A 68,571-nucleotide genomic window follows, 5' to 3' on the forward strand; every position below is an offset into this window, starting at 1 on the left:
TGCTCATCGCTTTGCACCAGCTGAGCTGGCGCCTTACGCGATGGGCAGAGAGGGGACAGCTGGCGTCGTGTGGGCAAATCTGATCTACCCGTTTGGCTCCCTCGTGGGGGAAATGGGGAAAAAAACACTCGTCCCCGAGTAGCTCTTTGCAGGAGCAGAGCAGCCCTGCACCTCCTGTCGCAGCCGGCATCGAGGTCCAGCCCTGCACTGCCTGTCCCGCGTGCGAATCTTGATCCTGCTCTTGGCACGTCCTCGGTGTGCAGATCCTGTATGAAAAAAGCCCTGGCACTGGGCTCGGATTCGCTCTGCCTGCGAATTCGCTGAACAGCCACGACATGCCCTCACTGACAACTGTTTGAGATGTGACCTACAGAAATGGTGCCCTGGACTAACATCAGAGTGATTTAAAGCTTCCAGGAGGAGACTCCGCAGATGCCAGGGCAAGTCTGTGAGCACACGTAACATTGGGCACAGGAGATGCTGTGCAGTGAGGAGGGATGCGGGAGGTTTGGGTACTGCTGCAAGGAGGGATGAGGGAGGTTTGGGTGCCACTGTGGGGAGGGATGCAGGAGGTTTGGGTACCGCTGCAAGGAGGGATGAGGGAGGTTTGGGTATCGCTGTGGGGAGGGATGCGGGAGGTTTGGGTACCGCTGCAGAGAGGGATGAGGGAGGTTTGGGTACCTCTGCAAGGAGGGATGAGGGAGGCTTGGGTGCCACTGCGGGGAGGGATGCAGGAGGATTGGGTACCTCTGTAGAGAGGGATGAGGGAGGTTTGAGTACCTCTGCGAGGAGGGATGAGGGAGGCTTGGGTACCACTGTGGGGAGGGATGCGGGAGATTTGGGTACCACTGTAGAGAGGGATGAGGGAGGTTTGGGTGCCACTGTGGGGAGGGAAGCGGGAGGATTGGGTACCAGTGCGGGGAGGGATGTGGTAGGTTTGGCTACGTGTCCTGCAGCTCTGGTGAGCCTGGTGCCCGCTGCTCCGCACAGCCCCTTTGGCCGGGGCTCAGGCACCGGGTTCCAGGGGCAGGATAGGGGGATCCCGAGGTGGGGATCGGGGGATCCGGGATCTGGACAGGCGATTCGGGGGCTGGACCAGGGGATCCGGGACGGCCCAGGGGATCGAGAAGGCAGGACCGGGAGATCGGGGAGGCAGGACCGGGGGATCAGGGAGGCAGGACCGGGGGATCCGGGGCGGCCCGGGATCCGGCTGCGCCCGGGCGGGGCGGGGAGGGGCCGGGCGGGCACCGGCCGCTCCGCGGCAAGAGGCGGCCGCCGTCTCCTCCGAGGGAGCCGCGGAGGCGCCTGGCCGCGGGCGCGGACGGCACCAGCAGCGGCCCCGGCCCCGGCACCGAAGCGGGACGCCGGCCCGGGGGTCGGCGGGGCTCGTCCGGACCGAACCGAACCGAACCGAACCGAACCGGGCCGGGGGAAGGGAGGGCGGCTGCGGGCAGCAGCAGCGCGGGCGGCCGCTCGGGGCAGGGCTCCGGCGGGCTGGCGACGGCACCGGCCGCGCCACCGGAGCGCAGCCCGGCTCGGGACCGGGGGGAGGCGGGGCCCGGCGGCGCGGCGGAGCCGGCCCGCTCCAAACCCGCCCCCCGCCGCGGGGAGGAGGCGGCGGCCGAGCCCCCCCCGCCGCGCCGAGCCGAGCCGAGCCCCAGCCGCGCCGCGCCGAGCCGAGCTGAACCCAGCCGAGCCGAGCCGAGCCGAGCTGCGCCCGAGCCTAGCCGAGCCGAACGGTGCCGGACCGAGCCTAGCCGAACAGAACCGAGCGGTGCCGGACCGAGCCGCTCTGCCTTTCGCTCATGGCGGCCCCCGGCCCCACGCGTGTCCCGGTCCCGGTCCCGGCACGGAGTCGCCGCTGAGCGCTGCGCCCCGGCCCGGCTTCCAGGTAAGCACCGCGGGCAGCCCCGGCCCGGCCGGGCCCCGGAGCGGCGGCGCCGAGCACCTGCCCCGCTCGGGAGGCGGCTCCTGCCCCGCTCCCGGAGGCGGCTCGGGGCACGGCGGGGCCGGGGGGCGCCCCGGGAGGGACCCCCGGAGCCCCCCCGGGGGGGGAACCCCCGAGCCCCCCCGGTTAGGAGCCCCGGAGCTTCCGCGGGAGGGACCCCCGAGCCCCCCTCGGGGCAGGATCCGCCCGAGCGCGGCTCGCGGTCCCCGTGATCCGGCCGCGGAGAGCGGCGCTTCGCTGCTCTGCCTTTCCACCGCCCGCAGCCCCCCGGCGCCGATGCGGGGCCACGTCGCCCCGCGAAGGGCGCAGAAGCGGCTCCCTGGGAAGGGGGGAGCCGGGGCGGCCGCCGCGGAGGCTGGAGCTGCCCCCCGGGCGCCCGCCGCCCGCTCGGGGGCCGCGAGGCCTTCGCCGCTGCCCGGCGAGTTCGACTCGTACTTGGAGACCGTCCCGCCGCCACGGCGAGGACGCTCCGGGTGCAGCGCGTGGGGTGGGGGGGGGAAGAGGCGGCCTGTCCAAATATTAGTGCAAGAAACGGAAGGATCCGCGGCTTCGCCTGCATCTGCAGCCCCGTCGCCTTCCTCGCCACTCCGGTAGGCAGCTTTCGGCTGCCTCCGAGTTGTAGTAATTATATCCAGAGTTTAGCAGGGGCCGGGAGGCAAATTTCACCCCGACATCAAGGGGAGGGAATTTCCCACTCTTGCTGCGGGCTCTGTGAAGGGTTTAAAAAAAACAACCTGGACCTCAGATGTCTTTATTGCACATATATGGTAGCTTGTAGCCAGTGCTGATTTAAATCCTATCGTTGCTCCGGGAGCCAATCCGCAATTAGGCGCTGGGTCGAGGGCATGGTTTATCGCGGCAGGACAGGTGGCTGATCGCAGTCGGAAGCGGTGCAGGAGCGCTGGGCATGGGCTGAAGCCTCGGGTGCCAAGCGCAGCTCACCTGCGGCTCCCTTATTCGGACACCCACGTTTGTGCACGCCGCTAGCTTTAAGGGCAAAAGTAGCTGAGATCCTACGTGATATGGGGCAGAGAAATTAGTGGGGAAGGGGGTCCCTGCACAAGGTTTTAGGCGGCCGGAGCTCGTCTTTTTTTTAGCTGCTTGCTTTAACTGGACCTCGAGGTCCTCAAAGCGCTTTGCACCCGACTGCCGCCCGTCACGGCGCCGACTCCGGGGCTGCAAAGCAGAGCGAGCGCCGCCACGCTGCGCCGGAGATGTGTGTCGCTCCAGCATGCCGAGGTGCCCGGCACGAGCATCCTTGGCAGCCTGACCCCACCACTTGGCCGGAGGGAGGCTCTGGGCTCCTTCGGCGCCGCTGTCGCCAGCAGATCCGCAGCCGGGGTGGGGGGGAAACGAGAGACGTTCCTGTTTACACCAAGCTTTAAATAGCACCGGATCCTCAAGTGCTCACTCCGTTCTGGTCCAGCTTGTGCCTTGCCTTGAGCAAGGGCTGGAGGAGGTGCGACGCGGCCAGTGTCACCGCCGCTGCTGCACAGGGCGCCCAGCCGCACGGAGGGTGCCGGGCTCTTGCTTTGCCGGCAGTCCCCGTTTTGTGGCACCTCGGGGACGCGGAGCGGCGAAGGAGGTTGGGGTACCCGGGAAAGCTGCAGCCCGGCTTTGGGGCGGCTCTCGGTTTCCTGCGGCCATGATTTGGGGAGAGCCCAGCACCTTTCAGGCCTTGCAGGATGCAGCCCCTGAGTTGGGCTGTGAACGCAGACAGCTGGTCCCGTGTGCTCTAACACGGCCGGGGGTAAATGCAGGTCCTGGCTCTGGTCCGGCGTCCCATCTCCCACCCTGGGCAGCACAGCCAGGCAGGAGGACGGGGTGCTGGGCGCCGGGGGGCCGTGCCCTGGGATGTGGGGCCCCCTTGGGTGTCCGCGATGCCCGGATGGCGGAGCAGGCCCGGCTCTGGCTGCACTGGGTGCCCTCCCACGGTGCAGAGGCGAATCACAGCTTGCCGCTCAGCCGTTTTCCTGCTCTCCAAGTAAAACACCCCTGCTAGGGCTGCCGTGGTGCTGGACACAGGGATTTCAAAGCATGCTTTTACGGTTGATTCCTGGCTTTGGGGGACTGCAAGGAAGGATCTAGCGTTTGCAATGCTCCCTCTTGCCTAAGCGAACCTCCGCCTCGCCAGAGCATCTGCATTGCTCTTCCCGCGCAGGTCTGCACTGGTGCAGTTGTGTTTTTTTCCCTTAGTGCTGCAGGCGCTTTCATTGCTGGTCTAAGCTAAAGCACATGTGCAAAACCCCGCTTTTAGGGACTGACCCCTTGCTAAGCCCAGAGAGCGGCATGGCTCCGATGGCTCCCGCGGGGAGCCTAGCGGGCACCGGGAGGCTGCAAGGACCAGGGCACCGGCCAGCCCCATCTCTGCCTTCTGCATTGGGGCTGCCGTGGAGTTGTTTGGCTGAGGGCACTCGCATCCCGGGAGTGCTGCTGCCACGACGGTGCCACAGGACCAACTGGCCCATCGGTGCTGCCGTACGCCGGGGTGAGCAGCTGCTCCGCTGTTAGCCCTGCTCCAGGCAGGCTGATGGACTGGAGACGCAGAGGTCCCATCCAACCTCACTTATTCTATCATCTTGGAGCAGTCTCTCCCCGTTCAATTTGGAGGAGATGGAGAGAAAGCCCAACTTATTTTGCTGGAGGTCAGTTGTAGAGTATCGCCTTGAATTCGCACTGGCTGCTGGAGTGAAAAATAACCGTACTGGTTTCGTTCTGGCTGTGCTGGAGGCAGTGCAGAGATGCTTGCGCGTTCTCTCGTGTGGAGAAGCATCCCGAGATGGCAGGATGAACCAGCCCCAAGGAGGGAAATGCCGCAAGCAGTTTCATTCCCACTGCTGCTGCTTGGCAAAATCCAGAGCAATCTCTCTTTATCGCTTAGCAGCCAAAGACCTAAACCGAAACAATCATTTGCGAGCCCCTTCCTCTCAAATGACGACAAAAAGCAGGGCCTCCGTTAGCGTTTGGGCTGCAGGCGGGATCGGTGCCCTGCACTCTCTAACTCCTGCATGGGTTTGCCAGCAAGGGGCTCTGGGTTTTCGGAGAGCCCCTCGGTTTCGGGCAGTAGCTGCGTCGTGCGGAGGCGCACGACACCGAAGCGGTCCCAGAGCCTGGCCCTGCCGAAGGAGGAAACCCCCGAATGCGTCCTGTGAGGAGCTGAACGAATGCCAACACTCGTAGTTTATTTAAAGCAAGTGAACAGTCCTTGGGATTTTGGGGAGGGAGCGAGCAAGCAGCCTGCGTGCGCGGGAGCCGCCAGATGCTTCCAGGGGCTGGGGATGGCAGTGAGCGCATGGGATCCCGCTCCCTCCCGGCCCCAGCGGCTCCCTGGGGCGTTCGGATGCTGATAAAAGCATTTTTAGAGCCCGAGGAGGTGGGAGCCGCTCATGGGCCCCTCCATCCTCCCAGCACCCAGGGGCGACGCAGCCCCACTCCCACTGCACCTGCGCGGAGGGGAAAGCGCCGGGGAGCATCTCCGGGGTTTTACCTGCTCCGATTCCAGCCGCAGCACCGGAGCGAAACGCGGCGGCTCCAGCGCAGGTTTGGAAATGCAACAGGCGCTCGGATCCCGGGGCAGGAAATGAGCTTCTGCACGGCTTTTGGTGGCTTCCTCGCCTTTAATAATGTTGTTCTTGGCCGGGGCCCGCCAGGGCTGGCTGGGAACATATGGCGTATTTATTGCCGGCTGTCGGTGCTCCCTGCCCTCCCCTGTAAAACGCCGGGGCTGCTTCGCTCGGCGAGGACGGCCGGTGGCAGGGGGCCGGCGCCGCCTCTCGGCCCCGGCAGCCGCCGCGCCGCCCCATGCACTCTCGCACCCGGCGAGCGGAGAGATGCATGGGTTTTCCCAGGCTTTCCCTGCTCCTTGCTGCCTTTCCTGCAGCGGGCGAGCTCCCGTGACGCCTCGGGCGCGCACTCGGACCACACGGCCCGAGCCAGGACTGTCCCCACGGAGCGGCTCCGCTCCGCTCTAGCAAGGCAGCTGCCGCCTTCGTTAAGCGGCGCTGCCTTATTAAGAGCACATTTTTGAGGCTTAGCGGCTCCAAAGAGCCATCTGGGAGGGCTGGTGCCAGCAGAGGAGGCACTGTGCCGGCGCGTGGCCGGGACGCGGCCGGCGGGCGGGCGGGAAGCGGAGCCAGGCGTCGGCCCCGCCGCGGATGGGACTCGCCTGCTTTGCACCCTCCCGAATCCAAGGGCGGTTTGGGGGTCTGAAGAAGAGGCCGAAAGGAAAGTGGAGAAAGCAGCCGGCACGACTCCGCTCCCTGGGCTCCGTTCCCGCAGAGGGGTTGCGGGGTTCGGGTGACGTGAGCCCCCCCTGAACCGCTCTGCGCGCTGCAGAGCACCGCTTTCCGGCTGCGGCGTTTTGGGCAGGCTGCTCCCCGTGTATGGGGGTCTCCGGACACCATGCGGGGATGCTCCGGCCCCTCCCGGCACCGCGGGGATGGAGGCAGCTCTCGGCACTGGTGGAGGCGACGTGCAATTTGGGGGCTTTGCTCCTCCTCTGCCGTTCCCTCTCCAACATTGCTACGCGGAGGCAGATGTCCCAGCCTGTCCCTCCCCAGCCTGGGCTGCTGCAGATTGCTATGGAGCAGGGAATAGGTCCCTAGGAGGTACGTACGGAGATGCACGGCTGCGGTGGCAGTTGGGAAACGTCGTTAATCGGGGATGGCGCAGGAATAAGCTGAAGCAAGGAGGGTGCGGGGGGCTCCATCGCGGCTGGCCCGAGCACGGGCGGCAGGGGTGAGCCGGGCAGGTAACGTGGGCTTGGATGAAGGGGAGCATTGGCAACGCGGGCGGAAAACCGGCACGTTTGGATGTGGCTCGAGGGATACAGTGCACGTGGGAGGGACGCACGTGCGCGGCAGCGGGGAGGGGTTTTGCAGACACCTGCCGTGACGCCGCCCTCAGCTCCCAGTTCCATTCCTCTCCCTGGTGCTAGCCGAAGCCACGGCAGATCCTCCAACACACAAGAGCGTTGTGCTTATGGCTCTTCCGCCCATGCGCTGAGCCACAGCACCTCTGGAGGGGACCGGCCTGGGAATCACCAGCCTCGTTGCACGCGGGGGCTCGGGGGACTCTGCCCCGCTCCGTTTTGGAGACCCTCCAACGATTCCTCCACCCGTGTCGGTCTTCAATCCTCTTTAGCGCAAGCGTCTCCATGTTTTAACTTCCTCTCGCCCGCTCGGGGCTGCCGAAGTCTCCGTTCCCAGCCCGCTGCCGTTGCTGGCCGGGGAGGAATTCCTCATCTGTTCGCTCCAGAGCAGCGCTAAGTGGTTCAATATGTCGGCAGTTGCTGCTGGAGTCGGACAGTAAATGCTAATGTGATATTAGCCTGTGCACCGTCCAAAACCCACTGGAAGGGTTTAGTGCAAATTGGATTTGCAAACCTCTACCAGGTCTCTCTGCCCTTAGCAAAGCGCTGTAATCCCTGGCGGGCACCTTGACAAGCCAATTCCTTCTGGGCAGAAGAAGAAAAAAACTGGATATATAGGGAAAAGGGGAAAAAAAGGTGGGGGGGCTTCCCATTCCCAGGCTGGAAGCGGCACCACCTGCGTTTCTCCCTCTGGCTGCCCTATTTACGGGCACTGCTGGATCCTTCCTCCCGCGCAGTGCTGACTTTCCCGCTGTCACCTCACTGTGGGCTCCTGTCCCAGCACCCGGAGCATCTTCACCGAGATCCTGGGCACCCGCCCGGTGTCGTGACGCGTCCTGCTTGCTCCCGGCGCAGGTGGCTTTGCAGGGAGCAGATCCGGCAGGAGACCCACGGCTCCATCCGTGCCGCTCGGGAGGATGCTGGCTGAGCATTCCCGTGCCGGCAGCAGAAGGGTGCAATCGGCAGGGCAGATTTGTGCCCCCGTTTCTCCGGGGAGACCAGCGGGCTTAAGGTGGCAGCTGAACCGTGTCGTTTGAGGGTTTTCTTACGGCTCTTTTATTTATTTATTTATTCGCCTAAGTGGAATTCGGAAAGGCTTTGCGGTTCCCGGGAGAGCTTTTGCGGCAGGCAACATCGCTGGGAAGGGGGGGTGGCAATTCGGGAGGTTCAACGGGCTGTGGCGGGGCAGGATCACGCGCGGCACGGTGTACATGCCGGCGGGGAAGACCCCGGGAGACCCCGGTGCGGAAGCGCCGGCCTCCCACCAGTGCTGCGCCACCCCGCCGGAGCCGAGCCCGGCCAGGCAGGGCAAAATGGGATGTGATGCTGCTCTGGGGCCATATCGAGTGCCGCTCTGCCAGGGCCGTTTCGGTGCTGGCTGTTTCGCACGGAGACACGTCAGGCCCGTGGGAGCTCGGGCCCCGTCTTGGCAGCCGCCGCGGGGCGGGAAGTCTGGCGGAGGCCCTGGACGCGGCCAAGAGTCGCGTCAGCGCTTCGAAGCCCTGGGGCTGCTGCGAAGCGAGGCCGGGCCACTCGGACGGAGGCGCCTGGAAAAGGCAGAGGTGACCGCTGTGCTCCCTCCACCCGGATTGGCGTCGGCTTCAACGTACGGGGAGTTAAAAAGGGCTGGGAGAAGGGCTGGGATCTTCGGAGGGGGGTGGGTAGCTCAGCTGTCGCGCTCCGAGGGCTTTCGGCGTTGGGGAAACTGAGGCACGGCACGGCGGCGTTCCCCCCGGGAGCCCGTCCGTGCTGGGGGCGCTGGCTGCCTTGGCTGGGAGCTGCCGTCCCTTAATTGGATTAAGGGGAAACGGATTTTCCCGGGCACCCTGCGGTGGATCAGGGAGGGCAGCGCAGGGACGGGGCTATTTTTGGGGGGGGGGGGGGCGCGAAGAGGAGCAGGTTGCCTTTGCCTCCCCGTCCGCCTGGGAGCAAGGCAGCCCCGAGGCCGCAGCCTCGAAACGGCTTTCTGACATCGGGCGTCACGCTCACTGCTTTTGCTCCGTGAAAAACGACGCTTTCCTTGGAAGAGGAAGAAATCACAATAAAAAAATGAAAAAAAAAAAGGGGAAAAAAATCAAAGCAGCTCCCTGGCCAGCCCACGTGACGCCGCTGGAGATGTAGCTCGATGCTTTGCAAGCGGCTCCCGCCAAGCCTGCCCCAGGGCGTGCTGCACCGCCGGGAAACTCCGCGCGCGCAGTAGATCCTACGGATGGAACGGGGCCGGCGGAAGCGGCCGAAGCCGCCGCCAAGTCCGCACCACCGGTGCCGCCGAGGAGCTCGGTCCGCCGGGCCCCACTGCTGGAGGGCTTTCCCTTGCTCCGGGGGGAAAAAAGGAAATTTCCAGCCCGCCAGGATCTCCCGATACGGCCCCGGCCTCACTGCGGATACCAGCGCGGTGTCGAAACCGGCCCGGCGAAAAGCACATCTGGGGCCTCGGCTCAGCATCGCTGCCAAAATTTCAGCTTTTAACCCTATCTCCCGAGGCGCTGGGATTGTTCAAACAAGCCACAGTAATTAGCTTCCCTTCAGCAAACCACCCTCTTTTGGCAGCACGGCGTTATTTCATTAGGGGGGCGGTTTGTCGCTCGGGGGGGAAAAAAAACCAACGTTTTGGCCTTGGGATTTCAGCTCGAGAGCCGTTTCCCCAGCAGAGACGGGGGGCTCGAGGAAAGGCATCGAGCTGCTGAGGAGCCCTGGCGCCAGCACCCATGGGTGCTGGGTGCTGGGGGGGTTCTTGCTCCTGTCTTTTGCCTCACCAGCCTTCAAGTTATCAGCGATTTCCTAAAGGAAACTGGTGCAACCCGTCCTGGGGTTGGTGTCAGCTCCGGGACGAAGATTCGGGGGAAAATTCTCACAGGACGAGCGATTTCAACCAATTTTTTTGTTTTCCTCCCCCATCAGAAAATGGCCATTTCCATCGATTTTTTTTCTTTCTTTTTTTTGCTGTGTCATTCTGCTTCGCAATCTTTGTTTATTCCCACCTTGTTCCTGAGAAAAGCTCGGCGTTATTGCGTGACGTGCCGGGCGCCTCTTTCCCTGCTCCGGCTGACGCACGGAGCGATGCCGTTGTGGCAGCCTTTGCTGCTCGCTTTATCCCCGACTGCCGATCTCTTATCGCAAAGGGCGGCTTCTGCCGCTGCCTCAAACCAACGGGATCGGCTTAGAGAGGTTTTTGTGCGGTGACGGACTCCCCGACCTTGGCGAAATTCATCACCTCGAAGCGCGGGTAGCAGGGCTCCGCGCTGACAGGGGTGATGCCGGAATAGAGGTGGCGAAAGAGTGAAGCTGCTGTGATTTTTTTTGCAGTTCTTTGCCCGATGCCCCCAAATCACCATGCAGCTGGCGGATACGCGCAGAGCGGCGCGCGGGGGGCTCTTACCCGCTCAGGTGTGATTAATCCCCCAAGGAGCTGTGTTTGATCCAGCCAGATATTCGGATTTATATTGCGGCTCCGTTGGCCGCCCCAGGTGCCCTCGCGCTACCCCGGGAGCTCCCGGTGGGAGCAGATGAGCAGCGTTTTAGGAGTCGGGAATTGCCCCATCGGTCAAGCAATGGCCAATTTAGTGGCTGGCGAGGCCAGGAGGAGCTGAGCCTGGAGGAAGCAGCTTTCCCCATCTTGGAGGTTTGGTACCGCCTTGCTGGAAGAGGGCAGATGAGGCCGGACAGCGGGAGAGGCAGCAGCTGGACGAGGCAGCCAAGCGATGGAGACATGCGCGAGGCGAGGAGGATGAGGAGGGTGGGAGGCAGGGGGAAAGAGGAGGCTGGAGAGAAAGCAGCCTTTTTACTTGCCCTCCTCGGCGCGGCCCCAGCCCGACTCTGAAACGGAGATCGCTGCGCTCCAGCTGCCGCGCCGGGGCTCGCGTCTGCTGGGGGGCTCCTCCCCGGCTCCCATCTGCTGCGCGTTTCGTGTAATTAATGGCATGAAAGGCAGCGGGGGACCTCCTGGGAAGGCATCGCCGGCGCCCGCTCGGCCTCCCAGGGCGCGGAGTGGGGACCCAGACGGCCCCGTGCAAAAGCCGAGGGTGAAAAAACCGGGCATCTCTCGGGAGGCAGGAGGAAGGGCCAGGCCTGCGGGCGCCTCCCCGCGTCTCTGCGGGCGGAAAAGCATTTCTAGATGGGGGACATGGGCATCTCCCAGCCGGGGCAGCGCCAGCCGGGATCGTCCCGCAGCCGGTCTGCACGAGCTCCGCCGCCGTCGGAGAGAAAAAGAGGCTCCTGGAAAAAGCGCGTGGCAGGAGGTGCCTACGGACGTGGGTGGTTCGGGGCATGCGGCTCGGAGCATCCCTGTGCCGTCTCCGCAGCTCGCCCATTCCCGTGCAACCCTCGCCGCTCGCCGCAGGGATTTGGGTGCTGCTTTTACTCCCTGAAGCCGGGCCCACGGGAAATTTTGGGAACGCGGATGGGGACAAGAGCGGGGCTGCCCCATCCCAAAGCAGCCAGGCACTGGCTCCGCAGGGCTGCAAAGCGGCGCCCAACCGAGGCTGCTCAGCACTGGGCGCTTGCATCCCGGCTGCCGCGGAGCCTCGAAGCCCTCCATCCGCCTCCGTGCCGTGGAGCAATGGCTTTCACAGCTGCGGTTTTCCCGCCAGAGCCGCGGGATGAAGCGTTGCTGCTTTGCCGGTGGGGGGAGAAGCAGGGAAAGCGGGGCTGAGGGAAGAGCTTGGGAGCTTCTCCGAACGGGCCGGTTTTCACTTAGGGAAAAGCAAAACCATGTGTAACGCTCCCGCTTTCTGCTTTTACTTATTCGCATGCCGGGAACAGCCTGGCGGGGCCGGGAAGGGGGAGAAGCACCGCGCACGACAGCTGCTGCTCGCCCCCAGCGTTCCCGCGAAGCATCCCGCAAGCATCCCGGCGCTCCCGAACTGCCCATCGCCGGCTCCTTGCCGCGCGGGTCGGCGGCGCTTGGCCGGCGGCCTCAGAGCCGAGCCGGCAGCCGTTGCTGGCTTTTTCCCAATTACACGTCCGGGCGCTGGCAGGAGGGCGGGAGACTCTGACGATTAAATAGTAAGCAAATCAAATAAGAGCAATAATAAGATACAGGAGCAAAGAAAGATATAAAATAAGATCAAATAAAATCAAACTCAAGTAAGATGAAGCAAGAGCAAGGCTTGGGGCTTTTTTTCTTTTAAAACTTCCCGTTTTGGGGCCAGCCCTGTCATTCTGCTGTGGTTTTGCACCACCAGGCCATCGACCAGGTCAAAACCCGGCTGTTTTGGGCCAGAAGCAGGGCAGTAATTGGAGATTTTGGGCAGCGTGCTGCCTCGCGGCTCAGCCCCATCCGGCAGCCAGGAATCCAGGCGGCTGCTCCGGCGGGTCCCTTCTCCGGGAGGGAAGCGGTTCCCCGTGCCGGGCCCGGGTCTCATTTGGAGGCTGCTGTTGGAGGAGCTGCTTCTCAGCAGACCCTGGAGTTGCTTTACCCTGACGTCGATCCTGGATGGAAATTGTTTAATTCCTGCAGGGTGAGTCATGCGGAGCCGTGATTTCAAAGCCGCTTGGCTCCCATTTAAGGCACTAAAATAAACAGGGCGGCAGGTGGAAGCTCTCTCTGATGTCCCGTCAAGGTCTTGATCTTTCCAAGCATTTTTTTGGTGCCAAAACCTTGGCCACTCCGTGTGCTCATCAATCCATGCGGCGCGGCCAAGGCCAAGCAGTTGAAAATAATGAATCAATGCCCGGAAGCATGAATCGACTTAAAATTTATGACATACTTAAAATGTAATGCCTTTCGGGTTCCTGATTTCTGGGCTTTGAAGCATTAGCGCTGAAGGTTTTGGAGTCTCCTCCTTCCCCCTCCCCAGCAAGGAGGATTTAGGGCGAGAATAAGGCAGTGCTTTCACCCTCCGGCTCATGACTCCGGGAGCCAGGGCTTCACGAAGTCGGCGGATATCCCGAATCGTGTCCTCAAAGTCGGCCTGCAAATTTAGAAGTGGGTTTAGAAAAGAATAGCTGGGAGAAAAACCCAAAATGCCAAAAATGGGGAAGCTTGAGAAGCCCGAAAAGCGTTTGGTTTCCACAAGCGAAGGCAGTACGGGCTGGGGGTCTCTGCGGGGAAAAGGTTTCTGCTCTTTAATCTAGCAGCGAAGCTCAGTGGCGACTTTGACCCTTGGGAGCTGCAGCGGAGAAGAATCAGCCTAGAAATCAGGCTCGGTTCCTTTTATTTATTTATTTATTTACTTATTTATTTATTTCCAAATAACGAGGGTAATTAAGCATTGGAAAAGTTTACTTAGGGCGGCAGGGTAGATTCGTTGCTCTGACGCTGAAACTGGATCCTTTTGGAAAAGTTAAGGAGAGCTCCCGGGGAGGATCTGCAGCGGTGGAGCGGTGCGGGAAAGCCGAGGAAAGCAGACTGCTCTCCCCGCTTGAGCGAGTGACGGGCGCCGGCGGCGCTGCCGTTGGTTTCGCTGGCGAAGCGAGCATTTCGGGACACGGAGCATCGTCTTCTCTGCCCGGAAAGCTGCTAGCACCAGCCGGAGGCAGTTGCGGCACCCAGAAAGCTGAGCCGGGTGAGCCCCAGAGGAGCATGTCCTGCGGGAAGGTTTCTCTCCCGCACAACGAAGTTTCGCCCTTGGCAGCGGCACAGCTGGACTTTCATGATCGAATTAATGGCTTATCGGGAAGGCGCAAGAAAATATTGAGGTCCAGGCTGTTCTCCCGGAATAAAAGCTGTGAGCAAACCTTGGCCTTTTTCACGCCCAGGCGAACGCCTGCAGGCGCTGCCCCGTGCTCCCGGGAGCCGCACGTCGGCTGCAGAGCAGGTTAAGCGCACGTGTTTTCCCACCCATCCGGGGCCAGCGAAGCACATGCGCGTGGGCTGCGGCAGCTGATGGAGGCAACGCGTAAAGCCGAGGTCGCTCAATGGCTTCGGCTCCCGCGAGCAGATCCTGGAGACTCGGGGCGCCCCGGGAAGCAAGCACTGTTTAGGCTGGCGGCACGGGCTGTGCAAAGCTCTGGGCTTCCTTAGCATGAGCCTGCACCTTCCCGTGCATCGTCCCATCCGGATGTCCATCCTTTCCTTAGGACATCCTTACAGCCGCTTTTTTATGCTCCCAGCTCCTTCAGAGCTCTCTTGGCTCGGTTCTTGCCATGAACCACCTCCGGCTGCCTCCAGAAGCCCAGAGCTGGTTTTGCTGGATTCCTCCATCCTTCCAGCAGGGCAAAGCTGGCAGCAGCCCTGGCATCCCGAGCCCAGCGTCTCCCGTGCCCGGCCTTGGAGCCGAAGGCATGGGCACGGTGCTGTGCCCGCCTGCCCGTGCCACCCTGCGCGCTGTGCTTGCGCCCCTCTCTGCAAATTGCTTTAGGTCAGATGAGGGATGAACCGGGAGCATGGATTTAGTGAGTGGTTTTCCAGGTGCCCGTTGCACCAGGGGATGCCTGGTGCTTTCTGGGACCCCTCTCTGGCATCGCTCCTGCTGCGCGGGGAGCCTGGGCATGGGCACCTATGGGTGCTGGTGCCCTTACCGCTGAGGCTTTGGGGATGAAGGTTGGGATGCCGGGAGCCACGTGGGTGCTGCTGCCAGAGCCGGAGGATGTTGCGCCGGGGGCTGCCGGAGCGGGTGCCTTCCGGCCGCTGCTGCCGTTTCGCCGCCAAGCCCCTAAGCCCATGCGATTACTTATCATTGCTGGGAGTGGGTTTGAAAACTCCCGGGTGGGAAGCGGGAAGGCGAGAGGGTGCAGCTGGCACGGTGGCCCCATGAGTCCCGCGCTGGGATTTGCGTGCAAGCATTGCTCCTCTCCCCCTCTGCACTTCGCCTCTCCCCACGGGGCGGCACACGTGCTCCGTGGCTTTTTAGAGCAAGAGGAACTGGAGGCAAAGACGAGGATAGTTATTGCAGTTGTTTCGCGTGCTGGAGCGGGGATTTAGTCTTTGGACGAAGCCTCAGCTTGGAAGCGCCGTTGCTGCTTTTCCCGCTGCCTAAGGGACACCCGGGTGCCCTGGCCTCCAGATCGGCGAGAAAAGGCCGATTGCAACCGCATGCTTGAATCCCAAGCAGGTGATTAATGACCTCCAGCTGGACGAAGAGAGCCGGATCCATTCCCTTTCCATCGGAGATCTTCCCGGCTCCAGGGCGAGCAGGTTCCATGCAAAGCCCGGGCATCCTATTCCTGCTCGCTGCCGATGGCGTTCACCTCCCCGAAACCCTGCTGAGAAAGTTGCACAAAGCCCAGCGCCTTCCCGCTCCGCTCTCCACAGCGATATCGCGCCAAGGTTTCCCACAAGCCAGTCGCAAATTCTGCCCCAGGCGCCGTTTGCCGGTGCGTGAATTTTGCTGCTTATCGCGCTGGTGGATCCGCCAGCTCTGCCTCTCTGCGCCCGGCGGTATCTCACGAGCTTGCCGCCTTATATGGCTAAACTATTCTTTTTCTAACTTGGCGTTGTTTATAGCCCCGTTTAAACTATTTAGGCTCTGGCTGGGTTGTACAATTAGCTTGTAACCTACAGGGCATGTAATTACCACGTTAGTTAACATGTAATTATTTGCATGCTGTAAAATAAAGCGTTGCTGGTGACGGCGCGGCATTCAGACTCCTTTCGTTATTCCCTAAGACGACAGTAAAAGCGAACGTGTCAAATTCCCTTTTCAAATAAACATTTTCCCCCAGTAAATTCTGGTGGCAAATATGGCTGAACTGTTGTTTTTTTTTCTTCTTCCCCTTTTTTATTTTGTTTTTTCTCGTGGGGAATTTATTTGAAAAGGAGAAACATTTGGCGTTTGCAAGGAGCTGAAATGGAAAAAGGAAAAAATAATAATAATAAGGCGGGGGGGGAAGGAGAGCTATTGCAAGTCAGCCCTGCTTTCTGGAAACTTGTCTTTAATGGGGATTTAATGGTCGACAACTGACCCGTGGACTCGATTTCCCGTTGTCCGGCGGCACGGTCCATCGTAAAATCCTGCCAGATCCAACCTGCTCTGGACTGAGAAAATTAGCTGCCCGAGGTAAGGGCGTCCCAGCCGCCTCGCCTGCTTGCCGGTGGCAGAAACGCCGGCCGCAGCCTGACCCAAGTGATTGCGGTGCTGGGCCCCAGCGCCCGTGCACGGCGCTGCACAAGCAGCCGGGAGCTCTGCCTGCACCCCTTCGTCGCCCGCGGCCGCCCTGGGAACAAGCCGTTCGGCTTTTCCCGGAGCTTTTGGCCATTTCGGACAGGTGGGGAGCTGCTGCCTTGGGATGCCGGGACAGAGGGCAGGGATTCAGCCCTGTGGCCAAGGGAGGCCGATGGAGGGTGCCGGGCCACTGCGGCAGCATCCCGGGGCTGCGTCGAGCCCATCGGCGCGGTTTCGCCCGTGTGCGCTGGCTCCACGGCTGCGCGGGAGCCTCCGCCAGCTCCGAGTGCGGGTCCAAGGCTGCTGGCTGGAATGGGCTCCTTTTTTCTCCTTACGCCTCCCCAAAGGGGGGGAAACGCAATTGCAATTAAATTGCTTCTCCAGCTGCCTGGGTCCTGCACCCCGTCTCCTGCATGCAGGACGGGGGGCACCCACCCGTTGGATGTTGCAGGCTGGCATGACACTAGTTTGCCAGTCCTTCGAGGAAATGTCTTAAACAGCTGCAGCTCGCCCATTTGTCACCCATCTCGGGGCTCTGGGTGCAGTTTTTCCCCCCGGGCGCCACACCGCCCGGCCCCCGCAGCCCCCGGCAGGCGACCACGACATCCCTCGTGGGCCGCAGCATCGCCTGTGCCCACTCTGCAAGGCCACAGCCCGGCCCCGAGCCGCCCTCGCCCCGGGGGGGGCCTTTCCTCTTTGCAGCACGGCCCTGGGGGGCACCGAGCCTCCGTGCCTCAGTTTCCCTATCACAGCACCAGCCCGATACTGGGAGGAAGAGGGTGATGGGGCCGAGACCGAGGGCCGCCAGCGGTCCCGCAGGAGCGCAGCGGCCGGGGAAAGGGGGGAGTCGCACCGGCGGGGAGGTACGGCGGGGCTGCGGGGGGGGCGGCCGCGTAATAAGGATATTTTGTTTTGCCTGTTTTACAGAGTTTCAATGTTCTGACTTGCTCTAAGATGAAGGTATGGAAGTTTGCAGCCATTGCATCGATGCTCCTCAGTTCCATGTTATCCATTTTAGTTTGTAGAGACATGCTCAACGGAAGCCGGAAATACGGCCCCTTGCCTTCCTCGCCGTCCTCACGGGCATCCTCCTCCTCCTCGCCGCCGGCGCCTCCACGGAGATCCCCACGGGCCCTGGACCGCCACGGCTCGCTGCTCTCTCAGTGTAAGTGGCCCCGGGGCGGGAGGGCTCCAGCCTCCAACCACGGGGCTTTAGGCTGCCTTCGCTTTTCCAGCGGCTTTGCACCTCGGCAAGGGTTTGCAGAGCCCTGGAGCAGGAGGGAGCCGGCAAAGGAGCCTCTGGTCTCCTCCGGGATTAACCACAGGCGGGGAAACTGCAGATTTTTGCGCGCCAAAGCTTGGTGCCAGCCCATGTCAGTGCTGCGCGCGGCAGGAAGCCGAATCCCCCCGACCGAGATGCTTTTTAGCTCCGAATGGCTTTTTTTTTTTCCCCCCGCTTTCCGCGTTATTTTTGAACGGATGCGATGTCAAACGGGAGCCCGGCGCTGCGGGAAGCGGCTCCGTTTTGCTGGGATGCAGGGCTTCCTCCGTGATGGTTTATTCCTCCCTTCGCCCTCGTGGCTCGCTGCACATCTCAGGCATCGTTGTTTTTCTTCCAAACCAGAAGAACGTCTTTGAGGTTGAAAGTTTGAAATCGATGACAAGCTGTCGAATTAGGCTTTCCGCCGTGTTTTCCTGCTTAACTCCAGATGCCGGTTGCGCTGCCCGGCCCGGCTTTGAGCGGGATTATCCCGGGATTCGGGGTTAGGGCGCAGGGACTCGGACGTCACCAGCGGCGGCGCAGGGGACGGTCGCCTTTTTGGGTTTTGGCTTTGCCTCCCGTCACCACTTGCAGAGGGGCCAAGGGGACAGAGGAACGTTGCAAATGTTTCTGGAAACCGTGAACGTGGCGGGAGTGAACTGCGCTCAGGTTTCCCCCCCCCCTTCCCAAAATGTCGCTTTTTAAGCACATACTCAGTGCTGCGCAGTGGAAGGGGCTCCAGGCAGGGAAGATCTGCTGGGGGCGGGGGGAAAAATAAGGCGAGAAAGGAGAAGGAGGTATTTTGGGGGCACAGAGTTCGTTTTGGGGCTGGCTCTGCGGGTCCCAAGCCGCCCAGCTGCAGCCCTTGGCCGCGCGGCCCCGGGAAAAGTAACGGGGGGAATTTTCTGCCGGCTCGGGATAAAAGCGGCTGTGGCTCCTGCTTGCAGGTAGCAATTAAGCGCCCGGCGCCGTCCCCTTCCCTGCCCGCGCTGCGGCCGCCTGGGCCAAGCTGGGGTGACAAGCCCTGCGCTGGCCGCTTTTTGCAGTCCGACACAGCCGGAATTTAGCGTTAACCTTTTCGCTGGAAATTTTCCCTGCCGAACGCGGGTGTCTCACACCGCCAGGACCACCGCGGCGTTGCAGATCCCGGCGTCGGGGTCGAGGGAACCGGGGCGGCTGCAGCAGATCCAGGCGCTGGCCTGTGGGAAGCGTCGGAGCGGGACCTGGAGGAGGCTTCCCCGCTTTGCGCGTGCTCCCATCACGGGGGATCACCGGGATCACCGGCCGTGGGATTGGGATGCCGAAGGGCACCGGGGCCTGCTTCGCTTTTCCTTGCAATGCTGTGCAAGGTTTGGCACGGTTTTTTTTGGGGGGGGGGGGGGGGTGGGCGTCCCGTTTGCAGAGCTGCGCAGTGACGCGTTATGGGGCCGCGGGCCTGAATGGCCGCAAAGCGAGTGCCGGGAGCTTTTTGGTGGGGAAAAAATAAAATAAAATAAAATAGCTCCCCCCAAAAAGGAGCACCACGGGGCGCTGGCCGGCGGGCGTGGAGGGCGCAGGCTTGCGAGCGGCGCCTCGGCTAATGGCGGCCCCTTCTCTTGCAGACGGCGCCTTGCTGGAGAGCTACACGGAGGGCGAGCTGCGGCGGCTCCTGGGCGCCCTGGCGGAGCGCCGCGGCCGGGTTGCCGGCTCGGGCGGGCACCAGCCGCCGCCGCGGCGACGCAAGGCCGGCAGCCGGGCCAAGCGGGCCCGCGCCCGCCACAAGCCCTGCGCCCTGCGCCAGCTGGAGGTGAGCGTCAGCGAGCTGGGCCTGGGCTACGAGTCGGACGAGACGGTGCTCTTCCGCTACTGCAGCGGCACCTGCGACGCCGCCGTGCGCAGCTACGACCTGTCGCTCCGCAGTATGCGCAGCAGCCGGCGCATCCGCAAGGAGAAGGTGCGGGCTCGGCCCTGCTGCCGGCCCCTGGCCTACGACGACGACGTCTCCTTCTTGGACGCCTACAACCGCTACTACACCGTCAACGAGCTGTCGGCCAAGGAGTGCGGCTGCGTGTGACGGGCTCCCCGGCGGGGGGGAGCGGGCAGAGGTTGGCGGCGCTGTGGCGGGGGGCAGTGGCAGCGGCGAGGCGTCGCGCCAGGCCGGCGGCCGCGGGACGAGGGCTGAGCTCGCCTGGCGCGAACCGACGCTTGGGACTTTGGCAGGGAGGGGTGGGAGAGGGCCGGGCCGGCAAAGTCCCATTGCCTCGAGGGGCACCCATCCCCGTGCCCCGGGCAGACGGCGCCTCGGGGAGAGGCGAAGAGACCCAAATGCTCCTTCGTACCCTGAGCACGTATCTGCCCGCTGTTTTATCGCTCGCGTTGCCATATACTCACGCTATGTAAATGTGCAGGGCTAGAGCTAGAGCTGTAAGTGGCTGGGGAGGCGCAGGGTGCCCTGCCGGGGCTGCGCACGTGCAAGTGTGTTGCACACGTGCAGGGTGTTTTGCAGACGTACGGAGTGTGTTGCACACATGCAGGGTGTTTTGCACACACACGGGGTGTGTTGCACACATGCAGGGTGTTTTGCACACACACGGAGTGTGTTGCACATGCGCAGGGTGTTTCGCACACGTATGGAGTGTGTTGCATGCACACGGGGGGTGTTGCACCCGTGCAGGGTGTCTTGCACTCGTGCAGGCTGTGTTGCACACAGGGTGTATTAACGTGCAGCGGGCTGCGTGCACGGCGCACGCCGCGTGCCTGGGGGGTGCTGCGTGTTTGGCACCCAAATCCCTGGGGCTTGGGAGCAGAGGCTCCATGGAGGAGTTTGGAAGCTGCTTTTTGGGGAATCCCCAGTGTTGGGACCAGTCTGAGCGCTCCGGCACTGCGATTTTTCCCCTCGGCGCGTTGCTCCGCTGGGTCGGGGTGGAGATGCTCCGGGGCCATGCTGGCGTCCCCGTTCCCTGCCGCCTCGCTTTGCCGTGACATTTTCCCCCCTATTCCTTGGCTTTTAAGACTCATGACGATAGGAAGTAACTGGATTCGCCCGTCCCCAGCGCCGCCGGGCAGGGGTGTGCGGACAATGCCGAAAACCAACCCGGCATGAGCCGGGAGCGGGCTCCCATGCTGGTGCCGGGTGCCATCCCGGAGGGGACGGAGCCGAACTCTCCAACGGCGCCAGCCAGCGACGCCGTGAGGGCTCGAAGCCCGGAAGCGGCCGGCGGAGTGAGGGCCGGGGACGGCTGCAGCACGGCATCCGGCAGAGGCAGCTCCGGCTCTCCCGGCCGTGACGGGTGAGCGATCCCCCGCGGCAGTGGCGAAGCGGGGAGCGGTTCCTGTCGCCTTCCCCGGGGCAGCGCGGCCGGCGCGGGCCCGGGTGCCTTCCCGCGCGCCGGCACTCGGCTCCCCTCCCCATTTACAGCGCTGTCACTCTTGTTTACTCTGCGGGGAAATAAATGAGACCGCAGACTTTTGCATTCTCCAGGCAGGCTATATTTGTCGCCTGGAATTGATGGTTTTTCTCCCCTTGGCCCTCTTCCCAGAAAAAGCAAATCATAAACAGAAGGGGGAATATCGGTGTCGTGTCCTGGGCATTAACTGACCCAGCGGAAAGCCCTCGGCTCGCAGCCCTTTCCTTGCCGTGGCCCCCAGCTCCTGGCCCCGTTCAACGGGCGCAAATCGGGCGCAAGCCCCGCACAGGAGCTGCGTTTTTCAGCGGTGAGGCCAGCGGCCCAGGGGAACGTGTTAGTTTTCGGCAGGAAAGCGGAGCATTGCGGCGAGCAGGGAGCACCGAGCATCCCACTGGGAGAGCAGGGACCCGGTGTGCCAGCATGGAGAGCTGGGGGGTTGCCCCAGTCCCCCTGCCCGCGTCCACCCCGGAGGCATGAAAAATAGGATGCGGAGAGCAAATAGCCTTGGTGAGCTCTGTGAGAGGGCTGGGTTTTTTTCGGCTTTTGGTGCCGAAGCCAGGCTCCTGCGACCCGCTGTCCTCCCCATGCCGTTGGGAAGAGCAGCCCGGCTGGGGAAGGTAGCTGTGGGGCATCGTGGGTGCCAGGTGGTCCCGGCTCGGTTTTTCCTGCGGCTGCTGAGAACGGACAAAGTCAATGCATGTCACAGGTGCAGGGAGCTGGGCATTCCTGTCATGCGGCCCCGAGCCTGGGTGTTGCTCGGCAGCGAACCCTGCCGCTGTCCGGTCCTGGCACCAGTGTGAACCGGTGTCCCCAGCGTAAACCAGTGTCCCCAGTGTCTCCGGCATGAGGGGGACAGCTCCAAGTGCAGTCCAGGGGCCGAATTGGGCCGTGCTCGGGGGATTTGCCCCGAGTCGGACAAAGCCACGGAGCGTCCCGTTACCACCATCTCGGAGAGGGCCCGAGGGGGAAAAGCATATTTAGGCTTTTGCATTTTTTTTTTTATGAAAATATATATACAGTGGCAAGAGGGATTCACCTGCCCCGTTTTTCCGGCTGTGCTTTGGGGGGGTGACCCACTGCCACTGGGTTTGGCCGTGGGAAAATTGGCTGCAGCCGCCGGAAGCAGGGGCGGATTTGGGGCCGAGCATTGCCAGGGCAGTTTGGGTGGAAATAAAGCAGAAACGCCAAAGAAAGCAGCCACGGGCCGCAGGTAAAGAGCGCAAAGGGGCAGCGGCTGGTGCTCCGCTTGCGGGAGGTGAGTGGCTCGCGCTTGCCTTTGGAAACAAAACAAAAAAAAATCCCAAATGGAATAGTAAGAATAACTGCGCTCTCAAGGCCTTGGGTCCCTTCCAGTTCCGACTACTATAAATCTAAAATTAGTTTTGTTGCAGAAGCCTCGGGGGGGGGGGGGGGGGGGAGAAACAAAACACCCTAAGGCTGTAAAGCGGGGAAAGGCGTCGCAGAAGCAGCGCAGCAGCAGGCGCATGGAGGAGGCCGAAGGCTTTTGGAGGCGCCGCGTCGCCCCAGGCGGCTCTTTGGGCCTCCCCCTCAGCGGGAGCAGCCAGGGATTTGGGGAAAGTGGAGAGGGGCCGTCGGAGATGCCGGCTCCGGATGGCAAAGCATCAGGTTATCGCTGCTCTCCGAGGCCGAGCTGTGTTTTGCCACGCGCGTGCCGGGTGCTGGCTCCGCTCCGCCTCTCGCTCCAATCGCCTGGGATGCTGTTTGCCCACACGGTCTCGCTCTCCCGGTTTGGGATACGCGCGGGGGAGGGAAAACCTGGATGAAAGCCCTGGCGGATGCAGCACTGTTTAAACAGGTCCAGAAAGTCGCCGGTGCAAAATCCTTCTCCCCCTCCACCTCGGTTTATCGAGACGGATTATTTTTTTTGTTCCCGGGGATGAAAACATCTCGGTGATCTGCCCTTAATAAAGAGGACTGCCACATGCTTTCATGCTGGGTTTAACGAGGCGTAGCCTTAAACTTGGGGCCCAACATGCAAAAAAAAAATAAATAAATAAAAAGAAGAAAAAAAAAAGGCAAATCGTTTCGGGAAGGCCGGCGGGAGCAGGGCCGGCTGCGGAAACCACGTCCCTCCTGGTATCGGCGGCTCTGCCTGACCGACTGCAGAAGTGGATGCAATGCATCTGTATTTTAGATACTCTCTATTTATTCGAAGTAACTTATGTTATTTATTTAGATACCATAGTGTGCCGTCTCCATAATGCGTACTTTCTCTTTTTTTGTTGTTTTTTTTGTTGTTTTTTTTATTTATTGAGCCAAATGGTGCCAAGTGCAGTTTACATTTATTACCTGTTACCATTTATTCTGAACATTTTTTTTTGGGGGGGGGGGGGAGTGGGGAAATGCAATATGATATTATTATTTTTTAAACGAACATAAACTCAGGCGTGATGCTGTTACATACTCATGACAAAGTGGAAATAAAAGGAGGATTTATAGTGATTTCTGGCCTGTTCTCTTCTTTCGCTGCTGGGAAGGGGTGTTGCAGGGAGCGTTACGTCACCCTGGGGATGGGGAAATCGGCTTTTGGGGTGATGCAGGGCGGAGAGGGGCCGGTGGCCGTTCGCGAGGCCGAAGGGCGGCACGAGCTCGGCTTTATTCCCCAGTTTCCCCATTGATGCATAAAACCTCCGTGCAAAGCTGCAGAAGGCCCAAACAACTCATTCATTTGCTGCTGCAAAATGACTTTTTCGTGAAGCTGCTGGCTCGAGATGTTCCCGGGTTCGGGGCATCACCAGCGCAGGGTTGGGCTGGTTGGGCCATAGGAATAATCAGCTTTTTTTTTTTTTTTTTTTTTTTGCCTTTTCCTTATAAAGATGCTTGTAGCTGGCTTGGCTCGAAGCCAGGCTGCAATTAAGGGCCCTCCTGGGACACGTCAATTCTGAGGAAATCGCATCAAGAAAAAGCAGACGCGACGTTTCGATAAGGCCGGCCGGAAAAAGAGGTTTCAAGGGCTTGCCTGGAAGCAGCACGGAGGTCGGAAGTGGCTCTTGTCCTCTAGGAAAAAAAAAGGTCTAAAAGCCAGCGGCAGGCCTTGGCCATGCTGGCAGCCAAAAGGCTTGGGCCGGCACTGAGCCGCCCGGGCTAGCTGCTGTTACAAGGAGCCTGATTTTTCTGGGTAATACTGGGTTTCGTGGGAAACGTTGCAACCTGAAATCCCGGCCAAGTGCAGAAGGCAAATGCTTTTTGTTTTCTTTTTTTTTTTTTTTAAAGCTGCGGGAAACGGAGGCGCACGCATCCCCGCACGGATCCCCAGCGCCAAAACCCCTCCGGTGTGGAGCCAGCCCTGCCAGGCGCATCCTAAAATCGGGCTGGGGCGATGAGTCTCTTGCTCTGGTGTCTTTAGAGTAAGCCAGGATGGCTTTCACATTAAATATGTCCCAGCTACAGGGATAAAAGTTGGGATTTTTCCCCTCTCTGCTCTGTCGCCCTGCCGGGATGGGTCTCCGGTCAGCCAGCCCTGAGCCGGCACGGGAACCCCCTTCAGCAGCCATTGCCCTGGTTGCAGGCACATTAGCCCCATTTCCTGCACGTTACCCCCATTTAGCAGGTATTATCCCCATGTAACGTGTTATTTCCATGTAACACATTATCCCCATGTAACATGTGTTATCCCCATGTAACGTGTTATCTCCATGTAACATGCATTAGCCCCGATTTAACAAGTATTATCCCAATTTAACATCATCCCCATCTTACGTGTCATCCCCATTTAATAGTGTTATCCCCATTTAACACGTTATCCCCATGCAACATGCGCTAGCCCCATGCAACGTGTTATCCGCATTTAACATGCATTATCGCCGTATAACACACGTTATCCATTTAACACACGTTATCCCCATCTAACGTGTCGTCCCCATGTAACATGTGTCATCCCCATGTAACATGTCATCCCTGTTTAACACACGTTATCCCCATGTAACACACGTTATTCCCATTTAACACGTGTTATCCCCATCTGACGTGTTATCCCCATGTAACATGTTTTATCCCTGTCACATGCATTATCCCCATCTAACATATGTTATCGCCATGTAACGTGTTATCCCCATTCAACATGTGTTATCCCCATGTAAGACAGGTTAGACCCCCATTTAACACGTGTTATCCCCACGCAACATGTAACACTTTACCCCCACGTAACATGTTAGCCCCTGTCAACGCCTGTTATCCCCATTTAATACCCCGCCACGTTCCCCCGTCAGCACCTGGGCCAACACCCTGCGTGCACGAGCCATTCACATCCTTTCAAAGCATTTTCCCCCCCACCCCGGGTCTGTCGAGAAAAATATGAATTAAATCAGTGCCAGGTTGAAAGTCTCGCTGCCTCCCCGGTGAGAACGGGTGCAAATTGCTGGGTTTGCTTGCAAAAAAAAAAAAAAGGCTTGTCTCCTCCAAAGCTAGCAATCCGCCCTGCTGCCCCAGCCGGGCAGCCAGCGAAGGACTGAAAAACAGGCTAAAAAGCCTCAGGACCGGGAAGGTTTACAGCAGTTTTGGGGAATGGAAAAAAAAAGGTCTGTTTATATTTCCCCTCATGCCACCCAGATTCCTGACAGCCGTGGACAGCTCGTGGCCGAGTCAAGAACCAGCATGAAGCTCCGCTCTGTAAATATTTTATGAAGCATCTTTTGAGACTCATAAATCTTCATGTGCATGTGTGTGTGTGTGTGTATGTGTGCGCGCGTGCTCCAGAAACCGAGAAAGGCTGCAATCCTGCTGCCAGCCTGTCCAAAAAAAAAAAAAAAAGGGATAAACTGAAGTTTTAATGACCAAATTGGATAAGGCTGCTTGGAAAATCTGACTCGTGCAAGACTGCAAAAAAAGAGAAGGAAAACAAAGGTTGCAGGCAGCAGCTTGCAGCCAGGATGCTGAACCCGGGCCAGGTGGCGGGGCCGGTTTCTGGGGACGTCCCCAAAGCTGGACAGCCACAGTTGTCCCTTCAGGCTTGGGACCACGGGAAAAGAAACCCATCGTGGCCTCAAAGTGGTGTCAGTGGAAAGCCCAAAATAGAAGCAAAGCCAAGAGCATGGAATTTGCAAGTCTCCAAAAAATAAATAAATAAATAAATAAAACTATCCACTCAGACACTGGGATGAGACCATGTGTCCCTTCCCCCCCCCACCCCAAACCATCTTGTTTCCAAACCAAAAATTGGGTCCCTTGCCCTGCCCACCTTGGACACATTCCTGTCACGGCTTCTTGTGCGTCTCACTCTTCCCCAAATCATCTGCAGCTTTGCTATCTTTTCTTAAAGTCGTACTTATTTCTGTCCCACTATCTCTGGCCTGGATGGTGCCACCAAAAATGTGAAGCCCAGGAAGAACAATATAGATTGCTTCTACTGCTGCCTGGGGACTTCCCATGTAGGAGAAGGAGGAAACTCAGTGGTGCTTGGGCAAAGGTGGAGGAAACAAGGTCTTCATCATTTCATCCTTCCCCTCAGCCTCGTCAGACAAAATGCTGAGCAGGCTCTAAAGGCGCTGGACTGCAGGCTCAGGAAGACGGTCAGTTGAGTTGATGGTGTTGGTTTGGGTGCCTTCACCCACCTGGGAGGACAACCCTGGCTGTCATGAAGCCCTGGAGCTTGGAAGGCTCCAGCCGCTGCTTCTCCAGGCTTTGGGCATATCCGCGTCGTTCCTCCTCCCTTCCCCGCCTGCAAAGCTCTGCCGAGCCTCTCCATTGGATCCACATCAGGACTGCGCAGGACCTGAAAAGCCACTTGGCTGCCTGGCAGCAGAACCCCTAAAACCCAGTTTCTCATCCTGTTTCGCACCAAAACCCCCCCACCTGGGAAGAGCAATTCCCCGGGAGCTGGGGACATCCCTTTCCTAAACCCTGCTGGGCCGTTTCTTTCTGTTCTCAACCTAATTTCAACCTTTTTTGCCATTTTTCTCTTCTCCCCTGAGCAGCTGCTCTGCCAGACATGCACATAGAGGAAAAAAGAGCTATTTTTATGGAACGGAAGGCTAAATCGCAAGCAGTGCTCAGGAGGAGACAGCAACCGTCTTGCCGAGGAGCTTTAAAAGCATCTAATGAGGAGCTTTAAAAAGCAGGTGATGGTGCAGAGGGGCAAGGCAGGGCTCTTGTGCAAGTCCAGGAAAGCTGCCGTCCTCTGCCGGGGAACGTCGAACGGCCCAGGCCTCCTTCGTGCTTCAGATATTTGAGGTGTTTGTGGTTAAAATAAAAGTAAGTTTGGGGCTTGGGGGCAAGAATTTTTCAGCATCCCCCCCGCCCTGCACAGGGACCGTCCTCCTGCCACTCCGGCCAGGCAGGAGGCTCACGGCGGCGACATCTCCCTGTGTCGAAAAGCCGTTTTTCAGGAAAAGCCACTTTCCCGTGTGGGCTGCCGGCCACCGGGCCCCAGATGTTTCACTCGATTAAGTTCCTCCCTCACGGCGATTCCCCGTGGTGGTGTCGGCTTTCCTGGTCCCTAACGAAATCAGCTTGCGGGTGACTCGGTGTCGCCGTCCCCCCCCTCACTGGGACGCGGCAGTGCGGGCGGAGGACGGCGAACAGGGACGTGGACATTTCCTCCCGCCGTCTGGGTGGGTGCTGGCTGTCCCAGCCGTTCCCCCATGCCACCTGGCTGCAGCCTCTGCTCCAGGACCACAGCTGGGGCACCTGGTCTGCTTGTGCTCTGCAGCCTTGGAGATGCTAAAATAAGGGCACCCACTCGCAAGGTGCAATCCAGGGGCCAGTGTTAAAACTCAAGCGATTGGATGCGTTGCTGCGAGCCTCCAGATCAGCCACGATTGGGGAGCCAAACCTCTCCCCACCTTATAGCCAGCCGTAAATTAAAAGCGAGCCCCAGCAGCAGCCCCTGCTTACAAACCATCCAGCTTTGAGGGAGGAAATCTGTGCGGATGAGGCTGGAGGCTCCCCGCGGACCCCTGTGCCCTGCCTTGCAAGACAGATCCGGCCCCCATCTCTGCCTGACGCAGAGGATCCCACGAAGCACCAATAACCCCGCTACCGCTTGGCGTGACAGTGGCAAAAAAAAAAAGAAAAAGTCTCAAAGGCAAGGCTGTTTGGCGGAGCAAGGCTGGAGAGCATCCCAGCGGCCTCCTGGCTGCTCAGGAGGAGGAAAACAACAAAAAAAATGGAAGGTAGCTGAGCTAACCCTGTTAATATTTGCGTGCTGGCAGATTTCCCGCCAGCTCGGAGACGCGGAGGGGTTTTTTTGTGGGTTTTCTGGCTCTGTCGGGAGGGCAGCAGCACAGTGCGAGGTTGGGAAAGGAATAAAGTGAATTTATCCCCACAGGCTGGAGCCAGCCCTTTGCAAGCGTTTGCATCGGCCGGGCTGGATAAACGGCCGACGGGGTTGGAAAGCGAGCAGAAAAGGGGTTTTCTGCACGGCGAAATAGCCCAAGGGGCTAAATTTGGGCTAAGCTGCACATTGCTCTCTGCACGTTGCACGTGGACATTTAGCTTGCGCTGGACCCCAACCATGGGGAGCCGGGAAGCCCACGGCCCCCTCAGGCGCTCTCCTGTGGTTCAAGTCACTGCGCGGGGCCATCTCCCGTCGGCCGCTGTGGGACTGGCTCCATTTTGCAGAAATGCTCCTTGTTCCACTCCAGAGAAAATCCTCCCTCGCCTGGGGCTTCACTGCGGCATTTTGGGGGGGGGGGGGTAGAGTTTTTCAAGTTTGCAAAGGCATGTCTTTCCACTTAAAAAAGAAAAAACGAGCCTGCCTTTCAAACCGGCTCGTCCCCTCCCCTCGACCGTGTGATTTACGTGCTTTGGGTTGACCTCAAATGAAAATTTCCAAATTCAATTTCTCCAGGCTTCCGCGACGAGCCCTCAGCATTTGTTTTGAATCGACCTCCTCCCCCCGCCGCCTTCCCCGCTTCGCCACAGACCTCCAGCACGGCCGGCTGTCTTGCTCGACCCTCGCCAGAGGGGTCTTCTCCGCCCGGCCTCCGCCCCAAAATCACCGCCTTTCCCCCTGGCCCAAGCAGCACCAGCATCAAAGCGTGTCAGTTGCTGCAAGCGCCGCCGCAGCCAGCCCCGTTGGGATCCACGTGCGCAGGGAAGATTTTGCCAGCCCTTGGAGCAGGCAGCTGGGCAGCCTTCAGCCACGCTCCATGCCTCACCCTTCCTTGCATCAAGGCTTTTTAGGCAGTTTTTTGCAACTCAGACACTTCTTAAACCGGCGGGTGGCTGAGGGGGGGGCGGATTTTTTTCCATTTAGGGCATTTTTCTTGCACGCAGTTGTGCTGGCACTTTTTGAAGCGGTGCAAACCCGCACGCTCTGGCGGAGCGCTGCATCGCGTGACGAGCGTCCCCGTTCCACCGTCTGGGTTGCAAATTAGTCCGTGCGACGTCGCTAGCTGCGGCGGAAAGAGCAACAGCAGCCTCAGACAAAGCCCCCCGGGCCCGCTGGGCAGACGTCGCTCCGCGGCTGGCAATCACCTTCTCCGGGCGGCTGCCGTTTGTTCCAGGTTGGCCTGCCAGCCGGGGAGCCTTCCCACTGCATTTGCGCCAGTCGGCATTTCGTGTTGTGAGAAAGGAGAATATAGATGAATTATTTTTTGTCCTATCTGAGTCTTTTAGCTCATATTCCCGAGCCTTTGCTTCCTGAGCGCAAGCACAGGGGTTGGTCAAAGGAAAGAGATACAAGGCAGGAACTGAACTGCCTGTTTATTAGGTTATTTAATGCTCAAGGCAAACTCCAAAAACATCATCAACAAACCAAAGCAAAAGGAAAGCAAATGCAAAACAGCAAAGGGAGCGTCTCACCACAAACTAGAGCCTGAGGTTGGTCCTGGCAGAGGCGAGCAACACAAACCCAACAGGGCAGAGCTACATGAACCACATGGACAGGTCCCGCACCACCTGGTACCTGGCTCCCATCGTCTGCAGGAACTGACAGGCCCAGCAGAGGTGGGTGTCCCAGCCGGATGCAGCCACAGGCTTCAGCCATTGCCGCCACTGGAAGTAGCGCTCGTATCTCTTGGCATCCTCGCTTAGCTCCTGCAGGTACCGTGCCAGGTCCCGGGCACTGGCAAAGTCATCAATGTGGATGAAGGCATCGGGGGGCAGAAAGCGCTCATAGTTTTCTCGGGGCGGCCCGAGGACGACGGGGACAGTGCCAGCGGACAAGGCATTCCTCCAGACCTTCTCGGTGATGTAGTCCTCGTGCTGCGAGTTCTCGAACGCCAGGTAGAACTTGTACTGGGCCATGATGGTCAGGAGCTGGTCCCGGGCCAGGGCCTGGTGATGCTGCCCATAGACGTCCACGGCGATGTGCTGCTTCAGCTCCTGGTAGTACTTCACCCGGTGCGAGTCTGCCTGCCGGTTGCTGACCACCCAGGCCACCAGCTTGGCCTTGGGTGGGACGCTGAAGGGCTGGGGCTGTCCGAGGAGCTGCAGCTCCCCGTAGGGGCTGAAGATGTCCGAGTCCCTCCGGTAGGACATGGTCAGGTTGAAGAGGTTGTTCAGGGCGCCCAGGTTGGCCGAGTGACTTGGAGACTCCAAGTTGAACCATATCCAGCGCTGCGACGGCACCCGCGGGCCCTGGGGCAGCTGCTTGGGGCCAGAGCAGACGCCCCTGTGGTGCACAATGATGGCATCGGCCACCGCGTGCCAGCTGTGGTTGGTGGTGAAGTGGCAGTCGGGGATGCCGTAGGGCGCCGAGCACTTTCGTGGCCTGAAGTGGTGCCCGAAGGGCCAGGTCCACAGCACCACCAGCAGCTGGGGCCGGGCCCGCCCTGGCACCACAGCGGCAGCATCCTGCCCCGGCGTGGCCCGGCACGCCGCCGGCCCTGGCCCACAGGGCCACGTGTAGGCAAGGAGGCAGAAGGCCGCAGCAAGGCCGGTGAGCAGCATGGCAAGGCAGCAGCAGCCGCGGCCCAGAACCTTCCCCTGGGCAGGCTCCATGCAGGCTGCTGGCGGGACCCCACGGTGCGGTGCCAGGCCTGCAGGCGCCCAGCAGGCCCCAACGCCCATCCCACCCCAGCGCCATGTCCCCGTGCCACGTCCCCACCCCAGCAGCTGCCACCTTGCGCCCCTTCCCAACAGCTTAAAAGCACATATATATATCCCGGTCCATGTTAAGGTGCGGCAGTGGGGTGGTAGGCCACAATTTGTTCCTGGAAACTCCTCCCATGTCGCCACCAGATAGCAGCAGCTCCAGGTGGCCTCTGTGCACGCACAACGGGGCCGCTGGAGCCGTTCTGGTGCTGTTGTGTTTGCTTTTCCCAAGGGGGAGCCTCCCTTTTTCTGGCTGACGGCCTTCGCACTCCCAACGTCGAGTGCGCCGTTGAGTTGCCCACTTGGTTTCGGGGCAACGGCAGCACTGGAGGCCAGCATTCAAAGCCGACATCTGCCCAGCGGCAGCCTCCAGCTGGGAGGATGTAGCCCACAGACGGGCTCCCAAATCTTGGGAGGAGCAGGGAAATGTGTCCCCCCCAACTCCCCGGTCCTGCCTGTCAGCCAGGACTGTCCACAGAGCTGCAGAAAATCATTTCTCCCTAATTTACACCCATATCAGCTCAAGCTGTCTTGCACAAAGCCATACGAGCATTTCGATGGCTGCTGGGACAAGGTTAAAAATCTTAACTTTCTCCAGCTGCTCTGCGCTGCAGCGCTCAAGACAGGAGCAGCAGCAGCATTAGCTGGTGCATCGAGGGGTAACGGCTAACGGAGGAGAGAGGCACAGCCCCATGGGCCAGCAAGGCCAAGAAAGAAATTGGGACAATTATTCTGCAATAATAAAAAAAAAAAAAAACTCATGCCCTGCTAACGTGATGCTCTCTGTTGAAGCAGCCAGTGAGCGCACGGCCAGGGAAGACGGGGCATGATAGTCTACCTGGATTCCCAACAATCCCTCAAAGACTCCTTGAGAAACAGGGCACCCTCAAGAAGGTGCCAGCTAGGGAAGACAGGGAAGAGAGGGGACAAAGCAGCGTTCGAATTTGAGTGAAGGATCTGGCCTTCGGCTTGTGCTGACCAACGTATTCAAGCAATGTGCAAAGCAGAGGGGAAAAAAAAGAAGGTAACAGAGGTTGCGGATGATAATTGGCTCACAGCTGTAAAGAAAGTCTTGCAGAGGGACCTTCTGCTACCAAGTGACTGCAGTCGGAAACACAGAGGGAATTCATCGTCGATGTTTGTTAAATGATGCTGATGGAGAAAGCAATTGCATATTTACATGCATTGCTGGACTTTGAGCTGATTTACTGCACAGAAACATCTTGGGGTTAGAATAAATCTATGAAACCTCAACTCAGGGCTCAGTAGTAGCTAGGGGGAAAAAAAATAACACGAATGTCTGGAGCTGTAGGGAGGGAGCCCAGGAGGGCACTGTTGCCCCACGGTTCCCGTGGGCCCCCCAGCTCCCAGTCCGGCAGGAGCACAGGGGAATGGGAGATGTGGAAAAGATGCACAGGGAAAACAACTCAATGTGACGGGGCTCCTCAACCTGGAGAAGAAACAGTTTACAGGAATACAGGAGAAAGTTGAGTAAGGGCCACTCCTTCAGTGTATTTTTGCAACATGAAGCCTAGAGGGTATCCACTGAAGTCAGAAGCCCAGAGGTTCAGATGCCACGTGACGCCTTGCCGCAGGGTGCAGCGTGTACTAAAACTTTACAGTGCTGTAAGGGGCGGCTGGACAAACAGAAGAAAAAAATCTGCAAAGGGCAATTAAAACGCAAGACACCATTTCAGGGTTCAGTGAGTTGCTGGAGAAGCTGAGGCAAAATCAGCGTAGTCAGCCCAAGCCAACCATTTCTGAAACAGGGGCTCGCTCCTTCTCCTTCCTTCTCTGTCCTCGGGCCTGTCGACCGCTCTCACACCCTTCCTCAAATCGATTGTGTCTCACCAACCCAGCTGAAAACTAGCCTTGCAAAACAAAGTGAAGAGTTTCCTACCTGTTCAGCACCCTGCCACAGCACCCTGAAGACGGTCGGGGGAGGGCCAGAGGCAAAGCAAGGGCGGAAGTGGGGCAGTGGGGCTGTGAGGTGAAGGAGGAAGGGGCAAGACCAGTTCTTCCAGCAGTAGCAGGTTGCCTCATGTCTTGGCCACCCCTTCCAGCCACCGCCTTTCAGAGTACAAAGTACTTGAAGCAGGCTTATGATACATATTCTTATTCCACCTACCCCTTCCAGCCATTTGTTTCTACTCTCCAACATATGGAGCGATCCAGAATTGTTTGCAGATTGGTGGTTAAAAAAACAAAAAGAGCGTTTTGCACTGAATTTCTCCAAAGACCAGACTGCAGCCTGCATAGCTTGATCAACAACAGAAGAAAAACCAATGTACTACTCTGTCTAGTAGTCTATTATTTCATAAGACAAAGGCATATAGATACCTAATTGCTTCCTTGTCCCTGTTGATTTCAGAGCTCCTATTGTCCTTCCGTTTTCACCAAGTTCAGTTATCCTGTGAAACTGCAACCCACCCCAAGGCCAACAAGTTCAAAATGAGAAATGAGAACCGAGCAACAGCAGTTACACAAACCACTCAGACAGCTTGGGCACCACCTGGTACCTGGCTCCCATCGTCTGCAGGAACTGACAGGCCCGGCAGAGGTGGGTGTCCCAGCCGGATGCAGCCACGGGCTTCAGCCATTGCCGCCACTGGAAGTAGCGCTCGTATCTCTTGGCATCCTCACTTAGCTCCTGCAGGTACCGCGCCAGGTCCCGGGCACTGGCAAAGTCATCAATGTGGATGAAGGCATCGGGGGGCAGAAAGCGCTCATAGTTTTCTCGGGGCGGCCCGAGGACGACGGGGACAGTGCCAGCGGACAAGGCATTCCTCCAGACCTTCTCGGTGATGTAGTCCTCGTGCTGCGAGTTCTCGAACGCCAGGTAGAACTTGTACTGGGCCATGATGGTCAGGAGCTGGTCCCGGGCCAGGGCCTGGTGATGCTGCCCATAGACGTCCACGGCGATGTGCTGCTTCAGCTCCTGGTAGTACTTCACCCGGTGCGAGTTTGCCTGCCAGTTGCTGACCACCCAGGCCACCAGCTTGGCCTTGGGTGGGATGCTGAAGGGCTGGGGCTGTCCGAGGAGCTGCAGCTCCCCGTAGGGGCTGAAGATGTCCGAGTCCCTCCGGTAGGACATGGTCAGGTTGAAGAGGTTGTCCATGGCACCTAAGTTTGGAGAGTGACTTGGAGACTCCAAGTTGAACCATATCCAGCGCTGGGAAGGGATTCTGGTGGCCTGGGCCAGTCCCTTTGTGTTCCTAGACGCATCCCTGTGATGCACAATCACAGCGTTGGCCTTGTGGTACCAGCTGCGGTTGACAGTGAACTGGCAGTCTGGCGTGCTGTAGAGCTCCGAGCAGCTTCTGAAATTAAAGCGCTTCCCAAAGGGCCAGGTCCACAGCAAAATGGTCAGCTCATGCTTGCTCTTTGGTGGGGTGCTGGTATTTTCAGCAGGGGCTATTTTTGCGAAGGGATGGGAACTATTATGCTCTGGCTTGGAAGTCTTGAACTGACGAAAAGAAACACAGAGACAGAAGCTGAATATGAAGCTGAAGAGCATGAAGGTGAGGAGTTTCTTGCAGGAGGTCTTCTTCCCTTCCATCAGCTCCATAAGAGAATCTGCAAACACCACAGACAGGGCAATGAGTCATGAGCACGCACTGACCACAGCAGGAACGTGGCTCTGGGTGTACAGGGAGGTATGCACAGGGGTTCGAGGCACATTGGGAAGAGCTGAAGTACATTCATCACCAGCGTCCTCCCAGTTTGCGAGAGGAAAGTTCACCTCCTCAGGAGCTCCGTACACAAGGTGCTTATAACATGCCCTCACCCACAGGGCACAGCAGCTCATCCAAAGACCCCAGACTTTCCTCCATCATCACCCATTGCCTTTTTTCATCAGCCCTTTTTGCTATCTGGTTTTGAGAAAAGCCACCACTCATTTTCCTGTAGAAATGCTGTGAACAGCCAGTTCGGAGTTCCTCACAACCATGCAATAACATGTTCAGTTATTTGGAGATCTAAGCAAGCAGCAGATGGATGTGATATGAAAACACAGAAAGAAGCAATGCCTGCCTGTGCTCAGAGCTTGCAGACTCTCTTCCTGCTGTGCCCGATGCCTTCATCCCACAACCCCAAGTAAGGTTCCTCATCCAATAGCTATCAAAAAAGAAAGGACTGTTGCAACCCACCTCCAGGTTTGGTGCCGAAGAGAAAGCGCTCTGTGGAAGGCAGCACTGAAGTGGATGACAGAAAAAGGAAAAGTGGAGAAGGGAGGAGAGCACAGATATGGGGAGGGATCGGTGGCGTGTTCCAGGTGCTATTCTGTGTCCGAAGTCATGTATGCCAATCAGCTACCACATAAACCTGTCATCCTATAAAAAAGGTTGATATACAGGCAGTACAGTGCCCTCTCTGACAAATTAAGTCAATAAAAGGAGCCATGGGCACACCTTGACATTGCGCTTGTGGTTATTGAGAGGTCAGCTGCAATACGTACCGGTTGGCTCCCTTTGCCAGTCTCAGCCCACAGGATTTGTTCGTGACATGCCTTCTTCTCCACGTCACTTTGCTCTGTTCAGGAAGAACGGGCAAAGTTGGCAGGGAGCAGAGGTGTAGGCATGAGGCCCAAGAGTTCCCCATCTGGCTAATGGAGTTAACAGCACAGCTCCCTCCATCCAAGTCTCCTAGGCGCCTTTTCAAGACCTCGGGCTATAACACAACATGGGATTGGTGACTTCAGAGATCACCTTGAGTTTCAGAGTAGATGAAAGCTTGAGCAAGTAGATGAGAGCTTGAGCCGGGTGACCCCACCTTCCTCCAACACCCGCAGACCTTGCTTTGGAGTGTCTCCAGCCCAGGTGAACAGGCATTGTACCTCATGGTCTGTGGGCATAGCAAGGCCGTTTGTTTGCTCTGACCAGAGCGAATTGATCTTGCATTGGGCTTGGCTGCACTTGGCTGGGACAAAAAAAGCCATTATGTGTTATTATCAGGCTTGAATATATTTGACTGTACATATGGATTGTTGGTGTGGAACTAAATTTCACAGAGGAGTTTCAACACAGCTTTAGGGTCTTTGGGGTTGGCAGGGGGATTGCAAATGGGCAATAGCGTGTGGAAGAATTTACATTTCCAGCCACTCTGCCAGGAGGTACGTGTTTCCTGGGACAGAACTGGAGGTCCCCTGAAGTGTGTCCAGCTGCCTCCTGCAGACTTGGTAGCACTCCAACACAGGTGAGAGCGAAAAATATACCAGGGCATGAGGGACGGGTGCCATAACTCATGGTTGACTTACCCAGGGTGACCCAGGCAACCCAAGGTCTCACAGCTCCTCACCTGGGCCAGAGAAGAGGCATCAGCCATTTGACTGCTTTACCTAGAAACTCCACACATGAGATGCTGTGATGTCTTGCCCTTTCCCCACAACATAGGCTACATCTATACTAGTAAATTAAACAGTATTAGGGCACAGGCCCTGGAATTAATTCATCTAGATGCTCAAACAGCTGGAATAGTTGCTGGCCCAGCTTTGGCCTAAGCCAGCTAATGCTATGCCAAACAAGACCCGGGTGTGGTTTGGGAGTTACCATGGGCAAGCAACCACTCCCTACGTGTAGTTGGCATGTGGCCACGCCATTTTGGTGGCTAAGGGATTTCTGTAGGATTAACATGGCCCAGCAATGCTGATTAGCCTCAGGGTCAGAGAACAGACTCTGGCACTGTTATCCTCCAAGGATAGGCATAGTTGTGAAGTCCAGGCACTACTTGGCTTCTTGCTGTGAGGGGCATCAGTTCTGCAGCCAGAGGCACAAACGAAGCCCCCTGCGTGCCCAGGCATCACCAGCATGAATACCAGAGCAACCTCTGAATGCAATTTTACTCACAGCCTCTGGATGCTGGATGCAATTTTACTTGAGCCTGTGGAAGAGAAAGAGGATTTGGGTTTCTCAGCACCATGGGCAGCCCAGGAGCTGAAGGATCCTGTAGAGCCAGATGAGACACTTCAGGCAGGTGGAATATCCCAAGACTTTTGTACCCTTGAAAAACAGGGCTGCAAGGAACTTAAGTTCAGTGAGTAATTAATGTCTATTTAAACATATAAGCAATGCTGGGGAAGCCATGGAAAAAAGTCACGGAGCTCTGAATTCAGAATTGTTCCAAGTGGCACACGTGATGCAAGGTGAAAGATTACTTACTCCAGAAACTGATGTGAGATTGTAACACAGACAGAACAAAGAGGCTGTTTAGGTAATGGACTTGGCAGGACTAAACGCAGTTGACAAGAATATTTATTGCTATAAGATGAATAGTCTCAGTAATCCCTACATCTGAAGACAAATAACGCTGTGTTTTGGAGCAGCTTCCTGGTTACTGCCTTTGCCGACCCAGCAAGCGAGCAGCTGCAGAGCTGCGGGTGCTCAGCACTCGCTCAGGTGAGCGCAGGAAAATGCAAGGGCTGAATTCCCTGTGCTGGAAGGCAAATGTGGCGCTCGCCCAGGAACGCTGGTAGCTGAATGCCTGAGTTCATTTGCCTTCAAAGAGGTCACCAAGCATAGTCAATCCACAAGAGATACTTGATGGATCTGCAAATGCACTGGATTTGTCTGCACTAGTAAATAAACAGGCCAGAGACTATTTTTCATCCCTGAGGCCAAGTGACCCAGCATGGCTCCCATCTATGCTGCTTCATCCCAGGTCACTGTAGCCACATCCAGCCTGTTTCCTGGGAATAGTCCCTGCCCCGGGCTATCCCTAGACCATGCCCAAACATTGTTTGAGGAGTGCTAGTTGGCATGGGTCAAAATTGTGCCAAGGAATGTACAGTATGGATGACAACGGGACAGTGTTTAGATCATGCCTTGGCTCAGTTTAGTTTCCCATCACATACTCAGCATCTGAGGATAAGCCTTCGCCCAGGGCTACAGCTAAGGGTTGAATTCTTGGAGACATTTCTCTAAACTCTTGCCCCAAGAACTGGTCCAAGCAGAGACTCCCAACAGGACAGGGCATGTGCCTTGCAGCCCCCTTAAAAATATGTCTTGGCTAGAACAAGGTATTTAGGACCTCCTGTTTGCATTAAAATTAACCGGAAAGTGAATTCCATGTACCTCCATTCCCTTTGAAAAGCTTCTACAGATGCTACAAGGGAACGCCACTACATTTCCCTGCTCTGGCTAGTTTGGGACAGACAGCAAAGCATAACAGCAGGGCAAAGTAGTGGCAGGAATGGAGAATTCCTTTGGGAATACTCACCAGGGAGCTCTGCCCAGGGCACTGTGTATTGCTGTATCCAGCTGCTCCCTGCTCATCTCTTGCAGAACTTTTCGTTGAGACTTTCCAGGAACAGAGATGTTTCAGGAGCTGAACATCGACTGATGAATACCACTATGGCTCTGGTGGCTGTCCCAAACATGCAGCTGAGTTTGGCTGGTAGGATGGGTAGGTGCTGTCCAAACATGATGACTGCAGATGCTCCCCTACGTCACCCTCAGTCCTTTTGCCTGCACAGACATAAGAGAAGCTTCATTCAATAAAGGGTCTGACCCTGCTGAATTTTTCACTCAGGTTTCCAGTGTAAGGGAGGAGGACTAGAAAGATGTGAGACATCCAATCCCAAATGTACAGGAGGTCTGAGGATGTTGAGCCTGTTGTTCGTGCCTCGCTGTGTAACCGCATACCCTGGTTGCGATCCAGCAATGGGTTTCTGAACTTCTAGGCTAGACGCAGCTCATGGCCACAACCCGGTAACAGCAGAGTGGAAAGATGCAGACACTGGGAGAACAAATTTAGCAAGGTCTGGTCCAGAGCCCTTTCCTGTCAGCAGGAAGACTGGGATGGGAGTACAAGGTTGGCTGGGAGCCCTAAACACCAGCAATCCTCCAAACCCTGCATCTTCTTGGCCATCTGCCTCCCTGGGTGGGCCAAACCGCATTACCACCATCCCTCCCCAGACTGTCCTACATTTTAGCTGTATCTATATTAAATCACCAGTGCTGTGTGTTCGCCAGGACCACGACTCTTCCCAGAGAGCAACAAGACCCTTTGGCATGGGTCTGATTCCCTGTGGGGGAGCCCAGTGCCAGGCAGCCTCACCGCTGCTCCTCGCAGGCTCCAGCCTCCAGGAGAGTGACAGGGAGTGGTGTGGGAGGGTTGTGAAATGTTTGTATTTCCAAGAATGCGCTATTTCCTTCTGGAAGAAAAAGAACAATTGCTGGTGCTGCACCCAGAGCTGAACCACACTGCAGAGTAACACTGGCACTGGCAGCTCCACGCACCCAGGCCACGTTCGCATGGGGGCTGAAAGACACCAGCATCCTTCTGGGGTGGAAATGTTTTTTTTTCTCCCCGTCAGCATTGGGAAGCAGAGCTGTTGAGAGTCTCTGAAATCAGCTGATGCCCAGGCGCAGGGAGATGCGTTTAACGCCCCCAAGACAGCAAGGAAGAAGTTGTTCATAGACACAGGGAGGGCACCTGTCTCCTAGAGCAGGAGAACCACGAGCAGCTGGGCTGAGTAGGACAGATGAAAGCAGTGGCAAAAGAAGGAGGATCCAGCCCATGTGAAGGTCCTGTCCACATCCAGCTACTGTGGGCCAGACCCTTCCCCGGTTTAACTTATAGCTCTCCTGATTTCTCACAGGAGTGAGCTGGTCTTTGATCCGGTCCAGCTAGCACCTGAGCATCTGTAAATTAGGCAAAAAACTGCATTTCCACTGACAATTTAGGTCCGCCTCCCTGATTTGTTAGCGGCCCAACAGGCACCAGCTCACATGGTGTGGTTTGTTCCCTCCCCGCTGTCCCCTGCATGCTCATTCCTTGAGATCACTGAGTGTCTTTCCCAGGTCAAGAACCAACATTTCCACACATTTAGTAATCAGCGTGTAATGGCGTCAGGGTGGGATTTCAGCAATTGTAAATAGTAACGCCTCAGAAGCCCATCTCAGTACAAATGAACCAAAACAGACAGACCCAAATACATAATAGAACCAAAGCTACAGAGGAACATAAAAATATCCCTGGTGGGTGATGGAGGGCCTGATTTTTTTAAGAGTAAACATTCCTAGCACACATGTAGTCCAAATGCTGCCAAAAGGCAGCCTTCTGGTGGAGAAGCTGCATTTCTTCTGTCCCACATGCACACGTCCCACACCGGGCTTGGAGGCAGGAGAATGAAGAGGGAGCAACCATATTCTCTAGAACTTTGCTTTTCTCCAACTTGCAGGACTAGATGGTGAGTCAATATTTCCCCCCCCTCTTGCAGAGCCTTCTGGCCTGCACACGGATGTCCCCCATGGTTTTGGATCTTGGGGAAAACCTCCGGGAAACCGGTTTTGGTCCAAGCAGTCCAAGCAGCAGCCAGGCCTCTTGTTCCCTGTCCATGCCCAGCTGAGCAGAAGGGACAACAGAGCACCCAGGAGCTGCAGGCTGAAAGCTACCACAGATGACCTGGATGGAGCTAACTCATGGTTAACAACCCTGCTGTTTCCAATGACTTTTGTTACTTCTATATTTCCATTCCCAATCCCAGTGCTATCTGAAATCCCAGCTGCTGCCATGCGAGGAGAGTCAGGGAAAGAGGGTGCTCTGAAGTTATCTCCGCAGCAGCTCTGAAGCAGTGGGCTCTTTTTGCTGAAGATCTTATGAGTAAATCAACATGGAGTTTGGAGTCTCTTCCTGCAACACTGAGGTTTACCATCCCACCGCTTGTTTCCTGAGGAAATGGCTTATATGCTGGTGTTGCAGGTCAGATGCTCTGCCCATGTGCTACCACCTCCTGCACCCCCCATACTTGCCTTCCCCAAACAGTTGCCAACCTTTCCCATGTCACGCAAGAACTCATGCAAGACCCTCATCACTGCTGCATCTTCTCTTTCATCTTCATTTTCTTCTTCTTTTTGTTACATTCAACACAGAGGCTCTGCAAGACAGTTTTCACTGGAGAAAACAAGATGTGACCACCTCCATGTTCAAAGCTATGCTCAACATCTGGGGAAGGCTCTGCTCAGAGGAGATCAGATGACAGCTGTTTCATGGGTCTATACACTGTGAAACCAGGGAAGACAGGAACCTCCTCCAGCTTGGCCTTGCCTGTGGTACAGCAGGACATCACCTGTGCAGAGACCAGCCATTTGGCTAAAAGGCACCATCCCAGGAGCTGTCAGGGCAGATTTGGGTTTAAAATTTAATGACTGGGGATCAAAACTCTTTTTTTTTTCCTCCTCTGAAAAATCCTTCTGCACCCACCACTGTCATCCTGTGACAAGATATACATATATCCCTATACCTCCCTATAGCTAGGGACATGCTGTAACCCAGCTGCAAGCACTGATGGCAAAATGGAGCAAGTTGGGGTGTTTCAGAGGCAACTCCAGCATGATCCGCGCTCCAGCCGTCGTGCCCAGCCTCCACTTCAAAACAGAAGGTAGATAAGATACTGCCTGCTAATGGCTTCCCATCTAAATATTAGGACCTTCCCTCTCAACTGGTTTACTCTGAGCAACGACCCCCTCGTCAGGGTCACGGGGAATGGGAAACCGTGGGAGGTCCCCAGGTTTTATAAATGAGAGGGTTTCCCTGTGTAGACCCGGCCCGGGAGGCACCCAGGAGCCAAAGGCGCTGATTGATAGCACCGCGCAGGCCCGCTGCAGGGCAACAGTGTTGGAGAGGTGGCAGGGAGGGATTACCCAGAGATTTAGCAGTTGGGGTGGATTAAGAGTGATTTGTCAGTTGTCTGCCGCAGGTCTCTGCTGAAAAGGCTGAGAGCCCGAAATCGTTTGGCACGTGAGCTGGAGGAAAAAAATGCAGTCGTTGTGGTTGGTGCAATCGCGGTTCAGACGTAGGTCCAGGTGCCTCATACAGGCTGATGCATCAATGTAGGGTTAGTCCAAGGGGTGGTGAGACAGGGGCTACCTCCAGCCACCTAACTAGTAATCGTCGCCAGGCGTGCGGTTCCCACAAGTCTGTATGCACAGCGGCTCGGCTCTAGCCATGGACGGGGCAGCGCTCTGGGTGTTGGCAACGACAAGTCTGGGCTCCCCACATGTGACACCGGCTGAAAAGGAGAAGAGGAAGATCAGGTCTTACCATGCAGCAGCCGCTCCCCTGCAAAGCATCCCTGGGAAAGGCTCGGCGGCACATGGGGGACGGCCAACTCTCAGCTGAGCCCCATTTGCAGACATGCAATGTGGCTGCCAGAGGAAAGCAGACTTGGGCAGTGACCCCCGTGTGCACGGCATCTGTTTTTTTTCTCCAAGCAAAGCCAAAGGGAGGATCTGGAAGGGGAAAACGTAATAGGCAAGTAGCTGGAAATGTAACTAATCGAATTATAATGAAGACCATGCTCACAAGGCATCTCTGGTTTCAGGGGAAATCTAGATAAACAGTTAAAGGTGCACTTAAGGACCGCAGATCTGGGGTTGCAAAGGGCAACCCAGGAGCCGGCGCTCCATAATCCAAGTCACGCAGAGGGGACCATTTTGGAGTCACCCAGCGCACCTGTTGTGCTGCTGGGACACCCTTGACTCAAGTCGTTTCCCTGAGCCTTCCCCAGCGACGCGGGAGAGGTGGAAGAGTTGGGATGGCAGAGAGCCGCCCTCGCTGGCCGATGGAAACCGTCACCCTGGCCAGAGCTTGTCGGGAAAGTGCAGAGCAAACCCCAGAGCGGTGGAAGCAATGTGGGGCACCGGGAGATGCCCTGGGAGGGCTTCAGTGGAGCCAAGGATCAGCCAAGGTGTCCATCTCCCTCCCCAATGTCTCCGTTAGGCTCCGTCTAAGTTGTTTCCAAACGCCTCAGTTTGGCCTGCAGTGAAGTGGGTCGTTTTGCTGTTTATTTTCGCGTCGTGCTTCACTTTTCTCAAGTTTCCAAACAGAAGTAGCTTCCAATCCCCAAACGGAAAATATTTCCTCTTGAAAACGTAAAATGCAAACATTTCTGTTGTGGCCACACTCCCCCCACCAATCTTTCTGAGTTGAGAAATCCATCCACAAAGCCTCTTTGCTGCAAAAAGCGTTCATATCAGTCTTGCTAATAACTTCCCAAAGCCTGAAAAACCTGCTTCACACAAGCCATCTCCGCGGAGGTTTTGGCAGGGTGTGATCCCTCCCCGGATGCATCCGGGTAGGCAGGACATGTCCGGTCGGCTCTGCTCCAGCAGTGGCACCCCAAAAGCTGCAGCGCCCTGCAATTTGCACCTGGACCAGGTGGCAAAGCCCTGCGCTGCTCGGGCAGAATGAGACCCATAAATTGGAAGAAGCCGAAGCCCGGTTGCACGGTGAGATGGTGTCTTTCCTCCCAGCACCGCGGAGGCCTGCTGATAGCTAATGGGATTAAGACAGAGCCAGCATCTGCTCAAGGTTATTTATTGCTTTTCTTTAAGCAGTGAGCTTGCCTGGAACTTAGTTTTGCCTTATTTTTGGTGCCGGTGTTGGACTGGCATTACGGGAATGTCCTGGAGGCAGCGGCACACCTTCAGCAGTGCCGGTCGCGGCGTGGTGCGGGCCAAAGTTGATGGAGGGGCCACGTGCCTCGAGGGAGCCTGTGAGACCCCCCCGCCGCTGCAACGGCTGTTTCGGGGGAAGGAGCCACAAGCCCAGTTGCTCATGTATGGGGCAAAGGTTTTTTAGCTTCACCCGCCCGTGCAGAATAAGTGCTGGTGCAGTGGGGTCTAGGGCCCGGCGAGCCCCGTAGGAACCCTGCAGAGCATCCTCCTGCGAGCCACTGCAGCCTGCCCGTGCCCGGACCACTTGCGGCAGCCCCTCTCCAAGCCGCGGGATCGGTGCAGCGAGAGCATGCCGCACCGTGGCTAGTGCACTTTTTTTTTGGTCGCTTTTTTTTTTGCCACCATCTCTTTGCTCTGATACCTTGCTGGCTGGAAGGAGCCGGCTCCCCAAACCTGTCCCCCCAAGCACTTGGCTGCACGCGCCACGGCATCGAGCTAGGGCTCACACTGCCGTTTGCTTTCCACCAGGAAGAAACCTGGCACGTGAGGGGTTTTTTTATTATTTTTCCCTTTTCACAAGCTTGAAAACGCAGCACCAGGCACTTTCGCTGTCGGGGTTTGAGTGGGCACCCAGGCGCTTCCCGCTCTCGCCGCAGCCCAAGGACCAGGCGCTCTGTCCCCGGCGCTGCAGCTCTGGAGAGGGAGCAGCGAGGGGCGATGCCGCTGGCAAAGGAACGGGGATTCCTCCTTTTCAGCCTCGTTTCTGCAAGGTTCAGCCCCTTCCTTGCGCCTTTGGAGGCAGCAGGGATGAGGAGGGGCGAACGTGCCGAGTTCGTGCCCAGGCACGCGCCCGGTTGCAGGTGCGTGTTTGACCGCTCCTGCCCGTTGTGCCCGCGCGTGCCTGGCTGCCTGCGTGCGTGTGCCCGGCCCCCGGCCCCACAGCTGCAACTGTAGCCACGCTGCCTGCGGCTCGCCAGCCCGCCTCCTCCCGGCCCGGCCCTGGCGCCTGCCCAAACCCGCGCTGACATGTTTGGGATGTTTTCCTCCTTCATCAGCCCCGATCGGCTGCGCTCCCTGGCTGCCGCCGGCCCGCTCCGTAACGTGCGCGCCGCTGCCGCCGCTGCCCTGGCAATCGACGGAGCCACCGGCAGCTTTGATTTTGCCGCGCATGTGTTTCCTGGGCTGGGGGGGGGGATTCGTGGGGGTTTCGACCAGTTTAATAAAAGCGTTTTTAATAAAAAGCAGGGGCTTTTAATAAAAAGCAGGGGCTTTTAATAAAAAGCATGGCTCGCTGCTGGGCTGCTCAGCCCACGCTTCGTTATACGTGTGTATGGTTTAACTCTGGGCTAGAGAGGTCCCCGCTGTCCCTCCTCTCCGGCCGCCCGGGATGCAAAGCCAACGACAGTCCTGGGGCAGCAGGGCCTGGTTTGCACCAGTGGCAGCAGCCACACGGGTGCCGGTCGCCCTCGGCCTCCCTGTGGCTTCCAGAGTCGGGAGCCGGCACAGCCGAGCCGCGGGAACGCTGCCCCGCAAGAGGCACGGGACCCCAGCACCATGCCGGGATGCGGCCGTTCCCCAGCGCCCAGAAACACCGTTTGGGACCATCCTGTTCCAAGAGGGTTTTTTTCCCTCTCCTGCATTTCATCCATCCAAATATTTAAGTTTTTTCCCCAGCTCAGCTGCAAGCCCCTTGCTAGGGCTGAGCGTTTCGTGAGACCGCCAGGAGTCCCTCGGCCTGGAGATACGAATCAGGGCAGCTTCTTGCCTGGCCTGGCAGAAACCCAAACTTTTCGGATTTCGGCATATGTGTTTGGAGAGGGATCGTGTAGAAATCAGCAGCTGTTTGGCGGAGTAGCAACAAGAGCGGGGGATTTGTGCTCTGCTCAGCTCAAGGAGAGCCGGACGGGCCCTGCATCACGGCACGAGGAGCCTGTCCCGTGGGAAATCCGCCCCCCCCCCCCGGTGCTGGGGGGGGGCCGAGGTGGCCCCAGACCGGGACATTTTAATGGCTTTGTTTGGGTCGGCTTTTCCCAAGTGGTTTTCAGTGGAAGTGTTTCACAACCCTAAAAAGAAAACAAAGGAAAAAAAAAGGGAAAAGAAACCCACCGCTGCCACCGCAAAAGCATGGGTTTTGGCTCAGGGAGAAGGAGCACCTCTCCCTGGAACAGGGTTGGGACACGGCTCGCCAGGGACACCGTGGGAACGGCTCTTTGGGTCCTAGCTGGGCTTTCCGGCACTCAAAAAAAGGAAAGGAAAAAAAGGGGAAAAGGGCCTGGATGTTGCCTGAGGGGCAGTAGGCACCTGGAGCTCAAGCAACACAATGGTTGAGGTGTGGGCCAATGCCGTCATCCAGGTTTAAAGCAGTCTCAATGAGGTTGCTCATCCTGCCCTCGTTCCGCTCCAGGGTGACCACAGACTGACTTTGAAGGGGCACAAAAACTCCAAAGAAGAGAAGTCATTATTGCTAAAGCTGGAAACCGCCGCTGCCCTCCCGCCGAGCGGGAACGAGCGCAGAGAGCCGAGCAAGGGAAAAGCTGCGTCTTTCCTTAAATAACTTCCTATAATTGATAGTGGCTCGCTCTGCTCTACGCAGCTACCGGAAACGCTGGGCGCCAACGCTGAGCTCCCACTTGCGCACCCAGCTGGGGCGTTTGGAGGCGGCAGCAATCCTCGAGGAGTCCAGTTTACTCTGGTGCAAAAATCTGGGTAAGCTGGAGCACCAAGACAGCCCATGATATGGCTCCTTTTCCTTTTTTTTCCCCCCCCCTCCCCCCAAAAATGCCAAAAGGGAGTAGTCGCAAATATAACTTGCAAAATGTCCCACCAGCCCAGGGACGAGGGTGCTATTTTCCCTTTTAAAAACACTTTTTGGGTCAACGGCCGGATCCCCAGCGAGTGCGAAGCAGCACCACGGGAAGCTCCATCAGTCACGGCAGCCGCACAAGGGACCCGGTTGCCCTGCAAAATAAATAAATAAGAATCGAGGGACACCGAAATACCGCCCCCTCCCCTGGCTTCATCAGCCAGCACCTCCCAAAAACGCTCCCGCTTGCGTGGCATCGGGAAGGAATTTCTGCTTTCTGCGAGAATCAGGTTCCAGTTTGTGTTTTTTTTCCCCCATATAATTCCTAATTTTACCACTTCAGTGCGGAGTTTAATTCTTTTCGCGAGCCCGACCTGGATTAAAGGCACGAGGCTGAACGGGATGCGTGGGCCGAGGGCCCTTTTCCTGCCCTTCTCGACTCGAGTGGTTCCGCGTGTGCCGATGTCTGCTGCTGCCCGGGGGCGTCCTGGCGCCGCCTTTCCCAGGAACTCGAGCGCTCGGCACCCAGCGCCAGGGCCGGGTTGCTGGAGCAGGATGCTGCCGGGAAACAAACACAGCAGGGAGCATTTTTTCCTACTAAAGCTAAGGAGGAGAAAAAAAAAAAAGAAAAAAGCTATTAATGCACGGAGGGGGATGGGGAAAGGCCCTGCCGGACGCTCGGCTGCCAGAAGCACGCAGTACCGATTGGTTTTGCAGCCCAGCTCCATGAACCCCAGAGCAATCCCAAACCGGCAGCTGGGCATCGGCCGCAGCCGCCCTGCAAGGATCTTTCTCCCAGGCCGTTAGTTTTGCAGAAGACGGGACGCCCCACTGAGGGTCGCCGCCTTTCCACCGACCCCGATTCCTGGAAGTGGCGGATGTGCGGCGGGAAGGAGCTGGCGCTCCGTTGCCGCGAGCTCCCCTCGCAATCCCGTCATCCCAAAGGGTCCGGAAAATGCCCCGATGGTTTTGGATACTGATGGGCTGCAACCGGTGCCTTGCTCCCAGCCGGGCAGCAGCGTCCTGCCATCCTGAGCAGCTGCCACTGCTGCCGCCAGCTCCCGCTCAGAGCCCTAAGTGCTTCCAGGCTGGCGAAGCACTGGCTGCGGCTCTGCGTCGGGAGGAAGGAGCGGGGGGAAGCGGATGGGAGCCAGCGGCTCCCTAGTGCCTGCGCAAGCCCAAGGCAGACATCCCGGAGGGAATATTACAGGCTTTGCCTTACCTAATTAAAAACGTGTTGGAGGGGATTTGATTACCCGCTTTGACAAAGGGAAGAAAAGCCTCCAGGTCCTGGCAGCCGCGAGGATTTACGAGCCGGGGTTTTGCTTCGGGTCTTTCCGCCAGCTTACGGCATATAGTGAAGGAGCAAAAAAAACCAACACCCGGCCCGGGCAGCGCTAGCGTCTGCATTCCCGCTGCTTGAATCAGATGCATTTCCTGGCAGCTCTGGCCACCCTGGGGGCTCGCGGCGAGCACAGAGGTGGCAGGACACGCCGGAGCAGGTCAGCAGGGCCCGGCTGCCACCCTGCCCCGGAGCGCAGCTCCCAAGGGTCGGATGCGGTTGGAGGCGTAAGTGGCTTCCCCGCCGCCCAGGTTGCTTCTCCCAAGGATGTGGCTCTGGGCCCCAGGCACCACCGTGGCCAGGATCCTGCTGCGGACAAGCCACCCCGGGGTAGGACGCCTGTGGTGGGGGCTTACCACGGGTGTTAGGACAGCCTGGCTTCTCTTTCCACCATGCCCCATGTGCTTCCTTTGCTTCATCTCCATGCTGGGAATTGCCCTCAGCTGGACCCAAAGGGGTTTCCCCAGCAAAATTGCCCCGTTCGCTCCCCTCGGCTGCTCCCACAGGCATTCGATGGCCATCACACACGTTTCCCCCCCGTTTTCCTCCAAGGCAGCATCTGCCTTCATTCCGCTCCAGGGTGAACACAGGCCAGCTGTAAACCCCCCTGCATGGGGAAAGGAGGTGGGGGGCACTGCCTGAACACTGGGCGCCCCCAGCTCCCTCCCCTTTGCCTCTCGGCCACCCCTGCAAAAGCATCGCCCAGGCCGGGAGGCGAGGGCCGGCGAACCTCCCGGCCACCTGCCCAGCTGCGGCAGGCAAGAGGCGGCAAAGAGCGACGGCTCCTTTCCTCTGCAAACGCATCGTCTCTAAGGAGCCCTGACGCTGGGCTCCCCCGCCACCGCCTTGGGCCTCGCTCATGGCCATGCAGAGCACCGGCCCGGCTGCCGTTTCCCTTGAAGGCCGCAGAACTTTCTCCTTTCATTGCAATAAGTTATTTCAAAGGCCTGCGCTTCAAAAACATTCAAACCCAATTTACGCGCCAATGCCATAAATGTTCCTTTTATTGCGCACGCAAAATAACCCTCGGCAATATGATTCCCGTGAATTTATGGGGCTTCCAGAGCCATTAATTCAGGCCAGGTCTTTTCTTCTTTTCTTTTCCTAAGTTGAATAATTCATAAATGCTTCACGCTGGAGCGGCCTTTATGAGCATTATTACGATCACTCGAACGTGGCAATGCCTGCAAAGTTATTACAATAGCTTTAATACACCACAGACTCCCCCGCAGCTTGGAGAGCAGGGTATAAAGCAGCTCCGTCGTCCTCTGGATGGAGGAGTCCTCCGGAGAAGCCATTTACTCGGCCAAATAACACGGATCTTGTCGCTCATAAACGTCTTTTCGAATTGAGTCAGGGCTTGGGGCGACTTTTCCTTCGCTGTGCTCCAGCCATGGCGGGTTACGCATATCGCTGGCCGCCCCAGCCAGGCACGGCTTGAGCCCCCAGGTCACCAACGCGATTTTCAGACCCAAACCTGGCAAACGTCATAAGTGGTCAGATGGGCGACAGCGGGGCTGTTACGGGCACAATGTGAAAACCGTTGGTTTCTTCAAGGGAAAGAGGCAACTACAGCTGTTGAACTACACCTAGATGGAAACAGGGAGTCACCACACTTTGGCATCCCTCTCCTGGGGCCCAGAGCCGCCCAGGGAGCAGCTCAAGGACGGGGCTTTGCAGGCGCGCATGGCTTCATCTCCTCGTTCTCCCACGCAAATTGGGTCACCGTGGAGAACCGAGGTCCAGAAATAGCCCAAAACCAGCGGCAGCGTGCCCCAGCTCCCCGAGAGGCGCTGCCGGACGCCAGGGCCCTGCAGCACCCACCCCCACCCAGCCTGCGACCACCCAGAAGGAGCTGCATGGAGAGCCCGCGAGCCCGGACCGCCTCCGGACCGCCGCCGCGCCCCGCGAAATCCGTCTTGTCGTCCCACCCGGAGCTCCTCCGGTAATGGCCCTCATATCTCAAAGGTGTCCTACAGCCACGGAGGTGCAAATATTTATCCATACTTGGAATTGCAGAGTGAAGCCTAACTAAGCGTTCCCAGACCCTTCAGCGAGTGTTGTTTTAAGACCTGGACCGTGGACACCTGGCTGGAATTAATCAGCAGATGTGACCGCCAAGGCGGAGCGAAGCCCTTATTAACCCTTCACGGGGGAATGCCAAGGTCGCGGTGGGGGGGGTTCGCTGGGGTGGCCTCTGCCCAGATTGCTGCTGTCAACTGCTCGGGAATCCCAAAGTGAGAAATGGTCTGCACCGAGCACAGCGTGAACCGGTAGCAAAATTTATCCTGTTCCTGTCACTGCTTGAAGACTGGCCGTGCCAAGGCGCTTGCTTATGAATAGGAATAATAAATGTTTATAACTAGATAGTAAAACACGAGAGCAAGCCACCTTCTACATGGGCTCTAAATCAATAGGAGCTGAAGGAGCTTTCTGAGGGAAAGCATTCGCTTTTCTCCAGGTGGTTTTAAGTCGGGTACATCAGCCAGGGCTTCCCAACATGATCAGAAATCCGAGCTCTTTAAAAGGGATCCGGGAGGAAGTGCAGATCCGTGAGTGCCCCATGGCCTCTCCCATCTCAGCTCCTCTCCAGCACCGGCCTCGCTGCCCAACAGCTTGTGCTTTCACCATCTCCCAGCGAGAAACCCAAGACAAGGCATGGCAGGTTTTACCTTAACACTAACCCTTCCAAACCCCAGGTGGGGCCACGGCCGACATTGACAGACTGCGCTGGGATTAAAAGACTGGCCACCTCTGCCCCGCGCTGCTGGCCCTTTCCAGCACAAGACAGGAGGTGATGGAGCTCACCAGCTTTGGAGCGGGGATGGAGCCGAGAGCCGGGCAGGTGCAAAGCTGGCCGAGGAGCCCACCCAGCTGACCCAGGGTTTGCAGCTTCATTGGGGGTGGGCATGAAGAGCAAGGAGGGGGGGGGGATATTTTTAAGCGGGTAAAAATCCTTTGCAGGAATCTCACCCATCAATCCATCTGAGTCATCTCCCATCCTCCCAGAGGTGTGAAAGAGGAGACTTGTTTTCTCTGCCGCTGCCTTGTAATACCCCTCTGCCGCTAAGCGAGTCTGACTGTGGGACTTGCTGTGGAACAAAAAACACATGTAAATATAAATATATATAAAAATATGTATGTATATTTATATATTTTAAAGCAGAGAAGAAAAACCTTCCTGGATCCCTCGCTGTAGATATTAGCCCAATGCCAGCTATAAAACACTGCATTCTTGAACGATGTTGGTTTTCATGGCCCATTTGCTCGTTTGCTCCAATTTCCCCTCCTCGCCGACTCCAGTTGCTGGCAAACTTCAGAGACCGTTTTCTGTAGCCTTGCTGGCAGGCTGGGATCTTGCTTTCTACAGCCAAGTGGAGGGTGGGAATCAGGGGACAGAATGAGGCCAGAGAGGATGCCAGAGAACCATAGGAAGGAGAAGACAAAGAAGGAGGACACTGCACATGGCAAGAGAGGGCTGGAGGTCAGAGGAGTGAGAGGAGACCTGGAGAGAGGAAGAACCAGAATGAGAGGTGAGTCGAGGAATGAAGCACGGAAGAGGAAGTGGATGGGATGGAGGAAGGGTCATCTCAGCCATCCATCCCCCTGCATTCGAGCAGGATCAGGCCTTTCTTCTCTTCTCAGGCTGAGATGGAAGCAGCTCAGGCTGCTGGTCCCTCTTGAGCAGCTCGAAGAAACGGCCTCACTGGTTCACGGGTCAGCCAGGAGCAGGGTCCAGCATCAGCTCCCTGGGGAGACAGCTCAAAGCATCACCAAAGCAGCAGAAGACCACCCTGGGCGAATCCAAGGACAAGGTCCTCACACAGCCAGCACTGCTGGGTCAGGCCAAGGGTTTGGACAGCCCCACAGCTTCTCTCCAACAGCAACCGCAAGGAGATGCCCAGAGAAACATAAGAACAAGCACATAAGACATTTCTCCAAGTCCTTTCCCAGTCTGCAGCTGTTTCCAGCTCCAAGGGACTTCTGAGCCAGATGCACTTAGTGACTCCTCAGCAATTTCTCCTCCGTTCAATTGCCCAGTCTCCCCTTAAACCCATATAAACTTTTTGCATTCACAGGCTCCTTTGGCAACAAGGTCGTGGCGCGAGATCCAGTGGCCGCCTGTTGACATAGCTCCCTCCAGCTCTGGAGGACCCCCACGTCCATCAGTGAGGATGGACAGACTCACAACCTCCTCTGTCCTCCAGACCACGCAACCCCTGATCCGCTGCCCAAGTCACCAGACGCTGCTTCCCTCTCCAGCTGGACACCAGGAAATGCACAAAGACTGGGAGGAACAAACTCATTGTAAAAACAACGAGGAACTTCCAAATCTGCGTCCTGCTGCAGCAAACGAAGAAGTCGTCCCATCGGACCAAGCATGGCCAAACCCAGCCAAGACCCAGGACACCTTGCACTGTGGCTACCTTGCCACAAAACTCTCCACTCACCCAGTCAGGACCAGCCCCAGCCAGGCAAAAAACCCCACTCACCTGACAGTGCTGCTCATGCCCCAGACTGGCCTCCGGCACAGCCCGCTCCGGCTTTCCGTACTCGGGGCAAACAAACAGGCAATCGGGGAGGGAGGACTTGCTAAGTGCCACGGAGGCGGACACGGAGCAGATTTTCCTGCTGACGAGCCCCAAACGAGCCCCGTGACGCCCTTGCGTCACGAGCTATTGCATTTGGCGTAAACACTGTCGCCCAGGACAGCGCCGTAATCTCTGCCAGATGCTTTTGCTCCTTTGCCGTAGGCCTGATCCAGGGATCCAACCTTACCTGGGGGAGGGAGGGAAGTGATAACCCCAACCCGGGTCCACCCTTCCTCTCCTTTTTGCCCCCAAACCTCTTTTGCTCATACAGCTGCTGCACAAACGGCTGCTGCAGGATGCGAACGTGTTTCTCCTTTGCCCGCTGCGTGTCTCACCAAAGGCATTGCGGGGGGAGGTGATAAGGCTTTAGCCCGGCATGGAGCAGGGGAAGGGCAGGCTGCTGCCCCAAAGGGGTTTTTGGGAGGTAGCCATGAGCCTTCAGCCCGTCAGAGAGTTTAACTCAGCCTGGCAGTTCGGGTCTCCGTTGCCCCGGGCTCCAGCTCCAACGCACACAAACTTGTCTCGCAAAGCCAGGCCCAGCGTGACGAATGTTAAGACAGGACTAACGAGCACCTCCAGCTCCGGGACAGCCCTTAGGATGGCGCAGGAGCGGGGTCCCAGGCACGCGTGCAGCTGCCGCTGCAGAAACCCACGTCCTCATCTAGCTCCGCTGAGGCTGCCCGCACTCAGCATGCTGGTGGGAGCTGCCCGGGTCGTTCATCCCCACCACGCCAGCGAGGGATGCCTGCCTCCTTGGTCTAGCAGTGCCAACAAACCCTCAACCAAGGAAGGCTCTAGTTTCTCATTTAGGTGCCTGAATAATGCTACTGGGATTCGAGCAGGACAGCACCAGCCTCTGGCTTCGGCTTCCTGGTGCGACACACTCCAACTTTCCACCCATGCTTTCCATGGAGCCGCAGTGTGGGAGGCTCCTGGGAGTGAACGGCAGCGCTGGACCACAAGGACGGGCCCTGAGATGCCATCAGTCTGGTTCAAGGGTTTCAGAGAGGAGAGAGGAGAGGGCACGCGACAGTCCCTGCCTCGGTCCTGTCAACCATGCAAATCCCAGCTCTGCCAGATTTGCCTTTCCAGAGAGGTTTAACAGCCACGCAGAGGGATAGGGCAATCACAAAACTATCGTGATGCTGGTTTTCATTTGCCTCTGCCTTGGCCTCAGCTCCTTGCAGCTTCCAGCAATGTTTGGGACTTACCTCCTTTTCCCTTAGGACATGCATGTCCTCACCGATGCAGATGGTGCCCACTTGAGTGGCCTATGCCTTCTCCTGTGAGCTTCTCCTGAGCTTGCTCACCCTCACCTGGACCTGCAGAGCCTTTTCCAGAGCAGGACATGACACCTGGGGCCTCCAGCGGCCCCGCACTACTGCCAGGAGTCCAGCCTCGGTCCCACCTCTGCAGCCCCTCCTTGATGCCTCTCCTGGTGGCGTGGTCGGCCTGGAGTCAGGAACCTCCCTTCCCACCATGTCTGGCAGCTAACGAAGCTCCCTTCAGACCAAGCCACTAGCAGTGCCCAAGTCCCCAGTTCACCCACCTGTGCTCATCAGCCTCACACCAGGCTGCTTTCAGCTCCTTCCATCAGACACCATCACTTCCGTCCGCCCCAGGATGCGGCCACCGATCCCACCATTGACCCTCCTTCCCCAATTCCTCCTCCCCTATCCTCAGAGATGAAGCGTAGACATGTGCAAATAGTGGATTTATTTTTAAAGATCAAATTAAAGAATTAGATAGATAAAAAAAAAAATTATTTGGGGGTCAAACCAAAATGAAACCTATTTGTCACAGCACAGCTTTTTTTTTGTTTGTTTCTAATTGCTCGGAGATGATGAAAACATTGTGTTCACCCCAAAATAAAATGAAATGTTTCTCCGGTTTCAAATGTGTGGCTGAAGGATCTTGTGGTCCCCCCGCTCTTCTAATTGAACGCAGGCAAGTTGCAAATGGAGAATGTCACACATCATTGCAATAAAAAGTTGAAGTGTTTAATTTCAAGCATATCTTAACCAAAGCCTGCAGTTTTTCATCCCGAAAATAGTTTTTTTTTTCCCCTCTACAGTTCAAACTTGAATCAAAGTTGCAAATAATTTTAAAGGAACCAAAATAACTTTTTTATTCTCCCTACAAACAAATGTTTCATCGTAACAATTTCAGCCAGGCTAGCTGGAAGTGATGAGAGCCAGGCTCTTTGCGGTGGTGCCCAGTAAAAGGACAAGAGGCAATGGGCAGAAATTGAAATACAGGAAATTTCGTTTAAGCATAAAAACTATTTTTTTTTTAATTTTAACTGTGAGGGTGGTCAAACACTGAAGCAGGATGTCCAGAGAGATGGCGGAGTCTCCATTATTGGAAATCTTCAGAACCCAAGCGGACACGGTCCCAAGCAGCCTGCTCCAGCCAAGATCTCCAGTGGTCCCTGCCAACCTCAACCATTCTGCATGCCCCCATGTGATCCTATTGTGAGCTCAAAGTGGCAGCATGTGGGCCCTGCCGTCTTCTCCCTGAAGGTTTGCTGGGACATGCAGCCCCGTGTGGCATCCCCAGCCCTGCGGAGTTTCTGCAAGCCGCCCAGAGCTCCATGGGCTTCTCAAGCCCCGAGACCTGGGACTTTGTGACGGGGTGTTTAAAACGAAACACACATTTCTTACCCTCATAAATGAGGAGAAAACTTGTAACCTCTGCCTGACCTGTAAGAGGAAAAAACAGAAGGCAGATATGTTAATAATAATAATATAATAATAATAATAAATAAAAGAACCCAGCAGGCATTTAAAACCAGTCATTTTGCAAGCAGCTCATCTGAGCAAGCCAGGTTTCTACAGACCTTGTGTCTGCAGGTTGGGTTCTCTGGCGTCTTGTAAGGTAAAGACTCTGAGGAGCTTTTCCTATAGCTGGGTTTTGAAAATATCCTGTTCTCATGCAGATTCTCGGGAGTCTAATAAGAGGCTGTGCTCACGCTGGAGCATTTCACCCATTAGGAGCACCCTGTTCCTTTCCTGGCCACCACGTAAGAACGTGGTATCCCCGTGAGCTCGACCCTGCTGTCAGCTTGCACTGGGACTGGCCACCCGGGACAAAAGGCATTAGGGAAGACAGACAGGTGGACACACAAACCATGTGGTCTTGCCAGGCTTGTCACTGCAGCCGTCACGGCTCAGCTGGGCTCCTACCAGCTCCCCGTCAGGGCAGGTACCACCACGAACCAGGCACCACCAGCTGAATCCTCTCCATGGAGCAGGTTTAGTAAAAAAGCACCTGTGACTCACTTGGAAAATTTGGGAAATACCTGAGTTTGTTTTCTCTTCTTTCCAGCCCTCTTAAAGTATAGTCTTCCATGGATGTTTCATATTTAGGTTCTTGGAGACTGTCTGTGGTCATCTTTGCCATAAGGACAACTGGTGGGGTTGGGGAGTGGAGGCATGGATGGAGAAAGAGGAGACGTTTGAGTATGGAAGTCTCAGCCCCTCTCATCTCCAGGTCCAAACAGGACCCTGTCTTCAGGATGCTCTGCCAGAACCAATTCTTGATGCTCTCGACATTACAAAAAGACATGTAAAAAGCCTTAAGTTTCAGCAAGACTCCTAGAAAGCAGAGATACGTGTGCAGAGCAAAGGCAGGTGAGGATGTGCACACATGAGCAGCCCCACCGCATGCACACCACGGCGTGCCTGTTCAGCCCCGCATTCGGGGCAGCTTTGAGTCTAGCTGCCAGTAAAGTCCCACTTTCCCAGGTTGCCCAAGAACAGACCAAGATTCTCCCCGCCCTCCCAGCACAGCCGTGCCTTTGGCCAGCAACAGAGCTTTTTTGGTAGCTGCCTTTACCTTTATTTGCAAAAGCATCTCAGCCCAATTTCTGAGAGCCATCAGTCTCACCCAGGGGCCAAATGTACTATCTCTGCCTTGAAGAAGGTCACTGGGACGCTTTCCAGCCTCTGTCCCAGCGATCTCCTGGTGCAAAGTGACCTCTAGAGCCCGTTTCGTGCATCTCCCATTTCAGCCAGCAGTGACAGACCGTCTCCCAGGCTGGGCTGGATTCATCGCCCTCCCGTGGCCAACTCCAAAATCTTCACAGAAAACCAAAGGTTTCTCAGTGTTTGATCTCCATCAGCGTATGAAAACCAGCTGGGCTGGCTGTAGCCACGAGAACATCAGCACTTCTGAACAAGCCAATAGTTAGATCACAGGTTCGTGCACAGAAGATAGTCATCCAGAGCCCCTGGATTGCTGGAGATCTGCAAGATCGTGGGAAGGCCCCATCTGCACGAGCTCCTGCTGCCAAAAACGAGCATCAGATTCAGGGGAACAAAAGGAAGAAGCACACGTGGCAGTTACAGGGACTCTCCAGAAGTGACACGCAGTCCTCCTCTTCCCTCCGTGCCCTTCGTGCCTTCATACAGGACTCACAGCCTGGGTTCTCGCACCCCTAGGTTACCCCCTAGCAGCTCCTCTGTGCCAGCTTGCTCTGCTTCATGGTCTCCCCCTGGAAGCAGCCTTTCCAGATGTGCTCAGGCATCCCTCAAAAGCACTGACCAGATGTGTTCAGCACCAAAATTGGGGAGCAGAGAGGCTGTGGGGTGGCCTGACCATGGCGCAGCTGGAAAGGTGTTGCCTGCTCGCAGAGGAAGAGCCATGATGGTGAAGCACAGCCAAGCACACACACACACACACACACACACACGAGTCCCAACATATCAGAAGATGGAGTCTTCACAAAACCATTTGTGCTGGCAAGCAGGGTTGAGCTAACGCAGCCCAAAGCCAGGTATGTGTCTCAGCTCAGTGTGATACAAGCTGTACCTCAGTGTCCAGACAGAGTTTCTGGGGAGAAGCACACTTGCTCCATGCCACAGGACCACAGTCAGTAGATGGCATTTGCATGCTGCATGTCAGGCTGCACCTGCCTTGGGAAACAGGGAGAAGAAGGTTTCTCATAAAAATGAAGGAAAAAAGCAAATAGCCACCTTAGCTGGAGATTATTCTGCTGGCTTTGATAAGTCACTCCCAAGCTGTCAAAATTTAAAGACTTTGCCCATAGGTCTTCTGTCCACTTCTTACGCTTTAAAGAAGGATAATGCATCCCTAAAGCATCCTTAAATATTGTGTGCATCCTGGACCACGGGGATGCCCAAAGAGTAAGTAAGTCAGGTACCACAAGCGATACCCACCCTCAGAAATCTGATCCAGAATCTGCCAGGCAGAGCCAAAACATGCCAGCATCTCTGGCAGAGCATGCTGACCACATGCATGGCTGGGAGCTGCTGGTGCTCAGCCAGTGCTAATGTGGACGGCGGCACCCACTGCACTTGGAAACTGTTGTCCTCAGCATCTTGTCTCACAGAAGCCACCAGTCCTAAGAGGACAACGGTGTCCTCATGGAGCTAACCAACTGTATCAGGCTAACCAGCTGCGTCAGTGGAGAGGCCTGGCCCAAGAGAGGTCCCAGCACCGCACCATGGGTGCTGGAGATCCAGGACCAGCACGAGACTCGCATCCTTGCTATAACATAAAAAGCAGAGATGCATTAGGTAGACGCTTGCTTCCACCACACCCCATTCCTCTATCTCCTCACCCTGCCCTGATCTCCAGATCACCACAGCCACTCTCCCCACTGAATAGCCCCAAAAATCAAACACATAATTAGCAGATGGTGACAGGAGATTCCCAGGGCAGCAGGCACCAGTCTGCAGTCTTGTTCTGTCTATTGATACAATAAAAGATGTTGTGTCTCTGCAACCCTGGCCTCTCTCTGACCATCTCTGCTAAGACTCAAATGACAAGCCATTGAGCTTCCTTGGCTGGGGGGTCACTGCTAAAGATGGAGCTACCTTCATCTTTGTACAGCGCCAGCCTAACTCTGCCTCTAACACTTATTTCTGCCTGCAGCTGGATCAGGTCTTTGGCCTGAGCTGGAAGAAAGGCTGTTTGCTGAAGTCCAGGAACCCCAAGGCAGAGATGCGGACCCAAGTTCGGAGCAGATAAGAATCGCCACATATTCAGTCGCTGTGCTGGATTTACACTAGGTAAGGAGCTAGCAGAGGTCTCAGGCTCTGAAGCTGTTCTGAGCATCCTGGGAGCGTGTAACCAAGAGCAGATCCCCCAGCACCAGCATGGACCGACAGCTGGATCTGTGTTTGCACAGCGCTGGGCACAACGGGGCCCAGTCAGCAGCATGGTTGCAATATGGACAGAGGTGCTCTCCCCGCCAGAGGTACCAGCACGCGCGGCGGCGCATGTGTGTGCACATATGTGCATTTTGCAAGTAACGGACCCAGAAGTTCAGCACAGAATTCACCTGGAGGCCTGAGGACTAGCCCAAAGCAATAGAAACACAGGCAGGGTTTATTGCAGATGTCTAAAAAAAGGTCAGCTGGAAGGGAGGTTTGACCCCTCTCCTCTGGTGCTCAGACCAGCCAGGGCAACATGCAGCACATGCGGAGGCTGCACTGCTCCTTGCTAGAAACCCAACTCACACCACAGGCGCTGGAAGTGAGACCAGAGCCTGGGGTTTAGGCACACACCAGCAGGGCTATGCAGGCCATTATATTGGATATAGAAAAACTCCCTTGCATCCTACCACATGTCAAGGCCGCCTTTTGCTTTCAGCAAACAATGCTCTGCATTAAAAGCCCTCCTGCTCCCACCCATCCCTCCTCAGCTCCCGTGTCCCAGCCTGGCCCGGATCCTGATGGACGACCAGCATCCGTCCCCAGAAGCAGCCCAGAGCTGGGTGCGCTCAGCGCCCGCAGCATCATTCACCCCGAGGAAGAGCATCCGGCTCTATCTGGTACCTCGCAGCCCATTGGAGGAGCGGCGGCAGCGAAAGGGGGGTGCCTGCGGCTCCCTTCCCCACCCCTCCTCCTGCAACACCCCCTCCCCTCTGCCACTGCCATCCTCTGCGCACACAAAAGCGGTGCAATTAGCTGCCTTAAGAGAGCCGGGGCTTAGCCAGCTGCACGCTGAAAATAATAAAATACTTCGGCGAGGAGGGAGGCGGCAGAAGGAAGTGGCAGCCTTGGGAGAAGACAAATCACTGTCCTCCATTCCTGCCCTGGATGAAACCTGAATTTGCAAAGGGACATCTCCTGCCAGGGAGGCCAACCTAGATGCATCCCCGCGCGGCTTGGCTGAGGCAGCCGCGCGGGTGCCGGCACGGGTCGGGGCGCCGGAGCCCCTGAGCGGCCCGGCTCCAGCAGCAGGAATGCGCAGCCGGGATCCGGGCAAGGCCAGCTTTGTTCCCCGCTAGGCGCCAGCCTCGGTGAGTACCACGTCATCCCCGTTCCCGTACTGCCGGGCTGACACCGAGGGCCTGGCAGCGCTTTCCCCATCTTCCTTTTTCCCTGCCTCCCTCCATGATGCCGCCAGGGCTGGCAGAAAGCAGATGACAGTCGCGGGGATGGGGGGGGGGTCTTCCTGCCAGCCAGGTTATCACCCTGGCCTGCACGTAGGGAAACCAAAGATGGGGACACGCGTGACCGTTTCATGGGCATCGCATGCAGCCGGATGCAGGGGTAAGGGCAGAATGTATAACGTGCACACTGGGAGGAAAGGCTCGGGGAGGGGGCCCTGCAACCATCACAGGCAGCTCTGTGCTCCAATTCTCCATCGCCGCCAGCACCCACAATAAAGACGGATACTTGATTTATACTCAGGCCTCTACAGAGCTCCATTCTTCCAAAACAGATGCACACAGGCAGATTCACCTCCCCGCAAGCTGTCGCCAGCGACACCCTCTTTAAGCATACACCCCCCCGAGGAAGCGGAAAAGCTGAGCCGCGTAGCAGTGGGTCAAGCTCTGGGCCAGATGCTCATCTCCCCGACCACCAGGGACAGACAGAGGAGCTCCATCCACCTGGGAGTTCAACCCAGGGCTCTTATCCTTAAAAAAAAATTAAAAAAAATAAAAAAATTAATAATAAAGGTTACTATCCAGCCAGTGCCTAGGTAGGCTTATAGAATAAGGACTGAGCTCAGGAAGAGCATTCAAAGCCTTCCTGCAGTGGACTGTTAATATACGTGCCCAACACACCAGCTGGCTTCTTTAGCCTGAATACGCTGTCAATAAGATGAGGCCCAGCCTCATCTCCTCTGGGCTCAGGTGCTGTTGAGCCCAGCTGCAAAATCCGGCTGCCAGCAGCAGACCTGCTCTCTCCGACAGGCGCTGGTCCACACGGACTGGTCCCGAGCCTCCATCCGGACCTCGCTAGGGGTTGTGGGTGTGCACCGAATGCAGATACAGCCACTAGGAGATAGATGCACAGGGCTGGTTTTTGCTGGCTGGAAGGTGTAGAAACCTCCTTGTGAAAGCGAATGCATATACGGTCCTGAAGGCCCTGCGCGCTGCTGCGTGTTAGTGAGAGCAAGGCCCATGGCATCTGGATTTCTCCTGTCTGCACCGGGCAGAAGGCCCAGGCTGGGAGTAGCATCCACCTTGCCTCCCTTTGGGCTGCTCCGGGTGTTTGACTTCGGCTTCCAGTTCCCCCAGGAGCGAGGCAGAGATATGAAATCTTCTGGGGTGCAAGAGCAAGATGTCCAATTTGGGGGCTAAGGCTCCCTCTCCAGGAGCAGGGACAAGCACGGGGAAGGAGCAGGGAGCAGCAGTCAGGAATTTCTTGGCAAAACCAGAGTCATTGACTTCCACGCAGTCCAGCAAAATGGAAACGGATGCTGCTGCCAAACCCACCTGAGAGCAGTCTGGGAGGAGCTCTTCCCCCAGAGCCGCATGCCGGTTCCTTCAGCAGAGGCACTTGCGAACGTCAGGATTAGCAATAGCGGGGAGGAGAAGTAGCAACGGGTGGGCATCAGCCCACAGAGGGTTTATCTCCAGGGGGAAGCACTAAGGTCACAGCCAGGTGGAGATACCTGTTGCCTTGCTCCCAGGCTGACCTCACCTCCTCTGCTCCAGCCCAAACGGCATCAGGAGCCACAAAACCCCATGTCCTTGCCTTGCTCTTTTTACAAGGCAAGCAGCTACTTTGCTGCTTCTCCGCGAGGTACAGTACCAGCATACCTGCTCCAAACAGTTCGGATTAAGACTCCTTTGTAGCGATGCTCACTGCCAACCTGCTCACTGCCTTCTGCTTTCCAGCCCAAGCCCTTCCTCACGGGAGACACTGTGCAGCCAGCCACCCTCCAAGCACGATGGGAACCACTGAGGCCACGCTGCGGATGGAGAACGTGGACGTGAAGGAGGAGTGGCAGGATGAGGACTTTCCCAGGTTTGTTCCCTGCAAAAAGCCAGGGCAAGCTGGAAAGAAACCAGCAAGGTGCGGAGCGTGCCATCCCCTCCCGGCAGCCCAAAGGCAACGGGAGTCTCAGCTCCATCAGAGCTGCAACCCACAGGGCAGCTGCGGCCAGGGCTTTTGCAGCGAGTCTGCTCTGCCTGCTTGGAAGCGTTAGGCGGCTCCTGGCAGCTCTGCGAGCATGCCAAAAATAGGGTGTGGGGCAGAGAAGAAAAACCAGGATCAATGGCTAGGGGTATACAGGGGTGGAGGGGCTATTGGATGCATCTCCCCTGACAAAGCAATGCTGCATGGCCAGGAAGCAAAGTCCCTGGGATGCGGTGACCACCGGTGCCAACACGCTGTGCAGCAGGACCTGGCCACCTGCTTGGGCGAATGAATGGCCAAAGCGCTGCTCTTCCCTTCTCCCTGCAGCTTCTCGGCCCCAGAGATGCTCATGCTTTCCAGGACAGGGCAGACATAAGCTGCTCTACCCATGCCGGTGACCCTGCTGCTTCTCCTCTCCTTCCTTTGAAGCAACAGTTGCAACCTTTAAGAAACACATGGGTGAGAGCAGGTGACAAGCTGGCAGCTTCAGCCTTCCCAGGCAATTTATGAGCTGCATTGAAAGCAGACAAACCCCCCTGAGCTAATAGCTTTGCATGCACTGAACTCCCTGCAGCCACCCGAAGGACGTGCCCACACCTGTCCCCGTCCATGTGTCGCCCCACATGTCCAGCACCAGTCCTGCTCCCCCACGCAGCCCAGTGCCAAGCAGCTGGCATGGCCAGCCCTCACGTGAGGGGGGCCAGGGGCTTTTCAGGGCTGGCCCAGCCGTCACAGCTGCAGCAGGTCCCCTCCGGCAGCCCACAGGGAGCCTGTGTTGGCAGGACAGTAGCTCAGTGTGCGGGCAAGCCCGAGCCGCTGCCAGCCCGGCCGTGCAGAAAAGGGCTCCTGTCCCCCGCAGCGTGGGCGCATGAGCTCAGCTCCATCCGCCCTGGCCCCAGCTGCAGTGCGAAACTGAGTGCCTCTGTCCGCCGTCCTGGCACTCTGCTCATCCGACTGCGCTTGTCATCCTTCCTCTAGCCCTGGGCATGGGCTCAGCCAAGCCTTTGGGTTTTGAGGATGGGCTTTGCTTTGTTCTGAGAGCAGGGCTGAGGGACCTCTGCCACCCATAGATGCCCCCAGAGCACCATGCTGCCGAGCTTGCAGCTCAGTAGAGGGGAAAGTAAGGCAGGAGAGAAGCGATTTGCCCAAGGTTGCTTAAAAAGTCTGGGGCTAAAGCAGGTCTGGCACCTGAATCATGGCCCAGTGATCCACACCCAAGCCCACACTCGTGTCTGAGCAGGAGCAGGCTCCATCTTGCCCTTGCCAGGCAAGCAGCAAACTTACTCCAGCAACAGCTAAGCCACCGAAGGGGCATTTCCCTCTGCAGAGCCCATGGCACTGCGTGACATGGCATCTTTTTCCCTGACCAAACTGGGGAAAGGAAGCACAGGGAGAGGTGAAGTGATGTGACCGTGGCTGGCCAGGAAGGCAGTGGCAGGGATGAGGGCAGAGCCTTAGGAACGAGCTCCCCAGCCCGCTGTGCAGCTGCCCTCCCCTCCACTGCAGAGGGATTAAAGCAGGAATGATGCAACTAAAACAGAGCCCAAGCAGCCACTGGGCAAACAACTGAGGGCCAGCTGCATTTAGCTGGCATTTAAAAAATAATTTTCGAGTACTGCTCCCCCAGAAGCATTAAAACAACAGGGCAAAGGCTGCTGCACGGGGGGACAGCAGCAGCTCTCTACCAGATGATTTGCTGCATAGCTATTTTTGCTTAGCCATGATTAACCTATCTGGCCACAAAAACGTATCCCAGACAGATCTGGGCTGGGGGAGCTGAATCCGGCTCCTTGCTAAGAACACGAGGGGACACTCCTGTCCCTCCCTGCAAAGCCGATCTGCAGAGCAGGTTCAGGGCTTGCAGGCTGCAAAGGGGCCACGCTGACACGCCAAGCCAGCGCCCGGAGAGGGAGCAAGCAGAGGGGAAGTGGAGAGGAAAGGGTCACCCCTGCCTGCTGCTCCAACCTCCTGCCAACAGCCCGGCCCGGCTGTTTGTGTGAGTCGCGTCCTGCAGTGATACCGTAGTGGTGCCGCAGAGCATTCTCGCTCCGGCACTCAGCCCAGATTTGGGTACAGCAGGACCTTTTCTCCCGTTTGGATGCTGTTGTCACCAAGTTGTGCCAGGCACCAGCTCATAGTGGGATAAATAACCAGCCAGGCCACGTTTGAGATGAAAGCAAAAAGGAGGAGGGAAGGCTGGAGGGGGGCAGAGGGCCCTGGGATCTTTCCGACTGCTGCCCAGGAATATCGTCGCTTCCTAGCAGCCATGCAAGCAAGAAAGGACTGAGTGCCTTTGATCAGGTCTCTCATAAATATACAACAGCCAGCTCGGAGAGGATTATCCCTTCATCTAAGTATTTATGCAGTTTAATTGGGCTGGTGGCTCTGGTGTTGCAGCAGCACCAAGAGGAGCCAGGGCAGAGCCAGGCTGCAGCCTCCTGCCCACGTGGAGATGCTGGTCCCAGCTAGCTCCCTCCCAGGCATCCTCGGCTGGTGAGGACCCGTGTCCAGCCCCAGGCTGCTGCAAAACAGTCCCTGGCACAGGACCACCCCAATGTTCAGAGCACTCGCCTTAAAAGTGATGGTTTTTCCCCCACGTTTCACCCCAGGGCTGTCCCAGCACCCTGTTTTCTTTAATATCTGGAGGCCTGGCCTCTTCCCCTGGTGAGAAGAGAGCAAGGTCGAGCTCCCACTTCCATCTACCAAAAGGGACAGGTGAAAAAAATGGCTTGGAAGGCCCCAAATAAGCAGGCGCTTGACATCATGAACACATCACGGGCTTGGAGGATTTGGTCACGCTGCACAACCCCATGCTAACGCCAGGGGCCGGGTGCAAGTCCCAGCTTGGAGTAAGGGGACAAGGTGCCCAGCTGAGGGTGGGCAGCGTGCCACTCAGCACCACCCACCAGGGTCACTCACCACAGCACCGAGGCCAAATGCTGACCTTGCTTCCCCCAAAACAGGTCTGGAGCATCTCCCCCAACTTCTGAAAGGCGATGGCCATGTAACAAGACCTGGCATTAGCACCTGCGCTGGAAAGCCAAACTTTTAATTCAATTAGTATTTCTAATCTCATTCATGCCAAGCCGCAGCCAAATATGAGAAGCTGCAAGTCTTAGCCTCTGACATGAAGCTCAAGGAAGAGAGCTCAAGGAGCTCAAGGAAGAGAGCAGCAGATCAGCCATCAGCTTTTTGCTGTGGGTCTGAGTGTGGCAGCTGGGTCCTAGCTCATAGCGAGCCACCTTCCAAATCTCTATAGATTTGGGTATCACCAGCAGCTTTTGCCAAGTAGGGGGCCAAGATGAGGATGAGGAGACAATTCTAGGATCGTACCCAAGGTTTAAACCTTGCCTTCAACACTGCCTGCCATAAAGCAAAGTCCCTACAGACCAAGGAGGCAGCTACCTCCCAGGAGAGGTGGTCGTAGAAGGTGCTGTGGAAGATTTGCTCCCCTGTAGCCAGGGCCTGTGACAGAAGGCAGGATGCACTTAAAAAAATTGGTGGATAGTGCAAAGTGCTGTTGTGCTAAACATCCACCGCTGTTGCACACCCATCCAAGGGTGAAGGGTGCTCTCAAGAAGAAGTGTAAGTGCATCAAAGGCTGTTCCCCACTTGCTTTCCACCCACACTGCTCGCAGTCAGCTCAGCTGCTGCTGTGAGTCAAAGCATCCCTCCACAGTGCCTAGGAACAGCCAAATTTGGGCAGTCTGGGCAGCCCATTGCATTGCCTACACCATGTGGGAAACAGTCATAGACACCAGAGCATCAACCACAGAAAGTGTCCCCTGGAGCCTCGATTAGGGACTCTACAGCTTGGCACTGCCTTTCAACCTCCTGATGAAGACAAAAATGGGGATAATATGGAGAGAACCAGGGTGTTAACAAGGCTCTTTTGGTGATGATATTTATTCCAGTGTCCCTGGCTGAATTTTGTCAGGACAAGATGTGATTTGGCAGGGGGTGGAGGGGTTACACACAGGGTTAGCTTGGAAGTTACCTGAGATTGCAGAGTGCTCTAGTAGGACAGCACCGCTGCTTGGTTGCTCTCAGGCAAATCACCTGAGGTTCTCCATCAGGTCTTTGCTCATAGGCAAAAGGAAAAGGGCAGAGCAAACAGGGGGTTGTACATCTGCTCCAACGCCCTCAGTTCTCTCCAGCATCTCTGCCACAAAGAGCCCTTCTCCAGAGTTGGGCTGAAAACACTGACTATGGCCTCACCTGTTATTACATATTATTTCTCCCGTTTTCACCTTTGCGTCTTGGCTTGTCCGCAGACCTCTCCCAGAAGAAACGGGAATGGAGTCACTGGGCAGTCCTACAGAAGATGAAAACACGTCCTGTAAGTAGCAATCCGGCTCATTGGGAGTTCAGAGGAAAAGGAGGCTAAGGGAATGGGGGGCGCAGTCCAGGTGAAACCCAGGTCCCTCCAAGTCTCAGCAAAAATCCCAGAGAAAACCAGCAGAGACTTGAATTTGCTAATCTTTCACAAGAAGCAGTGGGAGGAAATAGGTATCTCATGAGCATTGGGCACTCTTACCCAGCCCTACCTCTCTGCATTTAGTACCTCCCAGCTATGACCCCAGCCTTAGCTTCCAGGACCACAGCCTGAAATATGCTTAATGAAAGCCCCACGTCTTGCACTAAGGACACAGCACAGGGACAACACATCCACTCTTTTCTTTTTATCTCCAGCTCCCCCAAATACTTTAAACTTTAATGGGGCACACCGTAAGCGGAAGACACTCGTTGCACCTGAAATCAACATTTCCCTGGACCAGAGCGAAGGCTCCATTCTCTCTGATGACTTCTTGGACACGCCAGATGACCTGGACATTAATGTCGACGATATCGAAACCCCTGATGAGACAGATTCCCTTGAATTCCTGGGGAACGGGAATGAACTGGAATGGGAAGGTAAAAGACCATTGCTCAGAGCTTGATTGTATACTGTGGTCCTTGCTTCCCCTCCCAAACTTCTGAGTACCGTTGCTGTGAAAGCCCCAGAGGGGACTGACTGCACGCAGTTTGCAAAGGCACCGACTGGCCTTTTGTGATTGCAGGTATTATAAGCAATGTGAGATGTTAAGATTATTTCTATTGCAATTTGACAGTGGAGCAATATTAGTAAAAACCACAAACTTGCACAGATCAAAGCTGGAGGTGACACAGCTCATCTGCAGCCTGTGTTTGTTGCCATCTCCTGTTGCACACAGAGGCTCTTGCAGAGCCTCTTCTGACATTATATTAATAGCAGAAGTGTTTTACCCCACTAATCCACGCTTGACACACTGCGTTAAGAGCCAGATGCGTAAGCATGAGATGGCTCTCTCCAGTCCCACAGAGTCATCCACCAGCACTTTCTCATTCCCTTCTCCAGATGACACTCCTGTAGCCACAGCCAAGAACATGCCTGGGGACAGCGCGGACCTGTTTGGGGACGGCGGGGCAGAAGAAGGGAGTGCTACCAATGGACGGCTCTGGAGAACAGTCATCATCGGAGAGCAGGAACACCGCATCGACCTGCAGATGATTAAACCTTACATGAGAGTGGTGACGCATGGAGGTGAGGGAGAGGGAGGCCAAATCTTGGCCTGGTGGAGATTTTTTTCAGTATATCTTTGTCAAGCTGGAGGGGATGCAATGACTGATTGTTTGGGCTGTCCTTAGGGAAAAACAGCTGTTCCTTTTGTACCACCAAGTGGCAGACGAGCTCTAAAGCAACCTGCTCATGCTTAAAAGACCTATGGACACTGTAGCAACGTTTCAATAAATAAAAGAAGTAATACAGGTGGCTGTGGCCCTGGGTATGAACATACCCTGACCTTCTGCCCTGGGTGCAGGGAACACAGGCCATGCTTAGGTGCTTAATTGCTCCATAGCTCAGTGCCCAGCTGCCTCTGGATGGACATCCAAAGACCAGCATGCCCAAAGTAAGGGATTCTTTCTGAGATTTGAGCAAAGCCAAGCAGTGACCCAGGGCACAGCTCTTAGCTCTGTTCTTTGACATTCAGTTATTCCTTCCCTGAACCCCACATGCATGTTGTAGCCAAAACCAGAATCGGGGCAGATCTTTCAGCATTCCCATCTGAGACCAAAATGAAGCTTGGCAGCAAGTTAGCCAAAAGGTTCGTGTGTCTCCCCAGCCTGAGTGTGCTATTACTTGGCATTGTCTAACTAACACCACTGTCTCCTGAATCCAGCTCCAATGACGATTTGCTGGATCCTAGCCCCAGTGGATTTGAGGCAAACTACAAGGCATCAAGCAGTATGACAACTGCATCTTCATCTTCCCATAATTCTGCATGAAATAGGTCTGTACAGGGACAAATACTTAAGCCTGGAACAGAGGCACAGGCCCAAATTTGGCAATACATCTTTGCTGGTATTTCTCCTTGTAACTCTTGCATCTCTCCCTGGAGAGAGTCACTGATGCTGTCCGTATCTTTCTTTCCTAGGCTACTATGGAGAAGGTCTCAATGCCATCATTGTCTTTGCTGCCTGCTACCTCCCAGACAGTAACCTGGCCGATTACCACTACATCATGGAGAATCTGTTCTTGTAAGTCACTAGTCAAGTCCAGTGAAGGCAAGGAGGGCAAGAAAGATAACCTGGGCTCTGGGGAACCAGTTTCCATATATTTGTTGCATAGAGAGTCTCAGCTGGAAAACAGTTGAATCCAGGCCAAATGCATCTAGCATGCAGCTGCAGACTAGACAGAACATCACTGGCTGAACCATTGTCCACAACATTTGCATCTGAGTCCAATAAGTCAAAGCATTCAAATATTTATTGTTAATTATGCCAGTGATGGACTCATGACCAGGCTCAACTATATGCACACAATACTGAACCATTTGTAGATACTACTGCTAGGCAGAATGGCACAGGGATGTCCATCAATGTATATGCACTGTGCTAATAACTGTAGGCAACTCCTGAGAAATCCCCCTAGGCATCCTGCAGAGGTGCCAAGAGAGTCTGAAGCCTAATCCAAGATCAACAAAGGAAGGAGCTAGAGTCTTTTTTGGGATGACACATAAGCACCTGAGAAACTCCAAGGGACCTTTTCTGAGTTTCACGTTGCTGTTGCTTCTGACCACCCAACAGATACGTGATCAGTAGCTTGGAGCTGCTGGTGGCTGAGGACTACATGATTGTGTACCTAAATGGAGCAACGCCCCGGAGGAGAATGCCAGGCCTTGGCTGGCTGAAGAAATGCTATCAGATGATAGACAGAAGGTGAGATCCCATCAGAGTTGCCTCTCCACATTCCTCCCTGTTCTCTTTTCATATCTCCTCCACTGCTTCCTCACAGCCTTCCCCCACAACCCCTCCTTCCTCACTCCCTCTGTGCTGTAATTTTTTCCTGAGTCACAGTTTCCTCACTTCCTCTACTTCAGGCTGACATCACCATCACCATCTCCTGCTCCTCCTCCTCCTCCTCCTCTTCTCCTTCCTTCCCTCATGAGCTCCTTCACAGAGGCCAGACTAACACAGTACCCAAACAAGGCAAGCAGGGCAGACTCGGAGATGGTAGCCAAATTCAACCAGGAGCCCAGATCATCAGGCAACCTTGTGCTGATGAGGCAAGTC

At 56.7% G+C, this 68,571-nt stretch overlaps 4 protein-coding genes across 4 annotated transcripts in view; 2 read left to right on the top strand and 2 right to left on the bottom strand.

Annotated features, from left to right (window-relative positions):
- The first annotated feature begins 1,822 nt into the window (after nucleotides 1-1,822).
- Nucleotides 1,823-19,176, top strand: NRTN (neurturin). Its single transcript, XM_067312970.1, has 3 exons — nucleotides 1,823-1,891; nucleotides 16,881-17,027; nucleotides 18,725-19,176. The coding sequence occupies exons 2-3, from the start codon at nucleotides 16,892-16,894 to the stop codon at nucleotides 19,174-19,176; spliced, it is 588 nt and encodes a 195-aa protein (XP_067169071.1). The 5' UTR covers nucleotides 1,823-1,891; nucleotides 16,881-16,891.
- Nucleotides 19,177-29,173: 9,997 nt separating this feature from the next.
- Nucleotides 29,174-30,361, bottom strand: LOC106492193 (3-galactosyl-N-acetylglucosaminide 4-alpha-L-fucosyltransferase FUT3-like). Its single transcript, XM_013951987.2, has one exon. It carries the CDS (start codon nucleotides 30,359-30,361, stop codon nucleotides 29,336-29,338), a length of 1,026 nt encoding a protein of 341 aa, XP_013807441.2. The 3' UTR covers nucleotides 29,174-29,335.
- A 2,623-nt stretch (nucleotides 30,362-32,984) lies between these two features.
- LOC106492204 (4-galactosyl-N-acetylglucosaminide 3-alpha-L-fucosyltransferase FUT6-like) lies at nucleotides 32,985-34,073 on the bottom strand. The gene has a single exon (XM_013952003.2). The coding sequence runs from the start codon at nucleotides 34,071-34,073 to the stop codon at nucleotides 32,985-32,987; it is 1,089 nt and encodes a 362-aa protein (XP_013807457.2).
- A 26,669-nt stretch (nucleotides 34,074-60,742) lies between these two features.
- Nucleotides 60,743-68,571, top strand: part of ATCAY (ATCAY kinesin light chain interacting caytaxin) — an 11,937-nt gene continuing 4,108 nt past the window's right edge. The window contains exons 1-6 of the mRNA XM_013951989.2: nucleotides 60,743-60,867; nucleotides 65,253-65,317; nucleotides 65,671-65,892; nucleotides 66,356-66,541; nucleotides 67,434-67,536; nucleotides 68,086-68,217. Coding sequence (XP_013807443.1) covers nucleotides 60,791-60,867; nucleotides 65,253-65,317; nucleotides 65,671-65,892; nucleotides 66,356-66,541; nucleotides 67,434-67,536; nucleotides 68,086-68,217 — 785 coding nt within the window. The 5' untranslated portion in view covers nucleotides 60,743-60,790. The remainder of the gene's footprint in view (nucleotides 60,868-65,252; nucleotides 65,318-65,670; nucleotides 65,893-66,355; nucleotides 66,542-67,433; nucleotides 67,537-68,085; nucleotides 68,218-68,571) is intronic.

The sequence above is a fragment of the Apteryx mantelli genome, chromosome 30 (assembly GCF_036417845.1).
Source record: "Apteryx mantelli isolate bAptMan1 chromosome 30, bAptMan1.hap1, whole genome shotgun sequence".
Taxonomy (NCBI): domain Eukaryota; kingdom Metazoa; phylum Chordata; class Aves; order Apterygiformes; family Apterygidae; genus Apteryx; species Apteryx mantelli.

Bases quoted from the DNA above. Each gene is read 5' to 3' on its own strand.
- NRTN (XM_067312970.1), top strand. From the start codon at position 16,892: ATGCTCAACGGAAGCCGGAAATACGGCCCCTTGCCTTCCTCGCCGTCC. The intron at 17,028-18,724 runs GTAAGTGGCCCC...CTTCTCTTGCAG, and splicing joins CGGCTCGCTGCTCTCTCAGT to ACGGCGCCTTGCTGGAGAGC.
- LOC106492193 (XM_013951987.2), bottom strand. From the start codon at position 30,361: ATGCTGCTCACCGGCCTTGCTGCGGCCTTCTGCCTCCTTGCCTACACG.
- LOC106492204 (XM_013952003.2), bottom strand. From the start codon at position 34,073: ATGGAGCTGATGGAAGGGAAGAAGACCTCCTGCAAGAAACTCCTCACC.